This window comes from Sesamum indicum, linkage group LG9 (genome assembly GCF_026168435.1).
Source record: "Sesamum indicum cultivar Baizhima isolate 11 linkage group LG9, ASM2616843v1, whole genome shotgun sequence".
In the NCBI taxonomy this organism is placed as follows: domain Eukaryota; kingdom Viridiplantae; phylum Streptophyta; class Magnoliopsida; order Lamiales; family Pedaliaceae; genus Sesamum; species Sesamum indicum.
Window position 1 is genome coordinate 19172960 of NC_142665.1, and position 70161 is coordinate 19243120.

Genomic DNA, 70161 nt, shown 5'->3' on the forward strand with positions numbered 1-70161 from the left:
AACATATCATCTATTTTCAACACACACTCACTTATATCTATTTTTCTCGCTCTATTTCTAAAACACAAAACAAAACAATCAAAATACAAAACAAAACAACTAAAACATAAATCCAAACATAATGATAAATTTCTTGGATGTGATCTTCATTTGGGTAGCAGATTGGTATATTGTGGCTGTGTGGCTAAGAATTCGATAGTTATAAACTACAAAATATTATATTGGTTATTCAATTATATTATCAAAATTCATTTAAATATAACTAGTTGATCTAATTAATATTTTAATATATGTTTGTTTGGTTCTGATTGATCCTATCAAACTAGTTTCACGAGTGCAAATTTAATTTTTCCTACTGTTTGATCCCATTTTTAATAATAATTTTTGGATTAAATTCTATCAAGCCCACATTTTGATAAAAGTTGCTCAAAACAAAAAAGATCCCAATTATTTTTTCACTTAATTTCACATTTTGCCAATTAAATATTTGGCCAAATCTTTTCATTAGTCTCTTATTTTTACTTTTCGTCCCACTTTAGTCTCTCATCTCACAAATGCACCGTAATGATCCCTTATTTTCTATATAAATTTCACTATGGTCCCTGACCATTAATTTTTAACAAAATCTAATTAAAGTGGATTGAATATTTCATTCATGAGGATTAAAATTGAAAAAACTCATATACTTTTGAAATTTAACAATTATTAAAAAGTATCATGTACTTCAAATTAATGTTATTTTTAGAGATAATTACACTCCCTTTTTTTGAGATTTGGTGTAATGACACGTAAACCCCCTACATTAGCACCCCTGAAGTTTTCTCATATCTTTATCTTTTCCTCTATCTTCCAAGAACAAACAAGATCAAGTAAAATTTTAAATCCAAGCAGATGCCACTAATCCATGTATAAAGTCATTGTAATCATAAGTTTATCAGAACACAACTTTGCAGCTCGGCAGAAAGGGAAAAGATGCTAGATTTACATAAGTCTAGAGAGAAAACATGTACATGACAGATATACAAGTCAATTCTTTCTTTCTCGTCATTCACAACATGAATGTTGTAAAACAAAAGCCAACCAACAAAAGCTACAACTCATCGGATTGTTTCCCTGATCTGACTATCACTAATTCTGCAGATCCTATAATAATGTATAATAACCTATATTTCTGTCCAATCCTGTAGTCATTTCTCCAAAATCCCAAGCTATAAGTTGATATCGATTACGTTGTAGATGGCAACCATAACAATAATGGCAGCATCACATCAGGTAATAAAGGAACAAAATTTGAAAGTCCAACATCTGAATACCTTGTGCCGGAATCAATTCTCTAGTTTGAGGGATCCAGCAGTCCTTGAATGACAAAAGAGGCTTAATACTAATGGCACAAGATAAGATGCTCCGTGGTGGAATTTGGATAAGAGGCGGGCACAATAAGCTTCCCGTGTTAACTAACAGAATTAACTGCAGAGGTATGTTGGACTACAAGAGAACTCATAAGATGAACCTGAAGAAAACAGAATACCAAGAACTCATTGTGGAGCACACCCTTGAAAGTCAAAGTGATTCTGCAATCAATGTTAATCTAGTCTGATTTATATCCTAGGCATTGAGGAGAACCCATTCGCCTTAACTTCAAAGAGCATGTCATTCAAGAGAACTCATACTACCGAACATTATCATCTGTTAGGTATTTGGGTAAATGTTCTCCGAACTTAGATTGAACGAAAACGCAATCCATTATGTGTTCAGAAATGGCTATTACCAAAGAACAATATTTTAAATTAGAAAAGATATGTGCTCACCAGATATAATACAACGACTCTTATAGAAAATGGCTGGCCATCAAAAGCTGTGGCTTCTCTTTATCTTCTTCAATTTCCATAGAGGCCTCAGCCCTGATTTCCTCAACCCTTTTGTCCCATATTCCATCTATTAGCTTCCAAGTGTCATCACTAATGATTTGAGTCTGCATGAAAACACAGAGAAGATAAATTTTAAGGTTGTCCAAGATCTAAGGATAATAACAGAAAGCTGTGAGGAGGGAAACAATGAGGCAATGGATGAAAAAGGAGTACAGCAAATGAATAAGGAACATCCCTGTAAAAGCTTATAAGCATAACCATCCTCACCCCACACAATCAAAAGCGAAAACTCAGGTTTTTCATTTTGTCCCTTCCATTACTCCCTATACCCTTTAAAAATGCAAGCAATCACAAAACCAAAACCACGCAACAGAAATTGTACTCTAATTACCTCCATAGGACGAGGTGCACCAAAAGTAGAAAATCCCACATTTCCAGGTGCAAAGGTCACCCTTCCTGGAAGTGAAACACCATGTACTCCCCACCGTCCCGCATATATAAGCACGCCATATTCATCCACTTCTCTCACAGCAGGCTGGCAAACAGGACATCAACTTTCAGAAAGTCACGAACAATGTACAATGCAAGATCAACTAATTTAATCTCCAACTGATAAGTACTATTCTGGGGACTCATCTACAGCCATTAACTGAAGCTCAACAATATCACAACTATATGAGATAACCAAAAGATCTTTACAACAATTTTTTCAGAAAGAAGATGCCCCAAAAACCTAAGGGATTTTCCAATAGCAATGACCTAACACCTTTCCCTGACACACATAACCGAACAATAATGACCCAAGAATAATAACCACCAAAGAATGTTTAACAAAGAGAATAAAAGTAAATGTTGAAATAAGTTACTCTTCAGTTAACACCTTCACATATAAGGTTAGCTCATAATCTTAACACAGAACTGATTTCCCTCAACAGTTGCAATGCTCACCATCTCAACCAAGTCAACTTGGAACTTCAGCATTCAGGCGCATCTACTGTGTTTTTTTTTTTTTCTGTAAGATGCCATTTAAAGCTTTTCCCTTTCAACTGTACATTTTCACAAATATTCAAGCTGGAAAACAACTACTACTCGTGACTTTGGCCCAATTGGTTCATACGAACAATTTTTTGACACAGTTACACAACCCACCAACCTGATTCACATTGTTGTTGGGAAAAAATTGTTTGGCAGAAATTTACTTGTACTTCCATATCAGCAAACTTCAGAATCCTTGTTTTCGTTCATCTGAATACCCCTCCTTTGTCAAAAAAACTCTATTCTCTTTCCAACAACATGCTAAGAATTTAACTAGATCTGGAAGAAAGAGGTGATGGAGTTTCTAAAAACCAGTGACAAGGTAATTTTCATTTCAGGAAAAAGTGTTGAAGGGCAATAAGATGATATAACAAAAACTAAACAAGCACCAAGTATCTTAAATAGTTTAGACAACTACTACGGCCAGAGAGATTTATCCATGGTTTAATGAAAGGGACAAATTACATTCCCCCTGAGGTTTGGTATAATTACACATCAAGTCATTGTAGTTTGGAAAATTGCATCTAGTTCCCCTGAAGTTTGCTTCAATTGTAACAAATAAGTCCCTCCATTAGTCAAAACTTACAAAATTTGATGATATCAACAAAAAGATCGGATAAAAATCATATTTACCCCGATTGATTTATTACTAATTTTTTGCATGTCAAATAAATCTTTTTATGACCAAATTACCCTTATACATCTTTATACATCAATGCATATGAGGAGGTATATATTTACCATTATAAGGGTAGCGTAGTCACAAAAAATTTGTTTGACATGCAATAAATCAATCATAAGTCAGTCTAGGGCAAATATCGATTTTCATTCAGTGTTTTTTTTTTTATTAATATCAACAAATTCAAATTCAGTTAATCTTGACTAATACAGGGACCTATTTGTTAGACGAAAGCAAACCATAGGGGATGCTAAATGTAATTTTTCAAACCACAGGGGTCTACGTGTAATTACACCGAACCTCAGGGGAGGGAAGTGTAATTATCTCTTAACGAAAGTCCAACCAGATACTCTATGCTACAAACAAGCAAACAAGTTCTTTGAAGGTGAGGAGATTTCAGACAGTTAGGACACAGTGACCAAAAAGGTTGAAAATTGAACACACAAAAATTCTCATTTTTGGAGATATCAGAATATGAAAAAATAGACTAGTACAGAGAATGTTGTTTGAGCGCAGGGGGAGAGGGAGAGAGCGTAATTCTTGGTGCACCTAGCATCACTAGAAGTACCTAATAAACGAAAGTCAAAATTCATATACTTGATCAAAACAAATTTCAAGGAAACCTTATTTTGGAAGATAAGATGAGACAGGGTACCTGAGGTATTCGAGGTGAACTGTTGTATATTTTCCAAATTTCATCTGCTTTAATCTCTCCCTTCTCAAGTAGGACATCTGCTTGACATGAAAGCATGTACACAAGATGTTAGCAGGAAGCAACCAAGATAAATGGAAGTCATTACCATACAAGTCCTAGAAATATTTGAAGAACAGCAACAAAATAAGATAGCTTGGTGAGAAATGCACGAGCAACCAAACCTGTAATGTTCTCCACAGCAGGACTGTATTCTCTTAGTACAGATGTGCATTTCTCCACAGCAAAACGCATGTATTCTTCTCTAAGTGCTTCAAGTTTGGCAGCAAGCTGCAAACGATAATTATGCAACATGTCATGACCTCTAAATACCAATAACCAAATCGAAACCAAAAGAAATAAGAAGTCCTCACGTTAGGCACAAGATCATGTTGATATCTGTAATAGGCCTTCCCAAAAGCAGTCATTCCCGTTTGCAAAATCAAGAATTCAGCAAGTCTGGAAGCCTCTAATGTGGATTTTGCAGAAACCCAGGATAGATTTTCAACTCCAAATATCTCCTCTTCAATTACTCTGGCTACATTTTTTAAATATCAATGTCAAGAAAAAATATTCTATTCATCCCAATACAGAACTAGCAGGCAACATCTATAAACATTTCTCATTAAACAGAAGAATAGGAGGTCTCCAACATATAGTAAAGGTTTTACTGATCCTGATATGCCAGGCTTCAGATACAGTTTGCATTATAATAGGCAAAAAGAATTCGGATTTTAATGTGCAAGATAGAGACATAGAGGGATAAGAAATCACATATTATCTGATAATTTAAGCAAATATCAATTGACTTCACCACTGAGTCAGACAAGATCAGCATTGAGTAACTATTGCCTAAATGTTTATATATATTTCAACCATGGACCCCACTTCATCAACATATATAACCATCTCCCAGACTAAGGCATAAAGAATGCTTCGGATAAATAAATGATAGTGCAAAAACTACAAGCAGCCAACTTTTCTCCACTTTATCCTATTTCTTGGCAATGAGCTTCACCAGTACTTATCTAAGAAGAGCATTGTTTTTCCATTTCCTATTTTCAACAGTTGTCATTTCTAATTCAGAGCAATTTCAATAAGATGTTTTGTACTTACGAGCACATGCCCGTACTATAGAATCCACATAATCCGCCTTGCGCTGAAACACCCTGCCTGCTGTCTCCTCATAGCTCATATTTGGCTGACTGCGAATGGAATTAATATGTGTCTGAAAATACCAAACAAGATATTAAAAAGCCAGCTGATGATTTTCATTTGCTAGTTCATTTTTAATCTAGTTAAGAAATGGCAAGTAAGAGAAAGAACTGAAAAACAGGAATAATCAATTCAATCTAATATATCATACATCAGTGAATGGGCGGTAGGAATCTGGAATATAACATGCAAGAACAGCTACAGCCGCCTCCCGATATGCCAGTCTCAGTTTTAACTCTTCAGGGACTTCAGTACTATCTTCTTGACCTGTTTCAAAAGTGCCTTTTTGCTGCAACATTTGATTGACATTGATGTGAACGAGCATTATGCTAATCCAGGTCAAATTGCATAACAGGATGGAAATGCATATCTAGGAATTTTAACACTCACCCGCTTCAAGGCCTCAAGAAGTTCTTCCTGTCCTATGTAGTCTAAGTCCTTCCTTGCAGTCAAGATTCCGGCTTCATTCCTGTCATGATTATTTCATCAGCCGAACTCTGTGATAAAAAGTTAATCCGACTGAGAATTTCAAGTATTTGTTTACAGTATATTTTGCAATTCTGCTCCAGTAAAATCTTCCGTAAGATCTGCAATTTCTTTAAGTAGATTCTCCTTCTCTTCCTCTGAACGAAAATATTTATTCCGAGCATGTACCTATCATGGTTGTGATGAGAACCAACATACAGAATAACTTCTGGTGAACAAAGAGTTCTTTTTTTTTCTCTGGATATCGCATATTAACTTCTACTTAGGTGAAATGCATGCCATTTAAAAACACAAGAATACCTTCAATATGGCAAATCTACCATCTTTCGACGGTAATCCAACACGAATAATCTTGTCAAAGCGGCCTTTTCTTAGAAGAGCAGGATCAAGAATATCCAGTCTATTTGTTGCACCAATAACCAACACCTTATAAAACGGATCTTTATCAAGTCAACTCAGGAAACAACTAATTGTTCATGAAAGACAAAAGAAATCTAATTACTACATACCTGTGATGTTGACACTTTAAAACCATCCATTTCTGTCAGTATTTGAAGTAGTCCTTGTTCCCTCTCAGCACCACCCTTGTCAAACAAAGATGCAGAAGTGCACGTCTTGAGACTTGACAAAAGGGATTTAATTGATAAAAGAATTGTAATAACAGAGTGAAAATATTAGTATCGGAGCATTTAATGGACATTGCACATTTCATTAGTAATGTGAGAGTGAATTTGTTAAGTTGGAAACCTCAGTTAGATTAAAGAGAATTTTCTTATTTAACCCTGCTTCTGATATGTGGCACGGGCGCTTAATAGAAGAAAGCTTAATGGAATAGATTTTGGCAGTAATGCTGCAGTGTTATCAGATATGATGTCGCCACAACCACTTACCGTCTTCAACATACATTTTAAACATATTACATTCTGATTAGGGATGTCTCTCATGCTCTGTGAAAAGTAAATTCAAGCCAAATTCGAATATAAGCACAAATGTAATCAGTAAATCTATTTTCAGCTTCATAGTTAATGTGATGCATATGAATGGCATAATCGATGGAATAAGGGCCTTATTTACCAATGTGATTGACTTTATTCATGTTTTGGGTTTAATTAAGTGAGGCCTGCTATTTTCATATTTCTCTAATCTTTCTCTTAATGTATTTCTATCTCATTTCAGTGCAACTCCCTGTAAGCTCATCTCAGCAAATCAAGTACATAAGAAATAATTCATTCAAGACCAAGGTGCAAAGAAATTCCAAAGAAGGCAGTTAAGCTTATCAACGTTATATTAACTAGAGGTTTAAATCCTTGCCTGTCTGCAGCCTACAAGAAAAGATCAGAAGACACTGTACAAGATATGGGCAAAATATAAGAAAAGCATATTCATACCCCACCAATATCAGGTCCACCACGTTTACTGCCAATTGCATCTATCTCATCAATGAAAATTATAGAAGGTGCAAATGACCTGGCACTAGCAAAAAGATCCTTCACACGAGAAGCAGCCACACCAACAAACATCTGAACAAAGAAATAGTTACATTAGTTGTTGCAGGCATATGAGAACATTTTATTTCTCAAAAACCACTGATTCATAATTGCCAGCACTTATATTAGCAATGTTGCCAAGTCATACAAGAACCATGCTTGCATACTCCAAAAATCATATGCCAAGTGGAGGATTTAAATGATTAACTGGAAAGAAAAAATGACGCATCAAGGACCTGTTAGCTTGCTACATATTTTTTTCCATGCAATGAAAGATTACACAACTTTTATTAGCTCCACTCACACCTTATGTTGGAGTTAGATGTGGTGGGGATCTGATTGGTAGATGAAAGATGAGTGGTAAACGACAATGGTTGGTGATAGGGAACAGCCAAAGAGAAGTGAAGGTTGAGCTGGAGGAACAACATAGTACAGTACTTTTGATCTAAACAGTAAGGATAAGATGATTATAATGGAAAGGATAAATACAGGAGATGGCAGAATTAGGCCATGAATCCAGCTTATCGCTGAACCAAATAGGCTTTGATTTACCAAGTGAATTCTCAGAACTGATATAGAATTGTACAAAAACACAGAGAGGAATGAGAACTCCAAACAGAACTAAGAAAGACAAGAAGGATCCTGTTCCCCAAATACTGCCAACACTTTCAAGCATCCGCCATTAATACCATCCACTTGCAACTCACCAGCTGAGAGCCAGTTTTTATGAATGAGCAGAAACCCAACAACCTATCACCTAGTGTGCACAATGATACTCCAGCAGAACAGAGGTCATTTTACAAAGCCCATCATCCATCAACATCCTATGTTAGTATATTAGTTCAGCATCACCAAGTTTCATTTGAAAATTTGCAGCCTCAAATTCTCTAACTATTGAATCAGCCTGATACCATCAGTAATCTAGACAGATATACCTTGACGCCACAGAGGCGCTATTTTTCTATTGGTAGCATAGGTGGAAACTCACTTCCTCAATGCCATCCTATTGAGGATAAAATGTGCAATTATACCATACAATAAATCATGCATAGTCACAATTTTCTACATTGTCTTAGAAATCTGTTTAAAACGGAAATAGAAATGTTGGACTATTTTTTCCAAGAAGAACCTCACCTCGACAAAGTCTGTACCATTAGCTGCAAAAAATGGAAGACCTGCCTCACCAGCTATAGCTTTTGCAAGAAGTGTTTTACCAGTTCCAGGAGGACCATGAAGGAGCACACCTTTTGGGCAATAGATACCCTTGTTTTGGAACTCCTCATCATTTTTTAGTATTCGAACAATCTCTTGCAGTTCCCGCTTGATATACTCTTGACCAGCAAAATCATCAAAGGTGACACCAGTTTTTTCTTCAGCTGATATGAACTTTGCCCTGGCATGAAGATAGCATAAATGAATCAGAATATAATCATGCCCATCCAGTAAATTCTTCTTGATAAAGCAACTTAACTAAAAATACCCTGGTAAATATTGGTAATATATCAATCAAAAGGTTTAGATCACAAATACAACAATCAAAAATCCAACTTAAAATTAGAATGAAGTTAGATCATACATATTACAACTTGACTGAAAGCCCCCTTCCTTTCTCATCAATTTTCATATAAATGAAAACAGACACTGTGTTTACAGGTTCTAGAAAGTGCACTCGATAATTCTAGAAGAAGGCAGATATGAAACTATTCATGTTTAAGATTTCAAATTTAGTCTACATCACAGGGTCAACAACCTAGGCCAAAACAAAAATGTGCACTCAACAGTGCATCTCTCTTCAATCTCAAAGATGGTCATATGCTTCCTTACATGGTACACCTCTTTCCAAAATGCCCAACACTTTTACCGTTTTTCTGCATGTGATCACTGGATTCAAGCGATAACTGCTTTAGCAATACACGGTACACCTCTACTCATAGTGGCCTACGCTTTTGACTATGTACTAAATGTTCAAGGGGGACCCCAAAACATTATCTTTCGTTACTTGGTCAAATTGAGGATGCAGATGTTGTTATATGGAACTTTACTAGGGCAAAGAATCTAACAGTTCAAAAAGGTCACTGAAACTTGAGTAAATTTTTATTTAATCGACTTTAGGATATTTAAGAAGTTAGGAGTAAATAAATAATCATCAAATCAATATAACCAAACAAATAAATTGATTATTAAGGACCCATGATAAGAAAATTCTGGAGTTCACAATTGATACACAAACAGTTGCACTTATCGACACCAATAGTCTGGCTGGCGAAGATGGATTAGGGGTAAGCCTCCAAACTCAGGGCATCTATGAACTAGAACATCCAGATTGACCAGGATATATTTTAGGAAAAAAAAAAGAAGTCAAATGACAGGCAGCAAGTTTTAGGGCATCAAGTGAGTTGCTTTATACTCAGTATGACTTCTCTAAGGAATTACTCGTGAATCTTTTGGAACCATTTACCAGTTAGTAAATGTTCACAACTTGCAAGATGCCAGAATGTCCAAACAATGTTAGTTATTTCCTGAGCAAAACATTTCAGGCTTAGTTTCCAATGACACCAAAGTAAAAAGTACAAAACATAAATTATTTATAAGATGCAGAAAAAAATGACAATAATAATCTCAAAATGGAAGGACAGAGAAAAAAATACAACTCAACCTACCGACTCTTCCCTAATGACCCAAGGGCCTGGCGCTTGAGTGGCTCCAACGTTATCTTTTTCGGAGGAGCGCCAAGATCACAAGGAATTAATTTTGAGTATATTGGTCTCATCATATTATCAATCCAAATATATAGAGCGACAGAAAGAGCCAGCCTCATGGACCACACAACTGCAGTCGCGACAGATGAATAGACTTCCGCAGGAACAGTATTAACATTGAGGACATCAACATTGACAAGCTGTTGATGCAACTTTTGCCAAACATCATTCCAGCAGTCAATTGGCATACGGTCAACCACATGGCGCCGGAAAACAATTTCCTTCTTACCTTCTGAACCTTCAGTTTTACCTTCTTTATAATAAGGTAGAATCACTGCATTTAAACACAAGAAAATAAAACACTAAGGAATAAGGAGGAAGAACCTATGGAAAGTACCCTTTGACAATTTCCAACAGTATATGGGATTTGAACTAAACCAAAGACAGGCAGGTGTCTGTGAGTTGTCTATCAAAATAAGAACAAGCAAAAACAACTTGAGGAAAAAGACAGGCAAAAGTTACCTAGGGTTAGGTTTTGTTCTCATCATCAATTTTCAGTTTTTTATGGGAAATGTTTGTTTCCAATTTTTATAGGTTTTCACAAAGAATGAAAATATATTTGAATTAATTGATAAAATTGTATTTATGTTGTTAGTGGTGTCAAATCCATGTAATTTTTATTTATTTGGATGAAATTGATAGTTTTACTTTTTATTTGTTAGTGATGTCAAATCAATTCCTTTTTTATTTGAATCGTTATCTATTTTTATTTTTCATTTAGAGTTGTTAATATTAAATCAATGAATTATGAAATAATATATATTATTAGTTTATTAAGTTCATGATTGAAACAATTGTATATATATGAATATATATATATATAAAAGCAATTATTTAGATAAAAAAAAGGTAAAAAAGTTTCGAGTGAGCATACATGTAAACGAATATGTTTCCACTCTGCGCACTCTTTCAAAAAGTGAAACCTGTGGATGAAAATGAAACCAAACAAGTGCTCATATTCCTACTCTCTGTGACGGTACCTTTTATCATCTACTATAGTTTCAATTCAATCTAAGCAGGAATTGTCAATAAGGCCGAAATAGAGCATACTCGTGAACGCTTTATGCTAAAAGCTCAAAATAACAACCTTAATAGTACTATAACGTGCAGCTGGTATACTTCATACTCAAGCCAACACATGGAATATGCATAACAAACCAAGAACTCCAACCTGAGACTGTCTGGCCGTAATTAGAGTACTCCATGAATTGGACATTGTTCGAATCAAGAAGTCTCTTGAAGTCACTATAGTCTATGCAATGAGAATTCTCAGGGTCCCACTCTGTTCCTTTCAATTTTCCTCTCATAGTCAAAAGTGCCCTGCTCCATTCCGAAGCCATCATGAGCTGCCTGTCCAATTGAACATTTGCCTTCCTTTCAAACTCTTCTAATCTGTTTATCCGTTCTCTCTCAGCTTGCTTCAAATTCTGGCAATCTCCAACATCAATTTATATCATTGGACACACCATCCCTCATTAAAATTAAAATATACATAAAATAAACCAAACTCTAGTCAAGGTAAATATGTTTGTTTATGTCTTCTGCTTTACAACGGTATTAACTTCTCAAAATCTGAAACCAAAGTGTTCCATTAGTAAGGCCAACACCTCTGGGTTAATTTTGAAAAATGGAACATTGTACCATGAATTCAGGATAAGTCAGAAATGCCAAAAAACTACTTCATCAAAATACAAACTCAAAACGTATAGAAGGTAAAACATTTGATAAATGCATGTTAACACATGCAAAGATTGAAACATTCAACCACTCTCCCACTTCAGTTTTTTCACAAAACCAAATTTTGGTCCCTTAACCATTCAGGCCCCAACAGTTATCTACCAGTCTTCAATTTAAAGAGTCTGGTTCCCTCTCATTGAGCATTGCAATGGCTACACTATCCTCAAGGTGGCAATAAAACTATAATAGTATTGCAATCTCATCCTTGAAGAAGCGTCACATTCCCAAATACCAAAAACCAAATTCAGCCACTCTTATAAACTACAAAACCAAATTCAGCCGCTCTTATAGACTACCAACGAATAGAAGAGTAGATGCAAGTTTAACACATTCTTTCTGACACCTGAGTTTACTCCAAAAAAATAACTAAGAACCAAGTTTCTTTGCAAGAAAAATAACAATAACCTTCTTCTCTTCTTTCCACACAGGCCAAAAATCATAATGCTATCAAGTTATCATAAAACCCACCTCGAATAGCTGCTGAGCTGAGTCAGTTTCCCCCTCCACAGGGTTGGAACTCGAACTTGAAGGTGCTCTGCAACACTTAATTTCTAGTCTTCTAACACAGCTGCGTGATTGCAACCGCAAAATTGGAGCAGACAAGCGCCTAAGAAACAAGCATTTCGGCCGTCTATCACTTCGAGCAAATAGGGTTTTAGAAGAGGAGAAAACACACAAGGGTTTTGGCGAAAAACTATCAAGTAATGGGTTAGAAGCAATTGAAAAGTTCATCTTTCTCCCTTTTCTTATTCGGAATTCAGCAAACCATGCAATCAATGTATATTTGCATTATCTTCTCCTTCAAATATCCTCCTCCATGACAACAAAACACTGCAACCAGCGTTTGGACCAGTTTCCGCCTTCCACCCTGTCTCATTAGGTGGAAGCGGTTAAAATCGCGTTCGTTTGAGTGCGATTTTGGGCTGCATTACCCAATTTCGCATCGGGTCGATTCAATTATCCAATCGGATCCATGCCGACTATCTGGTAAGATCCGATCCTAGACTAACCTGCTACTACCAGGGTTCAATGAATTATTTTTATTTTATTTTTAAGTACAATAAAAATTTGAATGTCTTCAATTTCGGACTCCCATCATCACCGCATATCAACATAGGCCATCGGACCGCAAGTTGTTTATAATTTTACTTTAAATTATTTATCAACATAACTTCTTTAGAAAAAGTCCAACTCACAATTATAAAATAAAAAAGTGGCTTGTTCTTATCAACTGAGTCAATATATATATATATAGATATTTTAATTTCACTACACACACAGTCACTCAGAATTTAAACCCAATATTTCTAAAAAGAGATTTTTTAAACTCAAATCACTTTCAAAAGTACTAATAACAAAACAACAATTTGTTTATCTTTCCAAAAAGTAACGCGATAAAAGCATAACATATATTTTTAATTGAAGATTTACATATCGGAATGTGGAGCCTAACCGAAATCCAACACTATATCCAAGCCCAGCAGCTGTAAATCCAACCATAAGGGTATAATTTATACGTGCCTAATACAAACAGTCATATGGGACGTTTTTATTGAAATTCACTAAAAAAAGGTCATAGTAAAAATTAATTTTGAGCAACCATAAACGAGAAAAATTTTGCATACCATATACAGTTTGTAATGCTACAACTATTTTTCTTCTCATATATTCCGTTCATGTTCACAACCTAATAAAAATTGTTCTTAACAGTATAGTCTCAAAAAGCGCATTTATATAAAAGTCGCCAGCTAAAAAATTTAAGTATTTTATATATATTAGAAGAGTAATAATATATAAATTAAACAATGCATAGGTAGCATCTTATTAAAGCCTAAACTCTTCTTGATCAATCCGAATTCAATTTGTCCAAATTCAGGTGCAATTATTGGACTAAGACACAGTGTTCTTTGTGAGACTCAACCTCATCACAAGAATTTTGTCTTGATAATCTTTGAAAATGTCCCAATTGCTCCCTCTATAGCCTACTTTGTTCTCTTGTTTTTTCCCTGCCGGCTAAGGGACAAATCAACAAACCTATATATATATACACATGCAATAAAAGTATTTTCTTTTACAAACAAGTGAAATGTATTCAAATGTTTAGAGGAGCATAATGAGTAGACTTCATCACTTTTCATTGCTGATTGTCACTCTTGCTTTGAGTTTTCAACTATTTTGTGGTGAGTATTTACAATATGTTTGTGTGTTTTTTCAGTCGTTTTATCTTAATTTTGAAGAATTATTATTTAAAAATAATTAATTTTTAAGAATGAAAGCATTACATCCCAAAATTAGGTATTTTTATATTCATGATTTTCTGATTTTTCTTCAATTTGGAGTCTAATTATCTTTCTTTTTTAAGGAAACAAATTTAAAAAAAAAAATAGTGAGTTTTTAACAAGTTTCTTTTGAATTTTCACAAAAAATTTAAAGCATAATCAAAGATGAGGGCTGGACTGGCCATGTGCCCCTCAAATGTATATATCCTCAAAATTTATGGTAAACTAAATAGAATTTACAATTTTATAGTTTTTCACATTAGTAAATTATATCTACATATAAATTAAGATATTTATTTTTTATTAAAAATTTATAATATTTATTAAGTGTGAGGGTCTCAGAATAACTAAATATGGTTGCTACTGATATATATGTCTTGACATATATATTAATTATATTGTTCGATTGATGCAAATTTAAAAATAAATTTCTTTAGTGACTTCGAGAAATTATTTAATTTAATTTTTTTCTTTTTTATTTCTTTTATAATTAAAAAAATTATTATACACACGCATTACGTGAACTAAGTATAAAATATTTATTTCACCCCTATAATTAAATAATCCAAATTCCATCGTTTCAACAGCATTAATCTTGAATATTAATAGTAAAAAAGATCCCACCATGCAACCACACAACAAATAATCATCAAATACAAATAAAATTATTCGATTAATTTTCCTTGATAATATATAATAATTAAACATGATTAATTCAATTTCAGATGGAAAGGTGATGATGGAGTATATCGGAGCCACAGGAGCTCCGGTGGAATTCGACGACGTTCCAGTCGATGCAAACATAGACTTCCATTTCATCCTCGGCTTCACCATCGATGCAGACTCCTCCGGCGCCCCACAGAACGGCGTGTTCTCACCATATTGGGCAGCCACCCTGACGCCGGACGCAGTGGCCGCCACAAAGTCCCGTCACCCCAACGTGAAAGCCCTGGCCAGCCTCTCCGGCTGGAGCCTCGCCGGGAAAACCCTGTCCTGGTACAATCCCCCGGACGCAAACATCTGGATATCAAACGCCTATTCATCGCTCAAATCCCTCATCCTCACTTACCACCTCGACGGCATCGACGTCGACTACGAGAAATTCCCTGCAAACTCCAACAGCAGCTTCGCCTACTGCATAGGCGAGCTCATAACGTTGTTGAAGAACCAGAGCTTGATCTCGGTGGCGACCATCGCGCCGTTCTACAACACCGTCTCGCCCTACGTCGAGCTCTACGAGAGCTACGTCGAGGTCATCGACTATGTGAACTACCAGTTCTATACGGATAAGGTTAAGTCCCCGGAGGCGTACTTGGAGGCCTTCAGGAACAGGACGGAGCAGTTTGATAGAGGGAAGGTTCTGCCGAGCTATGAGGTGAATGGGAGAGGGATTCAGGGAGATGCGTTCTTTGAGGCGTTGAGGCTGGTGGAAGATGATGGTTTTGATGTGAATGGGGCGATGATTTTCTCGGCTGATGCTTCTGCATCTAATGGTTACTATTATGAGATAAAGACACAGGAGTTCTTGCTTAGCAATTCTACTAGCTAGTGTATATGTGTTCGCGATGGGAAATTGTTGCCTTAGTTTGAGTTTTGTGATGTTGAAGCGATCATTCATTACTGCTGTGATGCATGGCTTGAATTGTGCCGTGTAAACGTTGTCTTGAACTTGAGGCTTTATTCATTATGCTTAGTAACTAATGTATTGTCTTTTTAAATCTGAACTAGTATTTGAGTTTTATTCATTCGAGCTAATTACGCTAGTAATCGTTGCATTGTCTTCTTGAACCTAAACTGATTTCTAAAGTTTGTTCATCAAAGCCAATTACACAACTTAATTATGAAAAACATAATCTAACAATTAATCATTTAACTTGTCATATCACCCCCCTCCCGCAAGATCGATTTTAGATACCATGGAGATAAGTATCTAGAAGCAAATTTATTAATTTCGATTTAGCGAGAGCATCGTTGGTGGGGCTTGGCCTCTTCTATTGGGGGGTTGGGTAACGTCTTTGTGATTCTTTAGTATGCAACAATGGTAATTTTTAATACGAAGTCATATGAGTAATTAAAAATTTTGTCTAATGATGTTTTCAGCTTTTGGTTGTTGTATTACAAACCTTGAGGAAATTTGTTGTCTCAACACATTTTGGAGAACTTCGTATGAGTTCTCCAGATGAAGTTTTTTTCTAACTTCTAGACGTTGTATTATACACCTCAAGAAAGTTATTTTAAAAATTTTTAAAGGTCGAGTTTTTTACTCCCCCTATTAGGGGCGTGTTATTAAAATGAATACACTATATATAATACGAAATAAGAATAATTGATCGTAAGAATAGGCCAGTGTGAACTCCGGCAAAAAAACAATCATAAATAAGATTATACATATATTGGGTTACAAGTCAGATGTGTGTATTCCATACACGCAAAAGACTTCATATACGTGTTGTAACAATATGTGTAAGAAATGAATACAAAATTCAAGAAATGCTCAATTTGAATTGATCAAAATATTGTGAGTGCTCATGAAACTAACAAATAACTTATCATGGTGTGCTCACTATTATGTATTAAACAATGCTATGTAGGAAGCGGCAACTAACTTCTATACTTCAGCATAAATAGTGATATAAAAGGTCACATACAAGAACATTCTGTTTGAAAATAATCATCTAACATTCAAGTTTACATAACCAATATAATAATCTAAAAAAAATGAATCAAACATGACAACTTGCATTGTGCCATATGACAATATAAATGTGTGCAAAACTAAGCCATAAGCCACATGTAGTGATGAAGGCACATAATACTAAATGTTTTTGTAGCCATACTAAAATGTGAACATCATTTATCTCTATGTTAATCATGATGAGCTGCATTACACTATATGATTACAAAAATCTAATGTGAAACTACAATATGCAGAATTTAAATATCTTGAGGAAGAGTAACAAACTTAAATGAGACTGTTTAAATGAATTACAACGAACGCTAACATTATTTGCAATATCCTAGTGGTAACGGTGAATGAATAAACAATATAATATACGAAGATAAAACTTAATCTTCCTTAAAAAAACAATAACACTTAACTTGCTTTGTTTTGCCAACATAATGTCATGAGCATAGGATCGAGTCAGCATTGTAAGACATGTCGCATTATGTCATTTGTCAAAGTGGAATTTCAGAATATTCAATGATATTAGATAATTTGCCAAAAAAATTGAGAATATTTTGGACTCATAATTTAATTTCTTGGGCTTGGCCTCTTAATAATACAATCTCATGGTGTTATCAGCCCACAATATCAATAAATGCCCGGTTTGCATAAGCCATCATGAGTTGGCCTTTTTTGCGAAGTAAATGAGTCACAATGACTCTAGCCTAATCGGACTCTGACCATAAATGCTTATAAGTAGCAAGTCCAATGTAAAAAATGGTAATTTTGCTTTTGACACTGCACATATCAAACTGAACGCTATGTTTTTTTTCTTACTTCATTTAACTAATTTTATTTTAATTTCATTACAAACTTGAGTGTCGGAGTGCGAATTCTTATTTTGCAGATTTCCTTTATTTCAAGCTTGCAAAAGCGCAAAACTCAAACACAATCCATCTGACTCAAGCATCTTTCATCCACACAAAGAAAGTAAACGTGCAAGAACGAAATTTTAACGTACTTATTCATGATAACATAATTATGTCTCAATTAAAGTTGCCGAAAGATTCTATTTATGGATCTCCCATATATATTTTAGTTAATATCCAATCCTATGTTTGCTAAATAAAAAATAAAAATTACCATGTTATAAAATTGAATTATGGAGTGGGTGGTAAGTTGATACATAGTCAATTTTTTTAACATGAGGAAAAGAGAAATGAATTTCCGAATAGGGCAAAATTAGTGACTCCTCTCCAAAATTTGGTTGCCCAAAAAATTCAAAAACACTGACTAGTCACCAAAACTTCACATGCTGCCCTCTCAAATGACAACGTTTTCAAATGTTTATACGTTTTATTTTGGTTTCCAACCCAACAAAGGGAAATATGCCTTTGCCGTCACTCTCCCAACTCCAAACTTCAAACCAAAAATTAAAATAAAACAAAATACTCCCCTCCCAACACCCTCCGCGCACGTTAGCCCCACCACCACCACCACCTCCTTTCCCGGTGATACCCAGGGTGCCGGGCAATCACGCGGGCGTGCCACACCCAATCCCTTTGAATTTCATTTCCAATTTTGTAGTCTATACATAGAGAAGCGGGGTAATTGCGTTAAATTCTTAAATTAGGGGTTTTCGGATTGATTAATTCGTGTTTTAAGGATGAGGAGTAGGATTTGACGATGGTGAGGTTACTGGGGTTGACGCGTGCCTTCGGCGAGTGGGCTGAGTCACCTCGCGAGGTGACGCGGACAATTCCGACGAGTGAAAGCATAGGAGAAAGCGGGTGGCTGATCAGATTCTTTGACTCGGCATTTTTCTGCGAATGGATCGCCGTCAGCTACCTCTACAAGCACGATCATCCCGGGGTACGAGACTACTTGTGCAACCGTATGTATACTCTTCCTCTCCCCGGCATCGAGAGCTACTTATTTCAAATTTGCTACATGTTAATTCACAAGCCTAGCCCCTCGCTTGACAAGTTTGTAATTGATATTTGCTCGAGATCACTTAAAATCGCGCTGAAAGTACACTGGTTTCTGATGGCGGAGTTGGAGGATGTAGATGATAACGAGGGCATTAGTAGGATTCAGGAGAAGTGCCAGTTTGCGGCGACGTTAATGGGTGAGTGGCCCCCTTTAATTAAACCACAGACACGAATTAGTATTTTTACATCCTCATCATCTAGTAATGATCACAATGGTAGCAGTAGTAGTCCGATTGGTAAGAATCAGGTGTTGAATAAGTTGTTGTCGTCGAAGCAGAAGTTATTGTCATTGACATCTTCGCCCCCTAGTAGTGCATCCGCTCCACGATCTTTCTCATTTTCTCCCTCATCTGGAAACTCGATAATTCAAGACGATAGTGGTAAAGCAATGGGATCACCAGAGGAAAGTAATAAGATTTTTAAGAAGTTTATCCCGGGCCCGAAGGTCCGGGATGCGCTGTTGTTTAGAAAATCAGTGGAGAAGGAAGATGAGGAGCCCGAGAAGGATGGTGGATTCTTTAAGAAGTTGTTAAAGGATAATCGGGATGAAGATGCAAGGAAATCTATTGATAAGGATAAAGAAAACGAGGAGGAGCCTGAGAAGGAAGGTGGATTTTTCAAGAGGTTGTTGAGAGATAGTCGGGATGAGGATGTAAGAAAGTCAGTGGATAAGGATAAAGAGAATGATGAGGAGCCTGAGAAGGAAGGTGGGTTTTTTAAGAGGTTGTTGAGGGACAACCGGGATGAGGATGTAAGAAAGTCAGTGGGCAAGGATAAAGAGAATGATGAGGAGCATGAGAAGGAAGGTGGGTTTTTCAAGAGGTTGTTGAGGGATAGTCGGGATGAGGATATGAGAAAAGCAGGGGATAGACGCAAAGATGACGAGGAACATGAGAAAGATGGTGGGTTTTTCAAGAGGTTATTGAGCAGTCGGGATGAAGATGTGAGGCAGTCAATTGATAAGGATGATGAGGAGTCAGATAAAGATGGCTTCTTTCGGAGGTTGTTGAGTAGCAAAGATGAGGAGGAAGAAGTTAGCTCCAGTACGGATGGATTTTTCAAACGGCTGTTTCGGGATACTAAAAATGATTCAGAGGAAAAAGTATTGTCTAAAGCTGTGGAAGATGATGAAAAGGCAGGATTTTTCAAGAAGTTCTTTAAGGATAAATTTGAGGACAAGAAGGATGGGTGTAACAAAAATGATGATGTGGAGAGAGGGACAAAGATCTCAGAAGAAGATGATAAAGAAGGGTTCTTCAAAAAACTTTTCAAAGAAAAAATTGATGAGAAAAAAGATTCAACCGACCGAAATGATGAGGACAGGAAGGGGCATGCAAATGGTGATGATGAAGAGCCTTCAGATTTTATGTTGTTCCGCAGATTGTTTCGTGTTCATCCTGAAGATTCCAGAATTTCCGTGGGACATGATAACAACAATGTGCTTGAAAGCAGTCCTGGAACAGAGAACTTTTTTCGGAAGTTGTTCAAGGATCGTGATCGTTCGGTGGAGGATTCTGAACTCTATGGCTCCAAGAAGAGCGGAGTGGTCAGTTCCTTTATTTTGATGTCTTTGATGATGATGAGTTTGTCAATTGTGTTAATTTCTTCTCCTTAGTGTGTGAGTCTGATAAATAAACTACATTCGGAATTAAGAAAAGTTTATGCAACTTATATTTTGGAGTAAGATATCATCTTATATTGAATACTCTGTAAATGATTGCGTGTAGAAGGTAAACTTGTGAAATGCTTCTCGGTGCACAATTTATTGCTGAAGTTGCTTATGGTTTGTGGATGTGTTTAATAGTATTAACATTTTAAATCAATTCCAAAGAATGGCCCATTTACCTGTTTATTAGAAATATATGGTATTTGCTTGACACCTCATTGAAACTAATTTGATAGATAGATAGAGCAGTAAGAGGAGATGATATTTATTTGAATATAACAGATGATGGTTGCTGATAAAGGAGAGAAGTACGAACCTGATAGGCCTGTTGAAACAAAAATTGGATAAAAAGTTGCTTAGTATAAAATTTCCTTAGAAATGTGAAATAACAAGGTTTTACAACAATTTGCAAGAAGATATAATAGTTCATTGATAGCCTTCCATGGTAACTGTTCCAGCATTGAGGCTTTGGTTAACTTGAAACAATGGTTCAATGTCAATATGCTGAGTGATAGATTTGAGTATATAAGTTGTCTGTCAACTGAAGGACGTAAAATTCTATCTTTTGCTGCTTTATTTATGTTATATGGAGTGTTAATATACTTTGCTCTATCAATCTTGATTGGGTAGTGCATGTTCTTGAGCATGATCTATTGTCAAAATATATGTCTATCTAGTTCTCTAGTTTTAAGTTTTATCCACTAAGGTCTTCAGTGTTGCAGATCAAGAGGGAGTTGAGTTGTTTTGTTTACATGAATACAGACATTGGGGAGTTGAGGAAGAGGGAAAGAAATAAAGGATGTACTGGAAGAGAAGGGGAGGAAAAGGGAACAAATTAGTACGGCTGAGAAAACGAAACAGTTTTTCTTTAATTGGTTTAGATTGATATGTTAATCACGGCTTCTGATGTTCTGCGACTCAAATTGTCAGATTTGTATGTTACTTTTCTGGACTTATAGGAAATGGTTCGGGATGCTGGGCTTATTACCTAGGTAGATTTTGTTGGATGTAATTAGTGGCAGGAAAAAAAGCGCAATTTTCTCCATGAAAGTAAAATGTTATAATGATGCAAAGGAATGTTGGTCCGTACGTATATCTGAATCTTTTTCCATAAATTTATTGAAGAATATATATTCTTTATTCTATATTATGTGGTTGTTATCTCTTGTGATGTGGCCTATTATTGGTTAACGTCTAGAAAAAGTTGCAGTGTCGCACTTTGTAATACTATCTAGTATTGCCAATATTTATGTGTAGTTCCGTCCTTATTTCTCAAAACATTAAGAGAGGAAATTGATGTTTCCTTCTTGTCCATATGTATTTTTTGTCATGTGGCCCTGTCATTGTTTCACATCTAGAAAATGCGAACGCAATCTAAAAGATTAAAATACAAGCACTTTGTTCGTGGTACCTCTCATCATTGACAGCACAAGGTAGTGACAACTGGTTTTCCAGCTGTTTGAGGCCCTAACAAGAATTTGCAATGTAGTTGCACTGGAGGAACAAAATTGACGTGCTTTAGTTTTGGAAATTTAGGATACTGCCTGGGATTGTTGTGTATGGGGCAGCATTCTAGGTTATCGATTTAAGAACTCGAAAGATTGATCTATGATTAATTCTAGTTTAAATTGATTTGTCAAAGTCTATAAAATAGTTTCATAGGATTTCAGTTGATTTTGGATGCTTTAAGTGGAGGGACTGCATTTTTGGATTTTCTTGCTGTTATTAAGGTGGCTAAATCCTGAAATATGGCTTGCTACAATAAACATTCAGGGTCATAGTTGTTAAAAGCTCATGGTGCACCATGGTGCAAATGTGATCTGGAGCCATGGCGCATCGTGCACGGCGCAGAGCATGCTTTAACAAAGTAAGATACATAATTGCATGAATAAATTATATATTTTTAGTATACTAGCTTCCAACAATGATAATCCGCACATAAACCAGTATAAATATTACAAAGAAGAGAACTTAGCTAATATTTAGGTGATTCTTTAGTTTAATCCAGTACTTATTTTGCAATATTTTAGCAATTTCAGTAGTTGTTTAACCAATTTGAATATTATCTTAGTGAGGTGTGAACTAAGATTTTTTGCAGCAAAGTGAGTGATATCTCAGCAATAATCTCACATATTTAAGCAATAATTTCAATTATTTAAGCGGATATGAGAATTTTAACACCAGTTCAATAATCATGATATGAAATTTGCCAAAAAATTTAAAGGAAAAAAATATAAAGTAGAAAGGACTAGTTAAAGACTTTCAAAAGAAAGAATGAAAAGAAGAAAGGAGAGGAAAAAAGAACAAAATAGAAGAAAAGATGATAGAAGAAAGGGAACTAAGTGGGCCTTAGCATTGGAAAGAAAAGGGAAGTAGTAGGAATAACATGCTAGATGCTTGGTACTTTCTCATTCCCAAGATTCATTTATGTTGGTTCTGCATTTGTGTGTTTTGTTGTAAACCTAGTTGGTTTCCTTCACCATCGTTTCCTTTTGTTATGACAGTACAGATAACAAACAGGAAACTGCCTATACATGCTTAGAGAGAAACATTGGTACGGCTGTTGGGAGAGACTAGGGCTTTCTTCCCGCCTTTCTATAAAAAAAAATCTATCTGATTGGTCCACATGCACAAAAGTCTGCCACGGAGCGAGGGAAAAAAGGCATCTAGGTGTGTGCCATAAGCAAGGGCAGTGCCATTAATGGTGCTGGCGTCGCACCATTCGCCATTTGCACCATGGCCCCTCGCCATAGCGCACCATTAATAACTATGTTCAGGGTGGAAAAAATTATTTGGGGCATTGAACAAGAAACATGAAATTTAGTCTTTAGTGCTTGCTTCCGGAAGTCTTACTGTAGGATTTAGGATCTTCTAAATATCTATGGTCGATGAGAAGATTCTGAAAGACCTTCAGGATACAGTTTGATAATGGTTGCAGATTTTTCAATTTGCAGAATCAGTAAAATGAAGAAAATTACTCTATTGAAAGACGTAGCACAAACCTTGAATGAAGTTCTGGAAACAAATTAGCACTGTTCGCAGAACTGCTTCCATAATATACCATGTTGAGCACTACCATGTTCAGGATCCATCTTTCCTGGTTTAGAGGTTTCTGTGGTTTGTTCTTTACAGCTTGTGTTCTTATTGATTACAAAAGCCTCTATAGTTTTTCAGATTTGTTAGTGAAGGGATTCAGAAGGAGATAAGGGATGAAACATGGTGGTAGACATGGCAAACTGTTCTCTGTGAAAGTTGTAGTCTTCTTCCTTTAGATATTTATGGCTTTGAAAGATGTTGTTTTCTAGTTGCTCATAATATGGTAGTTATTGGTCTACACGAGCTTCTATTCCGTTATTTATCCATTTAGATGTCCAGCTGGTTGCAATATAAAAAAGGGATGGAATATGTGTAAAACGAGGGAAAAAAGGAAAAGAAATTATAATGATAAAGAAGCATAAAAAAGGTGAAGCCATTTTTGTGTATGATCTGTTATGCTATATGCATTGATCTGCTAGTACCCATGGAAATTTCAGGATATGCTTCAAAACCTCGTATTTCTCAGTTAATTCTATAGTTTGAGCTGTGGTAGTGTGTTGAGCTTTCCCTTTCGATCTTTTAGTTCAATCGAGTTGCACTTTATTGCTGATAGAGATTTCCTTTCATCTTATTATCATGAAGTGCTCGAGATAGGCAGATTTCTTTTAGCGATTAAAAAGCAACAATGGCTCATTTTGCAGGACTGTCCTGGCTCACCAAATCAGCACCATGAAAAGTCAAATGCTAAACCTCCTCTTCCAAGTAGTGCATCACAGTTCAGAAAGGGGACTTATCATGAATCCCTCGACTTTGTTCAAACTTTATGTGAGACATCCTATGGCCTTGTTGATGTGTTTCCTGTTGAAGATCGCAAAGCTGCTCTTCGTGAGGTTGTCCTAGTTTCTTGTTTGTACCTTTGATATTAAAAGTTTCAATCTGCATCCATCTTTTCATTCTGAAGTTTTGAGTTTTGCATTTTCAGTCACTTGTAGAGATCAATGCGCATATAGACGATGCTCAAAATAGTGGAGGTAAATACAGTTTGACAATGGTTAACGTTTTTGGTTCAATTGCTCATTCTACTTGGACTCAAAATCTGTGGTTGCCTTTTGCAGTATGTGGAATGTTTTTGTGTTGCGTTAACTGTTTTCTATTATTTTGGGCCAGAAATATGTTTGGAACTGCAGAAATTGAGGTTTCTTTTCTTTTTGACCTCTACAATCTGTATTCCTATTTCCTAGGTATAGCGATCTGGAATTGTTAGACGGGAAATTTATCTCTGGAATTTGTTGTGTGTGCCAGTTGTTGGCTTATGTAGTGTTGCAGGATGAATGTCCATAACTTGTTCTCTTGGCTTTTACTCTTTCTGTATTGTTTTCTCTTAGAGTCAATATGTAGAACAGCTCCTTCTGTTTCATATAGAAGACTATTTTCGTTAATTTCTAGGAGGTTGGAGCACAGCGAAATTTGGCACATGCTTTTCACCATTCCATGTGTCCCCTAACCTGACCACTCCACTATAAGATGTGCACTATTTCACGGGGCATGACAGATTATGCATATTTTGGATTTCTATATATTATTGTATGCTGAGTAGATTTGATTTATCTTACTTTTTCTGGAAAGAGAATCAGTTGTGCATGTAGAGGCTGAGAAAGGGAACTTGGAGAAAGTGTTGAAAATTGTTACTTGTTTAAAAATTCCATGAGGGGCTGCATTATGACTCATGAATGGCACCGAGTGTAGAATTTGTTTCAATGGTTAAACATGCAATTTGCGGTTCTCATGACTCCACAGGATACAATAGCTTGTCTTCATGGATTTTAGATTTTGCCTCCATGTTTTGTTTCTAATTCTTTTTTGTTATCTCTAGCACAAATGAAAGAGATCACTTATTAAATGTCTCATTCATGAGAAAATATGATTCATGATTCTCGTATTTCTTTGATGATGTCGCAGGAATATGTTTTCCTATGGGGAAGGGTATGTATCGTGTGGTTCACATACCTGAAGATGAAGCTGTTCTCTTAAATTCCAGAGAAAAGGCTCCTTACTTGATCTGTGTTGAAGTTTTGAAGAGTGATGCTCCAAGGTGAGTTTTGCTAGCAGAATTAGTTATCTGTAGAAACTATGAATTTAAATTTCAGTTGCATTGTGATTTATTGGATGGGGCAGTGATCGATGTGTTTTCTCTATATCTATTCAAATAGTAATTCAAAGGATATGTCCAATTCACAAAAGATTTCTAAAGGAGGAATTCCGTTGGCAAATGGAGATGCTCTTTTGCCGAAGCCTCCACCATGGGCTTATCCTCTGTGGACGGGACAGGATATGTACCATAGTGGTCATGATAGGATGTCAAGGTCTACCTCTGAAGCTATAGACCAGGCAATGACTCAGTTATGGGAGGCAAAAGTGAAATTTGTTCATGTTAATTTTTCTGTGGAGAGGCAATCAGACCATGACGATCACATTTGCAATTCTCAACCTGTTTCTACTAATTGTGGCCCGAACAGAGAGGGTGGTTGTGCCTGTCAACTGAAAGATGAGTGCAATTTGGAATGGGTGAGGGTTGTCTTGTCAGCTGAACCTGGGGTAAGCATGGATGACATAGTGGACCAAGATCCACCCAGACGGAAAGAGCATCGTCGTGTTCCAAGCACCGTTGCTATTGAGGAAGTCAAGGTAATCTTCCCATGTGAATCCTCTGATGGAAAATCTTTTCAATAAGACATTTTGTTCAGGAAGTTAGTCCTTTCGTGCTCATTTTTGTTCCGATTCTTCCTGCAGGCAGCTGCTTTGAAAGGAGCAGCCCCCCCAGGACTTCCTCTTAAAGGGGCTGGTCAGGATTCATCAGATGCACAACCAAAGGTGTATAAATGATCAAAGTCAAATTTCTCTGTGCTTCTGTTTTATCATTGGTTCTCATTTTGATATTGGTCCAATTATAAACAGGTTGCAGATGGTGGTATTCCCAAAGTTAGTGATGCATTAGCTGGTGAACTTTGGGAGGTAAAGAAGGAGAGAATACGTAAAGCCTCATTATATGGAAAATTACCCGGTTGGGACTTGCGTTCTGTAAGTTGTTACTTTGATCTATTTTCTTCTGAAAAAGACAATTTTGTAGTTACTTGGTGCATACATCATTGGGTTGCATTGCTCTATTTGGTCATTGCTATTTCTGGGGATTTAGTTGAAATTACTTTGTTAGTGGGAAATAGTCAGTCTGAGAAAGCTGTTATCTCGGTGGTTCTTCTCCATATATATGCTTCAGTGGTGCTGTGATGTCTTTAAAGCAGGAAGTTGGTGGTAATTAAGATAAATCTCATGCTTCTGCATGAATAAGAGATGGGCAAAGTTGTTGCTGTCACAGGTGGTTGGACGAGGAACTTAGCTGCTGTCTGCAGGATTCTGGTATTTATATGATATTAGACTGTGATGGAGATGTGGAGGCTTACTCATTTTTAAACTGTAGTTTGGGCGTGTTAACAGTATTTAGAATCACTAGCTGCAGCATTGATCAGTAGTCTAATGAATTAATTGGTATCATTATGGATATACTTGATAATAGAAAATCTGCTAAGAGATAATTACTCAAAGACAGAGAAAAAGATGTTAGAGTTCTTGGAAAGTTCCCAAGGTGCTATAATATTTCCGAAAGGGTTCCACATCTTCTGATGCATGGTTGTCCAACCTGCCACTATAACTGGACAAGTTTAAAATGAACCAGTCGGAGTTGGCTTAACATAGCTGCATGATTATTTGCAATTCACAACCTATGACTGAAGAAATATGACCTGGTATCAGGTCTGTATCAATTGCTTATGGGAATGATGTATCTTGCTAGCCTGTTTTTGGCCCTTTGGGTACGTGATTGAATGTGGCATCTCATGTTGAGCATCCTAGCTGGCATATGAAGAATGGGGTTTGGGCATTATGGTACATGCTTCAATTTAGTTTTCTGGATGGTTGAATGATTTATTTGTATTTGGTTTGGACATTAGTAAAAAATATTCAGATCTGAGCATGAAGGAGTTTTAACACATATTCTAACTGCTGTCTCATTCAACCACGGCTACATACCGGAAAATGCATGTCAAAGAAATGATATCAGGATCTTATGTTGATTGGACTATGACATACACTTTCAAGTTAAAGAGTGTGCCTTTTGAATTATTGTAGAACATCCGTACTTATCTATTTCTGTTCCTCGTTGGGCAATCTTATTCATCAATGATGCAAGGGAAGGAAATGTATCACTTTGCTTTCTTGGAGGGTGGGGGAGGGAAGAGGGAAGTAAACACACACATACATGAACAAGAAGAACACACACATGTATATGTTGACATATCTATATGATATGCCCATATATATATATGTATATGTATGTATATCCACGTACCTTGCTTGAGAAATATTATCAATCAAATTTGGATCCGAGAAAGTGTTGTGATGATTCTGTTATCATATATGTTACGGAAGGCTTGTTTTTGCAAGTTATTGGCTAGATATTGTTGGAAGCTCGGATATATAATTACATCATTTGGATCTGTGCAATGGTAGCTCTACCTTTATGTAGCTGATTTTCCGAATTCGTTTCTGACGCTGCTTTTCCAACCCTCTCTCTTGCACAGAGTACTATCTTTCAATGTACATGGCATAGTTTTTCCCTTGTCCACCAGCTAACTTATCTGATTCTTGTTTCGCTTAGGTGATTGTGAAGAGTGGGGATGACTGTAGGCAGGAGCATCTTGCTGTACAACTTATTTCTCACTTTTATGGTAGGTGCCCCTGCTCCAATGAAAAATTCATGTTCACATCGCTTGGCTTTTTTTCTGCCTTTATCATATTGCTTCGTCCCTCCTACTGTCGACCTGTTGGGAAGAATATGTTCGAGAAGAAATCATATTTCGTATTAATGGTATTCGATGATAATCCGGAGAAAATAAAAATGTGCATGTAATTTTTTGCTCAGAGTTCCTTCTGAAGCCCTTGATGCAAGTGACTTAGAGTTGGCTCATAGTTTTGTGAGCAGTTTTATAAGTTGGCCTTGGTTGTTCATTCTGCATAGAAATTATTTTCTCTCAACTCTGGCTACTAGTTCGGTTTCTATTTGTTTGAAATTAATAGAAAACATGTGAGCAGAAGGGACAAAGGGCCACTCATGAACTCAATTGTTGTGTGAAGATCTGAGGATCATTATTTGCATAAAGGCATTTCATTATTTCTGTTCTGAAAATCTTATGACTGCATGGTGTCCACTGTACCACATGTTTCCTTATTAATCAAGTCTGTTTCTTCTTAGTTCACCCAATGATATTCTAGAATGTATTCAACTTCTATTCCACCTTGTTGTGCTTATTTTGAAAATGCCTGATGTGTTTTTCTTACAACTTCCAAATGCTAGATATATTCCAGGAAGCTGGTCTTCCACTATGGCTGCGTCCTTATGAAGTATTAGTTACTTCCTCTTATACAGCTCTTATTGAAACTATTCCGGACACAGTAAGTTACATTGGTTTACCAGTAAAGTCGAGTTTTCTTGAACAAATTGCTCATATCTAGGCAAATTTAATTTGTTAACTCTTTTACCAGGCATCCATTCATTCAATCAAAAGTAGGTTTCCCAACATTTCAAGTTTGCGTGACTTCTTTCTTGCCAAATATCAAGAAAATTCTCCTAGTTTTAAGCTTGCCCAGGTAATTGATTTTCTTATGGTTGACACTTATGATTAATTCTATCCTTTACCTGTTTCATTTGGAAAGTCAAACTTGTCACTCCTCTCTGTTACACTGTGTATATGTTGCAAAGATTTCGTTTTAGAAGTTATTACGGTGCATAGGCCACTATTTCCCTTGTTCCTGATATTGATTAAGATTATCTCTATGCAAATCAAGTTTCTATTAGTTTGTGTTCTCATTTATCTCCCACTGAAGATTACTACGAGCAGTCTGGTCATTAGACTGAAACTAAGTCTATGATTTTCCCCTTTGTATTCTTATATCTTAAAAGGCGTTGTATAAGAACTTTGTTGTGTGTTTATGGTGCTGTTCTAATTTAATCTTCTAAAAGTAAGCAGCTAGTGTTTTACTCTCCATACAGTAATCAGCTTAAATGATGAGAAGAAAGAATGACATATTCTGGATGGGCTGATACCGCCTACATTTTGAGCAATAATTTTTCAAAGTAAACCCAAAGTAAATATGGATGAACCAAATTGAGAACATGTGGAAAATATTGAAGGTATAATTTGTTGCTAAATATCTGGAGAATAACTTATTACTTGCTAGAGTGTGTGTAGTCTACTTGTGCTCTGCCTAGAACTTAGTTATAAACTAAATTCTATTGCTATGAGCTGGAACCCAAGATTGTTTAGCCTATATTTTTCTGTATTTAAGGGACATACAGTTTGGGTTCTAAGGCAGTGCGCCTGGTGACCACTATAAACACATTAGCCATAAATGAGGTCTCACGTTAAATTATAAACTGAATGGAGATTATTAAGTGCAATAGAAGTAATGTGCAACTTAAAAGAGTAACATGTATAAACACATAGGCATATATATATATATATACATCATATATATGTTTATGGTATTGGTGTTTGGTCGTTAGGTTCTACTCTATTGATGAACTTCCACTGGGCATCATTTGAGCACGAAGTTGGACTTTTAGCCAGTCTACTTGATATGTCCTTAAAAATCTAAATCTCCTGGAATTTTGATGGATAACTCAACTATTTGGACAAGCATGGCCTGTTTCAGACCTCTATCTGTTTCCAGTTTCTACATATTAGAGATATTTTAGCATAAAATTTCTGTGGACAAAGCATTCGACTTGCTCCCAAGTAGACATAATACTGTATGAATATTGCTGACTCGCTTTTCATTTCTCAAATGCAACAAGTTTAGGTTACATTGTCATCGAATAACTCTGGATTTCTAGTTCTGACTTTTGGGTCATTATTGTTCATTGCAGCGGAACTTTGTTGAAAGCATGGCTGGATACTCTCTAGTTTGCTACCTTTTACAGGTGAATCTTACTTTCCCTGGCAGTCACTGAAAGGTGGTTTTAGTATCCGTTAGCTATTAGTTTCAATTGTGAAGATCATACTGATGAATATAGTAAACATACTTAAGATTATCTATGTAGTCATGCAACTGATGCTGGTGCAGTGATGTCCCAGTATTGTGCTTTCTTGAGTTTTCTTCTCCCCACACCAACTTATTTCCTTCTTTGTTTTTGAATTAGCAATCTCTGGCCTGTAGGACTTACGGGATGAAGAGGAGGATTATGTTTTGTATCAATTTTTCGGTTCCATGTCTTTTGTCATACTTCCTGATGTGCAAAGTATCTTTTACCTCTTGAAAATCAGCATATATAACCTCTGGCTGGAGATTATGTTATTACAGCTAGGGCCTTGTTTCAAGCTTGGACTTTATTATTCGGATATGGCTCTGATTTACATCTTAAATTACTGCTAGTTAACCATTGTTGTACATGCAACCCTACCAAACATGTCTTTTTTGTCCTCAGGTGAAGGATAGGCACAATGGGAACTTGTTGTTGGACGAAGAAGGCCATATTATACATATAGACTTTGGCTTCATGCTTTCTAATTCACCTGGAGGTGTAAATTTTGAAAGTGCACCATTTAAATTAACCCGTGAACTTCTTGAGGTAAGACATGCTGGCGTGAAGCAGACAGAACGAATATTTGTTGATTACATAACTTTATGGGATCACATACGCTATCCTTCTGGAGTTGTTTGGATCCTGTGACTTCAAAATAGTTTGAACTTTCTGCTTTGTATTAGGTGATGGACTCTGATGCTGAGGGAGTTCCAAGTGAATTTTTTGATTACTTTAAGGTAAATGATGAAGTTTGCCTATCTTGTCCCGATATGTGTTAGTCAAGTTCCCATCTTGATGTCATCCTGTAATCTTCAGGTTTTATGCATCCAAGGTTTCCTCACATGTCGCAAGCATGCAGAGCGCATAATTCTTCTTGTTGAGATGTTGCAGGTGAGATTGACTGAACGCTCTTTATTTATTTATTTTGAGCTTTTATTACCTTTTAAGAATGCTGACTGCTAAATTGTTCTATAAATGTTTGAGTTTTATTGATTTGTCAACGGGGCACGGGATTACCAAAAGTAGATTGGATTGACTTTCTAATCCCTATTGTAGACTGTGTATTCCTTCAACTGTTTATGGAAGAGAGGATGAAGGTTAGATTAATGTAGTGTTTTGCTCGCATCAAGCGTCGAAAAATAGAAGAGGATTCATCCTATTGGTTGGAAATGAATTTCAGGACAGCTCCAATTCTCCTGAATCTTTGTGACAATTACTTCTTGTGTTTGTATTTAGTAGTTAATGGAAAATATTTATCTTCTCCACCTTCCGACCCATTCGAGGGGGGATGGAAAATTCCTCTGAGTTGGGCTGTATTTTTTTCAGAAAAGCAGTGGCATGAACAGAAACTCCAAATTTGACTGCAAAAAAATAAGATGAACATATACAGGCGTTTGTGGTTACTGTTTCCTAGAATTCTCTAATAGAAAAGAGCAATATGCTTTAAATATAGCAGGTGCAGCTTCAGTTATACTGGTTGAAGGATCCTAACAATAGAGCTTTCAGGCTAAGCGATCTTGGAAAACCTTTTATTCTGCATTTGTAGGATGTGGTAATGAATTTTGTTGATAGAAGTGGCTCATATAAAGCTGACATGTGCATGACGCGTTCTGTGACTTTCAGAGAAAACCGCCTTTATAATGTGAAGTTGAAGGTTTATGTTGTCAGGTTTTTTTGGAATGGGAGATTTACTGTTTCTTTTAGGGTGCATTTAGATCGATGGATTTGGATTTGAGGGAAGGATTTGGAGAAAGGATTTCAAATGACTCCATCAGAAAAAGAATTTGAAATTCATGAATATTCAAAGTATAGTTCAAAATTAGAATTGAAGGAGTTGGAATCCTTTAAATTTAAAATTATCAAAACAAATTCAAAAGATTTGTTATTAAGGATTTGAAATCCTTTAAATTTGAAATATTTCAAACCGTTCAATCCAAATACAACCGTAGTTAACTTGGGAGCATCATGAAGAACTGTGGCCTGACAGCTGTTGCAATCGAAAATAAATGAAAGGCTGTGGCAGTAGTTGGTCATTAATCAAAGAGAAGATTTCTTTGGTGCAGCAGATTTTCTCGTGTTAGTCTGCATGATGGCACAGTTAATGATGAGTGCAACTGTGTAGTCCATGTCACAATTTTGCTTAGTTAATGCATATCTGCTAGAATTAATATCTTCACATTAGTGTCTCCTTGTAGGCGAGACAGATTCAAGTAACGTATATCTCACTTTGGGTATGTTCTTTGACAGGGTATGAGTAATTATATATGTAATTGAATGGTAGGCGTGTTTTACGAACACTGGCAAAATGAGAAAACAAGTCAACTCACATGGAGCTAGGGGTCCTCATGGTTTACATTTTCTTCCCCCCTCCCCCCTCTTTTGGTTTTTTTTTGGGGGGGGGGGGTGTTGTTTCAGTTAAAGATTCACTTGTGTTTGATCTTTCTTTTTTAGATGGTTTTTTATACTATTACTTCCATTATAGTCTGTTAGTGTTGATAGGGGTTGTATGTGGAGTGAACTAACCGAGGAGAAACTTTTTTTATCTTATGATTCTTGACTCAGTAAATTTATGTTTTTTGGCTCTAATTCGTCAAAAGTTTGCTGTTATTTTCATTCAACTTTTGACATTGATCTCATTAGAAAGGATGAAGGCCAAAATCTTTATGCTGTAAGTGAGGATGGTAGCTCTGTGGCCTACAATAATAAATGATAGAGAATGTTGGAGAACATATATTAGGTTGATATAATTGTAATAGGATACAAGCAGATTGAAAATTTCTCTATGGTAATTATAGTTGAAGGAACCAATATTTATTAAAAAAATATTGCAAAAACCATAATTATCTGTATGGTTTTACGCAATGGTAGCTGGTAGCTTCTTTGCCATTAAAGGAGGTAAAAGACGGTTTACTGTAGGGCAGTACTTCAGCCTTGTAGACACATTTACTGCATTTGTTATTATTATAAGATGGGATGCCTGGAAATATCTTCCCCTCATGGCATGAGGAAACCAGCGGAGTCCGAGAAACTATGTACTTGCTGGATAAAAGCATGAGCTTAGTTGACCTTTTGAATATGAATTTGTTCAGCCTCATACTTGGCATTTTATTGCAGGATTCTGATTTCCCTTGTTTCAAGGGTGGTCCACGGACAATACAGAACTTGAGGAAACGTTTTCATCTGAGTTTGACAGAAGAGGTTTGTTTTTTTCTTCCTCTTATTTGCTTCTAGTATACCAGATATGTCGTGCTTCCCTTCACAAACAATGTTGGTCTCTAGCAGCAATGCGTGTCTTTGGTGCTTTCGCTGATCAGCAGCAGCTTGGATGCCTGGAGGACACGGCAGTATGACTACTACCAGAGAGTCTTAAATGGGATATTATAAGTGCACATCACATTTTAGATTCACAGTCCTTGATAGTGCACTTGTATAAAGACGAATTAATGAATATGCTTGAGGATATGGTTATAGAGCACTCAGAATGATTCAGAATGCAATTGATCCAGACAGAAGTGCTCTGTGGAGGTCTAGCTGATGGAAGCTTTTCCGGGGGAGTCACCATTTTTCTTTTGGCATTTTCCCTTTGTTTCAAGGAAGAGATTCAGCTGCCTGGAATGCAGTTCCTGTCTTTGAGGAGGGTGTCAACACTTTAACCCTTTGAGTGGGGACATACTGTACAGAATGATTGATGAGGGGGATGGAACACATTCAAGACGGAATCGGACCTTGATTATCAATTTTGAGTCTGCTACACCAATTGCTATGTAGCGAAGAAATTGGGATTTGGGTGTATATTTACTACCTTCATACTTCGAACATTGATCTTTGATCAGATAGCTTTCGTAAGCTGCTGTGTGCCATTTTCTCTTGGCTTCAACTCTCCAGTGTCCATCTCCAAGTTTGATTCTTTTATGTGCAATTGTGAAATGCTTAAAGTAGCATTCTGTTGTATTTTGTATAAATTCGGATAGTACATCTCTTATAGTGCAATTTGCTAATTTGAATGGAAGTGTGTAAGCTTGGTGTTGCTGTAACCAATCAACTACTTCTTTGTGCAACTTTATGCGTTATCCTGAATTTGAACTATGGCATTGCAGGTGTATACATCCTCCCAATCTTTTCAAGTTATTACTCAGTTCTTCTCCTCCTTATGCTTCTACTGCGGACTTGTTTAGTTTTTCCATTTCCACAAGATGTATGCTCCAATCACTGGCAGGGTTTTGGTTATGGTTTTCTTAAAAGAATTTACGGTACACTAGGGATGGCAAATTGGGGGGGGGGGGGTGTCGGGGTCAAATTGGTTCGGTTTAATTTGGGTTGAGTTTAAAATGGTTTTAAATTAACAGGTTGAAAATGAGTTGGGTTGGGATGATAATGCTCATATTTTTATGTTATTGTAATAATAACAATAAAGTAGTTTCATCTTTTTGAATCTCAAATTATTGCAAGAAAAAATATAAGAAAAACCCAAATATTTCTCTCATCTTAGTTAGAAAAAAGTTTAATTGAGATGATAGTCTTTTCCGGATATATAATTAGATGTGAGCTAAAAGTATAATAACAAAAATTAATGTGATACATATTTTTTAAAGCAATGAGAAATGTTTGCAATATATATATAGATAGATAGATATTGGATAATTATACTCTTCTCATGAAATTTGATACAATTATACGTCGTTCCTAGATAATTTAGAAAATTATATCTAATATCTTAATGTGTGATTCCGTCAAATAAATTGGTCCCTATACTAGTTAAGATTCACTAAATTTGTTGATGTTAACAAAAAGAAAAAAATGAATAAAAATCGATATTTACCATCAATCGACTTATGTGTGAATGCATGTAGATCCGGTAAACTCAAATTTCTAATCCACTAATCATTGTGAAAAATTTAATTAAAGTAAAATTAGCTATGTAATATTATTACAATGGATAATCACACTCCACCTCCCTGAAAAAATTAGTATAAGTATACATAAAATTTTTATGATTTGAGAAACTATATCTAGTACTTCTGAAATTTGCTTTTGTTTAACAAATAAGTCTTCTATTTGATCAAAATTAATTGAATTCATTGATATTAACAAAAATATTTAATAAAAACGATATTTCTCATTGATTGTTTTTTTACTTATTAATTTTTATATTAAACTATTCTTATAACAGTAACAATATATCTCCTTACATGCATCAACTCGTGAATATGTATGATGGTAACTTTATTATAAAAAAAATTATTTAACCTATACTAAGTCAGTAATAAGTCAATCGAGATTAAATATATATTTTTTAATTTTTTGTTAATATAAATAAATTTACTAAATTTTAAATAATAAAAAAATTTATTTATTAAATTAAAATAAACTTCAAGAATAATATATATAATTTTTTAAATTATAAAAAATTTACGTACAATTACAACGAATCTCAACATTGTAATTATCCCTTATTATAATAATAGGATGTTAATGAGAAGTGTAGCTTATTGAGCAAGCTGTTCTTTCAAATTATTACTCTCTCACTCTAAAACCTCACCCTAGAAAGAAAGTGGAAACTCCCCTCTATTTAAACCCTTTCTCCTCGCAAATTTCTCCCCTATATCACTTTCTTGAGTATTTTCTCTACGCGTTTTTTTGTCTCTCTCTCGGCTTCTCCGGTTTATCTCCCTTTAAGGTGTGTTTCGATCGTTGTTTTTATGCGTTTTGGGTACCGTTCGACGGTTCTATTTGTTGTTTCTTTCTGCTGTTCTTTTAGTGGTGCTGTTGATTGCAGGAAAGATTGAGTGTCTATTGGATTTGAGGGTTTTATTTGGATTCTAGTTACAGTTCAGGATTGCTCTCGCTCTTTTTCCTTTTTTTTTTCTTTTTTCAATTTTATTGTGTCTATTACGTAAAAGCTTGAAAAATCATCGAATCGTCTGTGTTGTGTTCTGGTTGGGGTTCTTTATTTTTCTCCTTTCTTTTCTGATTAGTGAACCGTATGGAGTTCAAGGCTTTGGGTGTTTAATCGCGGTAGGGTGTCATTTGCCAATTAGTTTACGGGCGTCATCTATAGTTGTGGTCGTTCTTGTTTAGCTGTATTTTTTATGGAGTGACCGAATTTCGTTTGGGTGTCTGCCATTGGGTTTTTTTGATTTTGTTGTTGTTTATTTATTTTTTTAAATTGAGGTCTCCTTGACTTTTGAGGTACTTGTTTGCCTTTTACTGGATAGTATTTAGACCCTTTACCAAGTCTTGATCTTTGAGATTTTTCAATGCAAAAGGTTTGCCTTGATTGCTCAGTTTCAGTGACATCCTAGATTGTCAATGTCATTAGTTCTTTTGAACTGGATCTTTTCTGGCTTTCTTCCTTTTCTATTCTTTCTTTTCTTTCTCTTCCCCCCCCTGTATTTGGCGCAGAGCTTTTTTGGATTATTTGAACTGGGTTTTGTCAATGTTTTGCATGAAAGCTTCTGATATAGTTAAAATGCTAGGGCTTGTCTTGCACAACAGATGTCTTTTGATTCCAGCAAGAAGCATCAGTGGTTTGTTTGGTGTGCTTTCTGTTTCATGAACCGGGCAAGGCTTCGGTGCTCCAGAAAGGTGTTGTTTCGACATTGGACTTGAGGACTTTAGTAATTAGTTTAGTTTGGAGGTCTGAGGCCAGGGAGTTGTGGTGTATATACGAGTTCCTCTTCATTTTTGTTCTTTGTTTCTGATCAGCATCAGCTTATTTTCTTGTGGGGAAGGGTTTGGTCGGGTTAAGCGAGTCTGCAGTAAATATTTGTTTGGTGAAAGCTTTGTAAAGAAGTTGGATTTTGGGACGTTCTGTTGTCATGGCAAGGACGTCCCTCCCTCCGGGGTTTCGGTTCCATCCAACTGATGTCGAGCTGGTTATGTACTATCTTAAGAAGAAGGTTATGGGAAAGAAGCATCACTTTGAAGCTATCTCGGAGGTCAATATCTACAAATTCTCTCCATGGGATCTTCCAGGTGCTCTATTGCTCTTGTCATTTTTGGCTGTCAATGGGTTCAAGACATGCTGATCATCATTAATATACACACTTATGTCAAACTTGTAGTAGTGATAATTGAAAAATTCACTGTTACTTCTGCCTTTTATTTTTTATTTTTTCAAAAAATAGGTATGCCAGTATTGGAGTATTGGATATAATACTTTTGTAGGACATTATATCTGTGTAGTGTTTGCTTAATTTATTTTGTTACTGAATTTGAGAGTTTCATGTCTTCCTCTGGTTTACTGCAGATAAGTCTTGCCTGAAAAGCAAGGATCTAGAATGGTTCTTTTTCTGTCCTAGAGAGAAGAAGTATGCCAGCGGTGTTCGGGTCAAGCGTGCTACTGAAAATGGATATTGGAAAACTACAGGAAAGGACAGGTCTATCTGTTACAATGACAAAACTGTAGGAACAGTGAAAACCTTGGTTTTTCACTTAGGTCATGCCCCTCAAGGGGAGAGAACCGATTGGGTTATACATGAGTACAGGATCCTTGATGACCAGCTGGCAGCAGCAGGGGTTCAGGTATTTCCCGTCTTTGCTAGGTTTGATACCTGGTTATGTCTATTAGTGACTATTTACCAATAAGACCATTGCTTGGTCAAGTATCTTATAGAATGGTACTGTTTGGATGGTTTTGCCTCTTTGTTGGATCAGTTTATTGATATATATTAGTTTTTGTTTTTAAATTTTGTCTTTCTCCCTGCCCTTGTTCCCTTTTGAAATTACCGTACATCAAATTTATTTGTTTGTCCTGGAAATTTTTTCGCTTGACTAGAATTATTCCATTTATCCATAGGAAACTATGTTATTTATGAAATAATAGAACTTTGATATCATTAGGAGTTACAAGTTTAAGTTGAAAGTGATGGTTTTTGTGATTGGAACCTGCTTTTGCCTCTATAACTGGCATATGGGAACCAGCAAGATAATTACTATTATTATGTAAAACTTGACAATACAAGTATTGGTTGAATCAATTAAATATGGTGAAGATTATTTTGCTATATTTGTTTGAAATGTCAAGAAATTATATCACATCTTTATAAAAAACAAGAAAGTATTTAAAAGATATGGAAAAAGCTACTGATGTGAACATAGGCTTTTGAACTTCAATTCAACTCGTTAAAGAGCTCGGACTCATGCAAGCTCCTTTGAGCCAAGATTGAGATTTGGTGGAGTCAGCTTGCAAGGTTAATCTGGCAACTTTAGTTAAGAATATGGAAAACTGGACATAATCTTGTATGAAAGAAGTGATCAGACTATTTTGCTTGCATCTGACTGAGCACCATTTAGGAATGATAGTTGTAGTTTGCCTGCATTAAGGTGAAGAATTCTTATTTCCTCATTAATGTTATCCCTAGGCTTGAATTCATTTGCGAATCTATTCATGATGTTGTTTAATGATGTCAGAAAGAATTTGCATCTGGTATTGTGTGCAGGCTTGATAATTTAGCTTGTTTATAGTTACAGGGTTGGACTTTTGGCGACTATTATGAGTGTTTGTCTGTCCTTTTGCATCATTAACGTGTCTGTCTTTCTCACTAAGTTTCTTAGTCGCACTCCCTGTTGTTGGTCTGTTGTCGCTCTCTTAATGTTCATGCCCCTATATTTTGCAGGATACTTATGTGCTATGTAAAGTCTTCAAGAAGAATGGTCCAGGACCAAAAAATGGTGCACAGTATGGAGCACCATTTAATGAAGCAGATTGGGCTGACGATGATGATGATGCTGCTACTAAAACCCATGCTGCATCCGTGGCATCTGATGGCCTATCAGTGAGTGTGCTCCCCAAAAAGCTAATTTGCCCTCTTGGGGCAGGACAGTTTGGTCCTGGAAGTACGTCCGTGGTGCCTTTAACTGAAGAAGGTCCATTGCCTTCAGCTGGTCGTTCAACTGGTGAGGTGCTTGAGGATGAGAATGATGATGAGATGGTTCGTTTATTAGCTCCCTTTACAGATGAAGCCACGTTGCTGTTTAACAATAATGAAATTAATCAGGTGTGTGCTTAGAAAGTGAATGTTTTGTTATATTGCTACCATGGTGTGCCTCAGGTTGAATGTCTATTGGTGTATCCTGGCGATCTCATAATAAGCATGTTTCAACAGTACTTGTGTCATTCTTGTTAATATCCTGCTTCATTGGTTGAAATTGAGCAGTTCATTTATGTTTCCTGTTCTAGAATAGCGTAGTCAGCCATTGCAACCCCCCCCAACCCCCAGTGTGCTTGGAAAGTGAATGTTTTGTTATGTTGCTACCATGGTATGCCTTAGGTTGAATGTCTTGTGAGTATATTGGTGTATCCTGGTGATCTCGTAACAAGCATGTCTCAGGAGTATTTGTGGCCCTTCTTTGCAAGTGTAAACATATCTGAATCTCAAATCACGGTCAATTAATTTTCAAAATTTAAGCCTTAACTATTCTTTTAAGAATGTTTGAATAATAAAAGACCTCCCTGCTCATTTCAGCTGCTCCCTATATGCAGCTAATCGTGAAATATGCATATAACTCTCCTTCTCTCATACTTCTATAAAATTGACCTTGTAATTAAAATGTTACTAAAAGATGTTGATAAATTTCCTTTTAAATAAGGATTAGGGTATCAAAAGACTTTGCCCAGCACTTTAATAAATTTTCTGCATTATTTTTCACATAATGTGAAAATTCTTTGCTTCAAAAGTAAAATTTCATTATACTTGTCTTGTCTCTGTTTTTGTATTGAAAAGAAAGTAACTGGAGTTTGTCATTCTAAAAATTACGTGAAATTTTCCATTTGCAATAACAACCTGGCAATCTTTTCCATTTCCATTCTGAAGTTGTATAGGACTGCAATGATTAGCAACATTATGATGATAGGTTGGATTTATTTATCCAATCCTCAGTTCTAAAACGTTCATATTTATGAAACTCATTTGACCATGAGTTTGCTTGGCACTCCTCCATTTTGTCTCCTAAAAACATGTCTTCTAATGCAATTTTATTGTTGGGGTTAGGCTTGTTAGTTGTGCTCTTATTCTGTTAAGCTTGTTGCACTTGGACTAACATGACATCTCAAGTTGTATCATCTGTCTGGACAACGTGGATGCGGTCACACTTAACGTTTCTTCCCTTTTCATCCACTGTTTGAAATTTTAACAATGTAGAAATCTTGACAAGTTTTGGAAGGGGCAATATGATAACAACTGGACGGTTTTATGCTGAGTCCATTGTTTCTCAACTTCTTTTCCTCCTTGGACGTATGCATGGGTGTCTGTGCATCACCTGTTCTAAGCATGTATCAGTCAGTATAACTGGGTAGATGATTCATTATGCTTTGTCCCATTGCTTTTCACTCTCCTTTTGGTGCCTTGGGAAAATTGGAGAGGAGGATTAATAGGCTTTAGCGAACCAACATGTATAACTAATTGTTGCTGGATGTCTAGTAGATTTCTGAATGTAGTTGTAATGTGAATATGTATGTCATGTAAAATTCAATGAGGTTGTTTTAGAGCTTCTTCTGGTTAAACGTTGATAGGAATGCAGATCAGAGATGTTGTCTAGACTTGTCCTCTTTTTTTGTGTGTGTGTTGATGGGTTTTCCGTTTATTTAATGTCTAAATGACAGATGCTTGAATTTGGAAATGCTTTTGTGCTCCTTGTGTCGTGCCAAAATGCCCTTACATTTATTATTTAGTCTTGAATGGCAGCATATCATAAAATGAAAATGTTATTATGGTGAACTGAAATTGAATTCTATATTTACACCTTTCGCCATGCATTAATTTGTGCATATATTGTGCTTACCAGAATGATCTTGGTGGCAAGGGGAAGGACAAATCCTTAACTTGTGCTGATGGATATGATATATATAATGGTCTTGGTGAACTGGATAGTTGGGTTCAGATGAATGAAGGCAAGCTTGACTTCTCGGGGGTGCAGAAGGATGACTATTCTATGGACAACATGATCTCGCAAGATAATTTAGCTTATATAGAACTCGACGATCTTCTCACCCCATTGGATTGCGCATCCGAAGAAGTTGTAACCAATCAGTCATCAGTTGGCGGGATATTTGGATCCCGCAACCATGAGAATGTGGAGCAGTTTTACTCTGGAGGCACTTTCCCTAGCACATATACTTGTGCAAATGAACCACACTTGTTTCCTGAAGGATCTTACCAATGGGATAATAGTTTGAATGTGCTTCAGATGGTGAGGCCTAACAGTAATTTGGTTTTTCTAATCCTCAATAAACTGCCTTTAGATGATTCTTCATTCTGTTGTTCTCTTGGGTTTTCCTCTCATATTCAGTTTAACCATGAAAATGCAGATTAACGACGAGTTTTACCAGGGATCTAATGCTGCATATGATTTGGAATCCACACACCAGCAACCAGAGATTCGGGTTGATTTTGCTCAAGACATGGAAAGAGGTAGATCTGATGATAACTGATGATAATTCTGGTCGTGGGACGAGTATTCAAATTCTGCTCCACGTTCTATTTATTGTTCTTCAGTCATGTCTATATAAAACTGTCAGAATTTGGCAGTTTTTGGAAGGAATTAATGCATTTTACAAAACCCCTTCCAGAATGCAGCATGCCTTGTGGATCTGGGACCTTGTGACAAGGCATGGGCTACTGATTGACTTGTGTTCTGGTCTCGTATGTCGTTATGGAACCACTGGGTTGTGGCAAAATACAAAAATATATTTCATCCATCTCTTCTTTTATTTGAAGTTATGAGATCATCTTACTCTGTAATTGTTGCATCTGTGGTGAGGTTGCATTAACCTCCTTCGGTGGGTGCTGCAGGTACTTTCTGCAGTGTTTGGTGTTACTGTTATTAACATTACCGATTGCCGATCTCATGTTATGTTTGTTTTGCTACATTGATTCCAGGAACATTTAAAAAAAATTGTGTATCAAGATTAACGGAATCTATTCCAGCTCGCTCACCTTCAGCTGCTGAGCATCTTGCTCTTTCATTTTCTCCTTGTGGTGGCTCCTCCATACATATCAAGGCTGAGGTGACTCACGGAGCTGGTGAATGCACTAACGAAGCTTTGTCAGTTATGATGGGGGGGTCGAGCAGCTGTTGGTGCAATCTGCCTTGGCCAGTTTCTCAGGAAATGTGGCTCTGGATTTGGATCATCTGCTTTTCTTGGTGGACTTTGGTTTTGACGTGGTTCTTGTTTACTGCTGTTCAGAGAGGCTGTTTTTGTTTCATGGAGTTATTATTACTATCAAAATTGAAGATTCTTTCTCTAACTTGATAAAATCAAGTGGTGTCTTGCTTTATCATTTTGCAATATGGCCACCCAGTAATATTTCACCAATGCAATATGCTGTTGAAATAATGACCACATCTCTAAGAACAAGTGTGCATTTTCTTTGGTTCCATCGCCCCTTTCCTCTAAGGAAAAGTTTCCAGTCTTTAGTAATTGAGGCGTTTACCTTAGTTTCATAATTGATTTGCATTGCCCTTGCCGGTGAATATGCTGTTGAAATAATGACCACATCTCTAAGAACAAGTGTGCATTTTCTTTGGTTCCATCGCCCCTTTCCTCTAAGGAAAAGTTTCCAGTCTTTGGTAATTGAGGCGTTTACCTTAGTTTCATAATGCATTGCCCTTGCCGTTTTCTGTTATTGAAACATAAGCCTTATTGTCTACCCTGTAGTTATTTTGTGATTCATCACTGTCCTAGTTATATCACTGCTGTTTCTGGTCTCTAGCTTCCGTCGTTTTTGGTTTTAGGTGTAAACCCTGAAATGTCTAGCTGAAGAGGTGTCTCTTTGATCTTTCTTCCCTAACTGAAGAGGCAGGAACTCGTGTTTCTCAGTGTTTTTTTTGGTTTTATTATCCACTTAGTCTGCATGATTGTTGGGACTGTGCAACACTTTTGGTTGCTATTGAGGTTTTTTGCCCCTTTGGTTTTTCTTGCACTTGTTTTTTGCTTGTGTTTCGGGGTCTTATTTGAGTAGGAATGAAAATCCTCGGACGATACAAACAAGCTTACATGTGATCCAGGTTGCAGGCTATTTTGATTTCTTTCATGGTTTTGGCAATAGCACTAACTTTTCCTCTACAGTGTTTGGATTTCTCTCTGAAATTTAGAGCACATAAAACTGTTTTAAGGAAATTGTGCCTCATTATAACTGTGATAGGTGTGGGTTGTGGTACTGCGGCTAAAAAAATTGAAAGAATCCAGGCTTCTAATAATAGTTAGGGCACATTGTATTTCGTCGTTCAAATTATGTTCGTTTTGACATTTTGTCATCATTTTTATTGTTTGTGTCAATTTAACATTTCAATTTTGTAAAATTTGCACTGTGTGATGAATGATCAATTTTTTGTGGATCTTTCAATTAGAAAAACATCACATGTTGTATATACGTAATTATATAACCCTTACATATTATATATGTATTTGTGATTTTTTTGTCAAAAAATTTGGTTAAAAAATAATTATAAATGGTACAATATAAATTTTATAAAGTTGAGATGATAAGTTTACGCAAAAAAGAATTTTGATGTTAAAAGTGTAAAAGCAATGGCAAAAATGTAATTAGCCCAATAATTAATGCTCTCTGTGGAAGTAGTGGTAAGTGGTGGAATTGAAGTAGTCGGACGGATCTTACCTAAATTGAAGGATGGGTTATCTAAAAATGGGGTTTTCTTTTGCTTCAGATGATGGGGGAAAATTACACAGACTTATTCATTTAACTTCCTCATTTGTACTACCCCTGCGCCCCAGAACCTGAACTTTCAGGGGATTAGCATCTTCATTGTATCTATCTGAACTGTTTATGCCTCAATTGTTTATTTATTTTAATTACATAATAAATATATTATATTTAGACATTTTTGAAACTTTTAGAGACCTGGGTGCCGCCTACCGAAAACTTGGCACCTAAAGATGCGACCTACAGTAATGGTGAAGAGGGCCGGGCTCTTTATGCATTGATTTAGATCCGACAAAATCTAACCTTATATATTTGATTTAGATCCAACGAAACTCAATTTGTGCTAAACAAATCTTGCCCATTTTCATCTTCTAAATCTATTGCCCTGTTATTGATAGCCACAATAGGTTTGGTTGTACCATAATGTGCCTCCATCTTCCTAACAGAAAGACTAGGGAAAGGCTCAAAGTAAGAAGAAGGAATGCATTTCTACCTAACCTTGGAAAGGCAGAGAGCTGAATTACATAGCAAACCATAGCTAGAACTAAAACAAGAAGAAAGAACGATTCTGTATTCTGCGCACTGTCTGACAGTTAATATGGATACACAAACACATCGGCCGCCAACTAAAAAGGTGCAGAAACGATGTCTCTCAGCCCCGCAGGAATCTTTGCCACCACATTATTCCGATAATTACCATCTTCTTCGCTGTGGCCGACACTGTTTGACTGGCCTCCTTGCATGCAGCTCACCACCGGTTCCAATCCCTGATGATAAACCAGTGCAGAATCGTTGAATTAAAAGAATTCTGTAATACTTGTTATTTTTATGACGAAAATAAGTTATAAAAATAACTATAAATCTCCAGAAGCGCTTAAAAATAAAAATTCGAAAAAAATAACTAAACGTGTACAATATACCAATAAATTGCAAAGATTTAATTAAAAAATCGCTTATAATTTCTGATTGAATTGACTTATAAATAGAAAAACAAAACTATTCTTTGGCTTATGTTAACAGTGAGCTGACACACTCATTTAGTATAGTTTGCTTGTCATATCATCCACACTCTCTTTTATGTCGTGCTGTATTGGACATAATATACCCTTAAATAATAGGGAGGGTTGTTGGTGTTGCATTGCATCATCCGCTTGAAAACAAAGACTTTAACAGAGTGCACCATAATATATTCTTATCCAAATTAAATTTAAATAATTGAAGATACCCAAATTCAATTTGGCTGAGAATTTTCTAATGAACGGTAAAAGAAAGAAAGCAAAATCAAAGTACGTACCTCCGTGAAAATTCTGAGAGCTTCTTCGATACCTCTCGTGTTCACCACATAAAGTGCTGCCTCCTATCAACATACATATACATATATAATCGACTACATATATACATATATAATCAAGAGAGAGAGAGAGAGAGTTTTGTATGTAGTAACTTGCCCTTGCAAACCCAATCTGGTGAATATCAAGGGTACGAGGTTCATTCTCAATCGATGACTGCCTCTCTATTCCAACCCCATCCATTTCCATATCCTCTTCATACAAAATACTATCCTCAGCTTCTACGAAGAAAGTACTACTCCGAACCAACCCACTATATATATATATATTCACACACAGAGCACGCACTAAATATTAAAGTATTTTAAAATGGGTCATGGGTCATCAGGGGTGGTAAGCTAGCTAGTGTACCACGTAAAGCGACGTGGCGATTGGGTTTGTGGGAGTACGTGGGAGTTCCTGCATGGACAGCTCCGAAGACGTGGCCGTTGCTGAGGCTGTGTGCTCCTTTATAGTAAGTCGTGTGCAAGAATTTTCAGACGTGGGGTTGCTGACGTTTTTACCAAAACAAGAAAGTTAGACACTTTGTGTTTACGTGTGGCCAACAACTGCGGGACACGGCGGCGTCTGCTGTGTGCGTGATGGCGGTTTGTCGTTGGACGTCTCCCATTTACAAAATTCATGTGAACTTTTTGGTCTGTTCCCAATCTTGAATTTTCTATGTTTGTATGTACCAACATACATAAACAAATGCTTTAAGACTGCTGTGTAATGGACTCGTCACCTCTTCTTGGTCCCATGCAATGGATAAATCAAGGTGGTTGAGAATGGTTTCTTCTTTCTATTCTCTTTTTTTTTTTTTATGGATTTTGGGTTCAAAATTTTGTCTTTGAAAAATAATTATTGAGGGCATGAGATACCACATAACTACGTACCTCAATTCAAATCACACTTTTGAAAAGGTAGTATGAATGATCTTTTAGTTTAGTCGTTGAAGTTAAGGTTTTATAAATGAATATGTGTCATGAGGTTCGAGACTCATTACGTGTGTGACAGTGTGGGTATCTGTTTAATTTAATGTGAGTTTATTGTTATTATATCGGATGTTCATTTTAATTGACGTGGGTTTATTTAATCGAATCGATGTAATTATTAATTTATTAATTTTAATATAATTAATCATAATTTCTTTACCTCCTTTCTTTTAAAAAAAAAAAGAAAGAAAGAATAGTATTCCCCAGTTAGGTCGAAAAATTAATAATATGTTGCTTTTCTTGCGTGCGTACTTTAATTATAAGTGTGATATACTTGTTATGTGATTGATCATTTTTTTTCTAAATTATACACTAATCACATGACAATATATTGTACTTATTATATGATTACTTTAGGTTCGGATCCAATCCCAATTAAAATTTTCTCAATTCGAGTTGGATATATACTATAAAAAATTTATTAAATTGCGACAAAGAACAATAGTTAAAAAAATGATGAAAATAATTTGTGACAGACAATCTGCTGTCGCAAGTTCAATTAATACCATATTCCTATTTTTATGAAAACATCCGTCGCAAAGCTCTAAGACAAGATCTCAAAGTGTTGCATCCGCAGCCTAGCAAGAGGTATTTGGACCTAGTGCTACAACTTTTGCACGGCTTGGGTCGTTGACGGAGGTGTTGGGCCGACTAGCGTACGCGTAATAGGACTAAGTTTTTCCGTACTATCCGTATCGTGCAAATCCATCGACACATACATCAAACAATATCTTCTTAAACACTTTCAGGGCTCGACATTTGAAGGACCCTAACTCAATGACGTTCTTCCAATACAACAGACAACTATTTTCACCAATCTTTACGAACAGTATACCAAATTTCCCATTTTTGCATAACATCTTTGGGGCATGTTGTCTTCGGTCTTAATGTTCACGATCCTTGCAATTGCTGATAATTGAGAGAGATTATCACAACTCCTGTACAATAGCCGGTCCGCAGTATGCACATCAACTTTTTCAATTATCTTAATATTGTTACCTAAATAAATGCACATAAAAACATAGTTTAGCATAAGGTGCACAATTTTGGAACATTAACATAATTTCATATTCATTAATATCGAAATAAAAATACACACACATTTCCACAACAAATTAGCATAAATGAAATGAAATACAATTTTGATTAATTAAAGATAAACATATGTGTTGTAATTTCAAGAAAATAATTAAAATGATCAATTTATTTATGCTAAATTATAAAATAGTAATTACATGTAGGCCACCTGCAACATATCATAAAATACAAGCAAAATTGAATTCTTGTCTGGTTACTACCTCAATGCGTTGATGTCACAAATTGAAAGTAATTAAGATATAAAAAATTAATAAAATTGTTGATTAATTAATAATAAAAACTTAGATGCTATGAATTACTGCTTTAATTATAAAATCATCATTATTAAAAATTTCATATTATTTTGGGGGGCTCTTTAAAAGCTTATTTTTTTAAATCAATTCAGTAATTTTAAGTTTTAAAAATATTTTTCCAGATTTGTATATATAATATATTATTTTTTTTATACTATTGTAACTACTATTTGTAATTAATTTCCAATCCTTAACATTACTAATTAATCAAAAGTATCTAATTGTAATCTCTTATTACTCAATTAAATCAAGAAAAAGAAAAAACGTCTGAAAGTACTTTTTATAAATGATAACTAATTAAAATCATTATACTTTTTCAATAAGTCATTGAAACACAACTGCATTTTGTACTCTTGGAACATAAATTTATTAGGAAAAATGCAAGCAACCTCCTTGTGATATCACAAATGAGCAAATTACCCCCTTATGAAAAAATAAATAACGATTTACCCCCCTGTATTTTTTAAAATACAACAATTTACCCCCCTATGATTTTTAAAATGAAGCAATTTACCTCCCTGTATAAGGAGGTAAATTGCTTCATTTTAAAAAGTATAAGGGGGTAAATTGCTATATTTTTTTTATAGGGGGGTAATGTGCTCATTTTTAATATCACAGGGGGATAAATTGCTATTCACCCTAAATTTATTATACTTCAATAATCGCATTTGGAGTGGGCGTTCGAGTTGGGTAATTTGAGTTTTTCGATCCGATCTAATCAATTTTTTTTTTATTATTGGATTTTTTTTCTTAACTTGATACCCGATTTTGAGGTGGGGGTTCGATAGGGAAGGTTTATTTGATTTATTTTAATATTTTATATTTAATTTAATTTATTGAAGTTAAAAAAATAGTTTTTGCTTCATCTTATTATACTAACTTATTAAAATTATTTATTGAAATATTTATAGATTTTGAATTGTAATAATTTTAAAAAAATTAGAGGCACATCTATGCGTTTCAAGTTGGATTTAGAAATTTTTTCTTTTTTCACAAAAAAAAAAAAAAGAATTTGGTATCGTGCAAATTTTGAATTTGCGTAAATTTTGAGTCCAAATCGTATAGCTATTTTACCTATCCGAAATTTTAGATACTCGATCGAAACTATTCGAACTCATAATATCCGACCTAATCACCCACCCTTAATCACATTATGAATGTTACTCAATTTAATTATTTCATAAATAAATATGAAATTATGCTAAAATAAATATTATCAATAAACATTAAAATTTAGGGGCAAGTACACCCCCTCCCAAGATTTAGTGTAATTATACGTAGACCTCTGTGATTTGAAAAATTACATCTATCACCCTTGAGGTTCGTTTTTGTCTAACAAATAAGTCTATTTCGTTCGTCAAAATTCACTAAATTTGTTCATATTAAAAAAAAAAATCAGAAAAAAGTTTATATTAACTCTCGATTAACTTATTACTGGCTTATTGCAGGTCAAATAAATCTTTTTATAATCACATATGTCTTCACGTATTAATGCATATCAAGAGGTATATCTTCATTATTATAAGCATAGTTTAGTCCGAAAAAAATTATTTGACCTGCAATAAGTCAGTAATCAGTCAATTTAGATAAATATCAATTCTCATTAGTTAGTTTTGTTAATATGATCAAATTAAGTGAATTTTGACTAATGGAGGAACTTATTTATTAGGTGGAAGCAAATATCTCAATGGTGCTAAATGTAAGTTTTCAAACCACATGAAGTTTACGTATAATTACACCATACCATAAGAAAGAAGAGTGTTATTATCCCTTAAAATTACTAAACCCTAAAGGATCTTATCGACCATTCTTATTGAAACCTAACACGATAAAATAAAATAAAATAAAAAATCTAACTTTATATTTATTTTCAAATACACAAAATAATTTTTTTGAGGAAAACAAAACGAATTAAAATCAAGACAAAATACGTCATTATCGCGTAATTATGATTTATGATCGAGATAAGAAAAATTAAATCACAACAGGACCCACAATCATTAGTACTTTTTCTTATTAAATTCTCCTTAATTAATCCTTAGGTGGTTGTAATTAAAGTACCTTTTTACCTTCTAAATCAATAATTCATGGAGTACCCTACAACCCTTTTCAAATTAATAAATAGGTAATTAAAATGAGAAGCATTACAATCATTTATAATCTTACACTAACTTAGTATAATTAATTTGTCCACATGTTAAATAATGTCGCGTAATACGATGTTGAGAAAGGTCCCACCAAGACTTCATCATTTTTCATCAAAATTGTTGGTTCAATACTCAACGAGTTGAATATAAATTTAATTTTTATCAATAAACGAGCAATGAATTAAAATCTTAAAATAATACTTATTGAGAGGGATTTAACTTTTTCACTCTCATCTGGATCGAACTAATTTCATGTCCGATGTGATGTTTAAAATTGTAATAAAAACCATAAGAAAAAAGAAAAAAGAGAAAAAGGAATTACGCATTGTAGATTCCATGAACATGAAAAGGGGGTGCCAAGAATGAAATGAATGATTGATTTGATTTTAAGTTTTGTCCATTAGGTAGGTGTTTGACTGTTCTTGTAAGTTATGTAAAGTATTTTAATTATTTAATAGTTTGTAAACATTTAATAAAAATTTAAAAAAAAAGTTACCCATCATCGTCTCGACTTTATTTTCACCACAAATAAAATTAATTTCTCGATATATTATAAATTATTAAAATTTAAAAATCATGATAGGTCAATACTATTAACCACAACAAAATAAAATCAATACAAAAACTTTAAATTTTTACCATAATTAATTAATATTTACCATAATTTTAAATATAACTAATATTTCAATTAACTTAAAGAAACAACGTGTAATGGGCATCCCTGAGTCGAGGTTAATTTGAATTCGTTATAATTTTTTTTAATTATAATAATTAACTGTAAAAAAATTTATATTTCTTTTAATGTCTCGGGAATGTCTATCGACTCAAAAGGGGGTAATAGTTTAATTTACGTCATATGTACATAAGTTTATCATCATGAATTTCATAATTTTTATTCTTTACTTTATGAAAGAGTTTTATTCTCAACTTTTACTAATTGCTACACATAAACTTCCTAATTTCCTCCCTTTTCCGCTTAACAGCCAAGAAAAAGGCTAATAGTATTTTCTTGTCACCCCTAAAAGAAATATGATATTTTATCATAGTTAAAATTAAAAAAATTGAATAAATATTAATTTATCATGATTGTTGAGTAGCTATTAACCGTAATTTGATATGTATGGTCATAGCTGAAATGAAGGCAACAGTGGTTAAAACTTAAATTTTGACATTAATTTTATTTGATAGTGGTATATAATACTGATTTATTATGATTTTTTTTTCATTATTTATAATTTAAAAATTAATTCATTTTTTGAACGTGTTTTCAATGATGAATGCAAGACAAATAGGGTACTTTTACCACAGTTAAAAATATTATATATTTGCAAATATCGAGGATACATAATATGCATTGTGTTTGTGTAGTCGTATAGTAATTGAAAGGGAAAGTCGCATTTTTTGTCCCATTAGATAGAGTTGTTATCATTTTTCGTCTTAAGCTTTAGGGGTTGACACTTATAATCCCTAATTATCATCTTCCGTTGACAGTAATAATAAGGTTAAATTATAACGTGTTCCCTTCAAATTATCATAATTACAAATATCTCTAAAATTAATGATCGTCTAGCAAAATTTTCCTCGTTCATTAGTTTTAGAAAGTATTTATAATTTTTTAAATAATAATAAGGTAATTGAATCGAACATGAACCAAGTTCAGACAGTTTGATATATACAAGTATATGTTATCATTTCTCGCTAATTGAATCAAGTTCAAAATTAATCGAATGAAGTTATGTTCTAATTTGATTTGGATTTAACGAATAAGATGTAAATGAATTTTTATCAATCGATTCCAATTGAGTACCAAAAAATAATAAGGTCAAATTTTGGGGTTGGAAATGCTATTTACCCTAAAGTTTTGGCCCTAAATCTTGTTTTATGACTTTGTCCCTCTTTTTTTGGAATATTTGCAAGAAAATAATTAAATTTGGTGCTTTTGAGGCGGAAAAAACAAAAAATAAGAAAAAGGGAAAAAGAAAAGCGAGGAAAGGGGATTCTCTATCTCCAGCTCACTCCACAGTTGCTTGTTCCTTCCCATTATCGCTGCCGCTCCAATCTTTTCTCTCTCTAAATTCCTCATACATATTCTATGCCATTCTTGTTTTCCCTACCAGATATTCCATTTAATTCCTCTCGATTTGTTGCTGATAATTCCCAGTTTCCCACCATGATATAGTCCCAATTCACAGTTTTGCCGAGACTCCCGTCGCAATGCACGATTCCACTCATCTCAAACCCCACCTCGACCACCGGCGCCGCCGAGAACCGCCGCTGCACCGGCGCCGCCATTGGTGCTGCTCCTTCACCAACCCACCCCTCAGCCCAGATAATCCGGCCCTCTCACAGTCTCACTCTCTGCGGTCTCACTCTTCGTCTTCTTGTAAACTAAAGACTGAAGTACTACCCTCCCACTCCCCTCTGACCCATCAGCACCAGAAGCTCCCCCTGGCCCGCCGGATCCTATCCCCCGGTCGGGTTTCCCCCATCTCCGACCACCCCGTAGTTCCCCAAAGCACCTCCCAGAACCAAACGCTCCCCAAATCGCCGCTGACCCCTGCTGATTCGGAGATTAACGCCAGAGATGAGGCCAATTTGGGGCTTTTCGACGTCAGGTTGAATCTGAAGGGGAAGAATGGGCGATCCTTGGTTCTGGAGCTGGGTTCGGATGTTTTGATCGCGAATAGCCCTGTTTTTGCGGATTTAATCTCTGACCATCGCAAGAATTTGAGCGGTTTGTGCAGGATTGAAGTGCCTGACGTGGAGAATTTGAATGTATTTCGTGAAACGATTGAGCTCATGTTCGAGGAGGATATTCAAAAGAAGCTCCTCAAGATTGGAGTTTTTCGCGCAATTGATATACTCGAGGTATTCTTTCTTCATTTTTCCTTTAGTAGAGTTAGGAACAAGGTTCTTGATTTTCTTGGTTTTGATGTTGTTGGCCAGCTCCATTGTCGTTCTTGATTTGTATTAATTTGGAATCATTTTGTGCTTGCTTTATCAGCTGCAATCGGGTTACAGTGTGAGATTTACATCACTATTCAGATTTTGGAAAGTATTTTTTTCAAATAACAAAGTGGATATCCTAATACACAATTCATACTCAGTTTTTTGGCTTCTGTTATCTACATTAATTTTGCCCCCTTTTTGTTATCTTTTGCAAATGAATATGTTGAGTACACCAATGAGGTTTATTGGTAAGTTCCCTCTTTGAGATGAAAGTCTTCACTTCTGAATTGTTTTTCTTTCGGAACTTATTTTCAACCAGAAAATAGTGATCGGGACTGTTTTTGGATCTCTGATGGTTTTAATATCGAGATAAAGCTGAGGGGTGTTTGATTTGTTAATGTTATGCTTTTGTTTTTATTTACGAATGAATGGGATTAGTACTGGCTTTTGGAGTTGAACTGAAAGTACTCCCTAGAGATTCATGGCTTGATTTTCTGATGTTCTTGCCCCCATTTTCACAGCACATTGAGTTTCACTAAATAGTTGGTTTTGCCATTTATTAGCATAAATCAAGAAATAAACTCTGAGAAAGTAGCTTTAATTGTTTTTAGGTGTTTGTGAATCGTAAGATGTGTGTAATTGATTAAAACTAACATTACATCGACTGTATAAATCGGGTGATAATTGGACACCCGACTTTTTATTGGCCCCTTACACATTTGACTGTGCAGGTGGTACAGATTTTACATAAAGGGCAAATATCATGAAATTCTCGACGTTGGTGCTATTTACACTTTTTATTTGAGTGTTAATAGTAACCTCCTTTCATTTGTCCTCTTGTTTTAGTTTTACCAAAAGAAAAAAATGATATCTTTTGGGTTGAAAAGGTGACTTGTTTGATTTTCATTAGCTCTAGATAAAACTTCTCCAACAGTCCAGTGTTTTTAACTTCTCGAAATTTTCAATCAGTCAGTCATAGTATTATTAAAATACTTTACATTGACAAAGACTATTAAGGGATATTGTCGCATATTTTGCTTTCATTTGCGTAATATAATGTCATTGGCCTAATTTCTTATATTCCGTATTGTCAAGGTTATGCTTCTATATTAGAATAAAATAAAAACCTTTTTATTTGTGGCCCCTTGGTTCTCTCCTATTCATGATAGATAATTTATGGGTTTCTACCATACTTTTCATTGATTCTATCAATTATTCTCCTTGCTATTTCTCATGAAATCTAAGGCTCCTTCACTTGTATTGTCAGGTGTCAGCAGGCATCAAGTTTGGCAGGGGTGTTTCTTCATGTTTAAAATACCTTGAGGCAGTACCGTGGAGTGAAGAAGAAGAGGAAAAGCTGAGGGATTTGTTCCCTAAACTCAATGTTGATGATGATGCAGCCACAGACGTCTTAGACAGACTCTTTACCCTCAATTCTGTTGATTCCCAACGAACTTTGACTAAGCATCTTATTTGGTCTATTACCAATTCAACTGATGCCAATGCGAGGAACGAGCTTAAGTCTCTGGTTAAAGGTCTACTGTGCAAAAGTTCAGTTTATGAAAAGGATTATCCTGACCTGAATAAGGAGGATATATTTGCCGTTTGCAAATCATGTCTGGGTTCACTTTCCAGTCTGCTTGAGGAGGCCTCCAGCATCGATGCAAATCTAAAGTTCACTAGAAACAAGAAAGATAGACCTTTGATAGAACGCATCTCGAAACAGGTCGACAACATAAATTGGCTGCTCGATATCCTGCTTGATCACCAGATGGCGGAGGAATTTGCGGATCTGTGGGCCAATCAAGAGGAGCTGCTCAAAATGCATCGGAATGCATCTCCAATGGTTAGGTATGAGCTCAGTCGTGTCTCAGCACTGCTGTTTATCGCATTGGGCACTAGGAAGCTCCATTGTCCCTCCGAAACAAGGTTAAAGCTCCTTCAGGTGTGGTTTAGTCCAATGCTATCAGATTTTGGCTGGCTACAAAGGTGCAAAAAAGGGCTTGACATGAAGGCGCTCGAGGAGGCTATGGGCCAAGCGCTTCTAACTCTTCCGTTGAAGGATCAATATTCATTGTTCATGGATTGGTTCCAATGCTTCTCCAAGCATGGTAGTGAATGCCCGAACCTTAGTAAATCGTTCCAAATATGGTGGCGTAGATCATTTCTTAGGGGGTCTGAAACTTTCGCCATTGAGTCTAGATGAAGCTCATGCTACCAATGTTTCTCATGTAGTGAGGTAGCCTATTATTTTGTGTTTGAGCTCACAGGAAAGGTATGGACGTTCAATAATGTAGATTAAACTATGTAAAATTTCTGTAGCACTTGTGCAAGTGGTAATGTAATCAGAAGCTTAGGGTCCTCTGTTTGGTTTTCCAGTCCTAGTTCCTATGTCCCATTCATATAAATCTTTATTTGTTGATACTATGCTGCTAGGCTTCCTGGAAATACTATCAATGTATTATCTTTCGACCTGCTTGCAAAATTAAAAGCCTCAAACTTGTCAAAGTAGTGTCTTGTTTCATCTTAAAATGTCATTATAGTTTGGAATAATTACCTATACATCACTTTTGGAGCTTTGGTATAATGCAACAACAACAACAAAAAACATTTGGTGTCGGACATATCAATTAACATGTTTAGAAAAATACAAGAGTAAATTTTCTAACAGTGTAGACATGAATGACACGTTGGTACAATTTATAGTGTATCTTTAACATTATTTTACCACATATGTCTAAATATAGGATTAAATACATTTTTATATTCTTAAATCAGCCACCCCTTTAAACTAAAGAAACTCCCATCACTTGCTAATTAAGAGTTAATCTTTTAAATTAAATGAAAATGGACAAAAGTATATTCACTTTATCCCTTCTATAGCAAGATATATCAATCAATTTGATTTCAAATTTTATTCAATTTAAGTAGAAAATAATTCTTTCAAATTTGATTATATAAATTGAGATTGACTATCCAGAAAATCAACAAGAAAGATGAAACTACCTATATCAAAGTCTCTCAGGATGTCTATAGCAGCTCTGTTTTCTTTGAAAGAAAAAGGCCTGGGTATACACTATATAGCATCATATTAGCTGCGACTTTCGACAGTGTCTCACTAATGCAGCAACGGAGGGAAGACCTTTTCCTGAAAGGCTACCAAAAAATTCAGGGTAAAAATGCACTTTTAGATCGACAGGATGGAAGCGTTGGCAATTAAAAGTAAAGAAAGATGTCTTTCTTGGTCATTAAATCAAACTCAAGTCCTATGAAAGAGATTTGTAAGGAAAGTGGTAAAATTTTATATTATTCATAAACATGACTTACTATTGACAAATAATATTATATACATAATATATATATATGAATATATACCAAAAAATAAATAAATCATTGCATCTATATTAATTGTTATACAAATTAATCCTATTTAAAAGGATAATACCAAACTAGTCTTTTTCCTTTCTCCATTTCTTTTTTGTTTTTTCTTTCCTTATTCTGTTAACCTCTTATCTATTATTTCTTTAATTTTTTTCCCTCTCTGGTGTCTAAGGTCTTATTCTTCAGGTATCTTATGTATTATTTTATTTTATTTTAAGTTGTTTCTTATTTCATCTATCATAAATTAATAAATAATTACATTATTAAAAGTTAATTAATAAAAATATTTCAATAAATATCTGTAGTCTTATATGTAGAAAATTAAGCACAAAATAGTAGTAGTAGTAATAATAATAATAATACAAAGTGATTTTCACTAATCTATTTAATTCATAAAATCAAAATATGAAGCTTTACAAAAGTATAGACAGTTTTCAAAGGAGTAAAGAGCAGAAAGCGAGAGCCGAGAGACTATCAACAGAACGTCTGCACACCACCAAAGTATAACATCTGGTCTTATCTATTTTATTGTCATATGTGATCAAAGAGATTGTAATCAATGAGTCAGGTGAAAATCTCGTATGCATGGGCTTCTGGGGCAGAACATTGGGCAACATACAGTGATCAGGCTCTCTCTCCCCCTCACTTATTTTTCTTTCCACCAGCGAGTATACGTTGGATCTGCAGGCCTCTGCTGAAGGCCTGGTTGAAGAGCAGCCTCGTCTGGAATTCAGACACGAACGGGAACCACGCAAGAATAGCCACTGGAGCAAATATCACCAACCCCATCAGGTACTCGTACCCTCTTGCCAAAGCTTTAACCGATCCCCACATTCCAATTGTCTTCACTATTGGCCTGCAAGCTTGTGCTATCATAAGAAGAGCCCAACCAGTTGGCAAGAAGCCCAATAAGCTTGCGAAAATATCGCCAAAAGTGAGGTCAAGGAATTTGATGAAGATGACAAGTGTGACGATGAAGGCGATGAACAGGAATAGCTTTATGAGTCTGAAAATCAGCTGGAAATCGGCGCTAAACTTCTGCCTCCCCATGGACACAATCTGCAGACAAAAGTTTTTAAAATTATTTTAGCACAATGAGGTTCAAAGAGACAACTGGCTAATTGGGGTAATGACTTAATGTTTGCCACTGACCTTCAAGATGATGACCACAGCAACAATGACCAGCCAAGACAAACCATAAACCTGCAACCATGATATGGGATTAGAAAGTTAAGATACAAATACATCTCCAAGTTCTCCTGCAAATTAACATGCCAGGAAAATGACACGGAGCAATCAGAAAAGGAACATATGTTTGACTCACAATTGTCACAACAATTGTAACAGTCAATTGGTCTTATCCCAAGTAAAATCATGCCACAATTTTTCAGATGCTTACCACAATACTCTTGTCATTCTGGGCGACACGCAACTGATAAACAATTCCATACTGGTATAGGAAGAAGCGGAGGGCAAGGATGCTTTCCCAGAACCGGCCAAGAACTCCTGTGCTCTGGAGATGCGCTTGCTCTTCATCCCACCATGACTCCCAACTTTTGGTTGACGGAACACCAATTCCACCACAGTTACTCATCCACTTAGTCCAATCGTCAAAGTCCTCCACTATCTTCTGCCATTCAAATCCAGAAGGATTGAAAAGAAAGGGAGCAAACAACCAGGAAACCACAAGAAACCACATGGAGAAGGCGATCAGTATGAAAGCAGCACTATTGGTAGCAGCCGAGTTGTAAAATTGATAAACAATGAGCAAAGTCATCAATTCTAGAGCTTTGGTGAAATGGCTCCTTGAATACATTCTATAATTCTCGGCAAACTTCTCGTGTCTCACAACAAAACCACGCCCAGTGGCTCTGTATTGAGCTCCGCCATGTAAAATCGTTCTCCCAAAGTAATGAAGTTTTGTACCAAGAGAGAAAGTAAAGAAGACAGATGCAAGTTGAAGCTGCATTATTATCATTTCACCAGCTGCAGTCCTAAAGCCCCTTTCAAGCCCAATTTCCATAACCATCGGCAATGCCATTAAGATACCTAATTGGACAATTGACTGTGATGCCATGACAGCCATGAGAGCATCGTCTCCCTTGAATTGTGCATACCTGACTATGGCCCTCTCAAGTCCACTCAGAGAAAGATAGAGCCTACCATACAAGAATGCATACACTGTAAGGACGACCATCTGCATAGCATCAAGGAACACAAAATTGTCAATCAAAAGATATTGGCTGGACATGTAATACACGAAATTGAACTATTGACATTGTATGATATAACCACAATTTGCCACCAAAAATCAAAATAATAATAACAATTAACTGTAAGTAATACAAAAAGAAATTGTTATTTTTTATTCTTCACCTCTTTTTATATTAGAAATAAGGACTTTGTTCATTTTGTGATTTTTCATTAGTGTGATAGTAAATCCATATATTTAGACTCTGTTAGCCCTTCAACAAATGCAAAAGTGTGGATTGACCTCCAAGTGAATATCATTTGGATGGGGTACATTGTTATTATATGTCAAAAACCCCAATAAACACTTTCGTAATTGTGATTGACAAGTCAAATGTATTACCATTGAGCTCACATAGAACCCCGTAGTTGTATAGTAACATGACAACATGCGGAAGAAGTCAAACCGATGCCCCAATCTGTAGATGTCGCGGCTCAGTGTCTGCTCCCCATTACCACATGCAACTTTAGCTTCAAAAAGTGAGATCTGGTTGAGACCAACATCTCGTCCCTTCCCAACTTGAATATATTCATGGTGAGTAACATTTCCACGTCTTAGTGTTGAATTAAAACCTTAAGACAGTAAAATATGTCAGGAAGTATGTACATCAGAAGTATGTTCTAAGAAAATATTGCTTATGCACTCACCGGCAAAAATATCCTCACTAAGATTGATTCCTCTTGAAGCTTTGCTAATGCCACCCCGAGTTATGTGAAAAATTCTGTCAAAAACATCTGGATGTCCATAATGGAATCGCACCCTACAGGAAACCAATCAGAGTAAAAGGAATCATGTAAAAGCTGTGATTGCAGCAATCCCAGATGGATCATAAAAAAATATGACATAATAGCTGCGTAATATGCAGAAGAAATTCCATCTTATGCCAAGCAGACTCATACTTGATTTTCTGGCCAAAACTACAGTAGACCGAGCACAGTGTGTGTTTACGCGTAATTTGGAAGAAGAGATCACTAATCAAGAAACAATCTAATTCGGAAATGCATGTGAAAAGAGAGAACTTACTTCAAAGGCCTTGCAAGAACTCTCTGGCCAATGGTGACAAAGCTCGTTTCTTGATTTGACATAAACCAAGCCAATGATGAAACACTACACATGAAGGTGTGAAATATCAGAGAGAGCTAAACCTGAAGTTTTGACCAATCTGAAAGAAAGTGAAAACTATATACAACCTTCCAGTGAAAATATGCTCACGAACACCTAAGATGGTTGGTGGTCGCACCCCATGATCCTCATTAAATTCTTCAAGTAGGTTGCGCATCTTAAAAGCTTCTTCCAAGTAATTATCCTACAGAAGAAGGCAAGAATTTTATGTTTAATTTGCTAGAGAGATTCTTCGTAATCTAATGACTACAGAACCATCAAATTTACCTGGTTCATATCTATGGTCTGAATTGCTTCCCCACGCGTGAAAACAATAGCATGGTTTTGGTTTTCAGGCTTCCCTTCTCCTATCTTTGCAGAGCCAGGCAGCTTTATACGGTAGATTTCCTTAGAAATAAATAAAATTGAATCAGTGCTGGAGTTAAAAAATAAGTTGTTTGAAATTTTATTTAGAATTAATGAAAATATTACCTGATCAAGATTTTCAACAGCTTTTATAAGTACAGAGTAATAAACCTTTTGATTTTTCCCTCCTTCCCTTTCCTCGACTTCATCTATATATGCCACACGAAGAGATGGATTACTGCAATAAAGTCAAAAGAGAACAAGATTAAAATCAGAATTAGCCTAAAGATTAAAAAAATTCTACTACTGGATCTTTTAACATAGACAAAATTGTACAACTTACTTAACCATCAGATTTAAAATGTCAGTTGCACGACGATCTCCATTTCTTTTCTGGTTCCCATAATTTTGGCAGGTAGCAACATATGTGAACTTCATGTCAGCTACAGCCTCTAATTGAGTATACATGGACCTCTGGCTCTTCTTGTCTTCTGCTGAAGGTTCTGCGATACTTTTATAGCCTTCAAGTATCTCTGATCAATTTAGGTTAGAGCCATCAGAAAGAAACCCATGTTTCTGTTATAACTACATTTTATTTGTTAACTTTTCTCAACATTACAGTTTTGAAGCAGTCACTTTGAGTGGTTTCATGGTTGGCTGAAAGAGTCAGATAAAATAATAAAAAGATTAATTATCAATTCCTTCATTTTTCTATGGAATAATAGGTACCTCTCAAGTTTTCTGGATTCGAATTATTAGTGTCATTCGGAATACACCACTTTACACACAGAATTTGGCAGAAATCATGCATAATACTAGTATGCAAATATTCTTAATTATGTCCATCCCAGGCGTGTCAACATTCTTAAATTATCACCCCTGCTCCTCAATAAACATCCAAAGATTTTCTCTTACCATCTTCAGTAGCCATGTCAAGGAAAGCCTGAAGCCTCAACGCCCTTCTATAATACATCATCCCCCTTACTGCATGGCAAATGCATGTCATCAAACAACATGATCTCCAGAGGGAACCCAGGAAGAGGAGAAATAGTGAGTCTGAAAAACTCAACTAACCTGTTCTGCTAAGAGTCTGTCCTCTCAAGGAGGCCCAATGGCGTAGTTGCAGTATGTTTTCTTCATTTTCCCAAATTTCAGATCCTTTGCAATTTAGACGCTCCATAAAGTTGTTCCATTCATCTGAATGAAGTATTCATATGGATGTTGATAGAAGATACAATATAAGTTTAATAACACTATATTGCTATCATGTTGGAAAAGTAAATACATTTTAGATTGAAACATTAAGCAGACCTGGATAAATCTTTTGAAGGTAATATATGATAGAAACGCCATCTTCATTTTCCATTTCAAGATCACTCTTGGAGTAGAGAGTCTCCTCGCTGTAATACGGAGTAAATATACTGCCATTCCAATTGATATGGTCACTAACTTCAGAAACAAGTTCAGTCTAGCTATGAAGATGACTAATAATCAATTTAATCTTCTTCCTAAACAGCTAAATACTAAGTTCAATTTTGTAGAAACTTTGATGTAGTAGAGAAAGGTCAGACTCTTTAAAATGCACCTGAATGAAAGCATTTTCCGCACTCGAGGAGCACGTGGCATATCCATAAAAAGTGAATTGGAGAAAAATGCTATCCTTCGACGTGCTTCGAGGTTCGTTGGCACATCAATTGCAGATTCTTTAACGGTTAGGAGCAGATAGAGGCGTCGTATCTGTGAAAGAAACAAGGACCATGGTGCTTCAATTTTTCACCAGCTAGATGTTCCATATATGTGTGTCATGTAAATAAATTATGGATAAGAATGTTATTGTATTTTTATGTACCTGTTCTTCCCATTGTGCTGTATTTGGTGGAGGGAAAACAATTCTAGCAAAAAGTTGATTTCCAGAATCCTTGTTGCCTTGGCCAAGCTCAGCAAGTTCACTGCATTCAATGAAGAAACTAAAATTATATGCTTCATCAACAAAGAAGAAAACAAGCCCTCCTTAAAAATAGTATCAATAGCATTAACTATTCCACTATTCACCAACCGGTTCTCAGTGATCATCATATCACGGGTGACTACTTCCAACATATCTTGCAGCAGTAAAACAACTCTATCTTTCTGGGTTGGATGACCTTCTTTCTGCAGCATAGAAAGGAAAAGTTAGTTCTCAGAGACATGAACATGAAACTAAAAACTAAGAACGTATCACAAACTAACTAACCAATATCTCCACAAGTTCCACAAATTTCTTGCAAAGATCAGGTAAAGGCTTCATTCTGAAATTTGCAAGGAATGTATTCTTTGATATGTTAGTTTCAATTTCTTTTATGATGACTCCGATTATCCTGTTCCAACAAAGCCGAAGTTAGAACTGAATGCAATCACCAATAAAAACAAAGCCTTTTATACTTAATTATTTTGTCCAGCGGAACTTCACAAAAGGAAAAGATTTTATATGATTTGATAGCGCAAAAGGTAATTTTCAGTTTTCGAAACTGGAGAAGTTACAGAAATATGCTAGGAAGAAATGGCAATATAACTGCAGAAGCAGTGTGTTGCATGTAATAAAACATTGGAAATGTTGGAATAATAGATCATAGAATAATTGGTTGTGGAAGGGAGTGGAGTTAACTCCAGAAAATTAAGGAAACAGGAAATTGCATAGAACTATTCGATAGAGGATTTCTAAGAGCATATCATGTTATTACTTGGATATGTTAAGTATATTGGGGTACTGGACGCACACTAGCAAGGGGGAGGAAACCGAGTGCTAGCATATTCAGTGTTGGAAAATGTAATAAAAATGGCATTTATACTCTCACACTCTGAGATAGTATTAAAAGCTAATGCAGCTAATAATATCCCAAAGAAGTATGAGGGAAAGTAACCTTTTCTCAGTCTCTCCGATGATCAAGGCATTCAGAATTAGTTTAAATGATTCATAACACTCAATGACAGCACATTTCATGTACTCATCAGCACATATACGCTTCCAAAGGTCAGCATCCTTAGATCGAAATTGAGCAGCCATATCCAGTGCAATTGGAATCTGCAAGGGAATAGAGTCAAACAAGAATATTGGCATAACATACAACTTAGAAACTCTGCATTACCTTGCTAGCAAGCAAAAATGGGGGCCATTGTATTATATTGAGGCTAGGATCAGAGGAGTAAGGAACAAGAAGCAGATCCATTTCCCTGAGGTATATACTCCAAGTTTAGTTCCAGTTTATGTAAAATTGAAAAATAGGATTGTATATAAAGAAAAATAAGTTCTGGAGGCTTTTCCTGTCGCTTAAGAGATCTTCTTCGCGGAAGCTAGACATTACATCATTCCACAACTGAGCAAATTTTGCAGCTTCACTTCTCTTATTTGGAGTCACCTACACATGGCCAGAAATGTAAAAGGGCAGAAATGGGACGACAAAGCCATTACTTTGGGAACATGAAAGCATGTCAATTGTAAGAGAGTGAAGAGAAACCTTATGAAAGTTCTTTAAAAGAGCAAACCCTCTTTTTCTACTTTTCTCAGAAGGCACCAAGTAAGTGTTGAATGCACCAGGTAAAGACTGAAAACGTGACCTTAGCATCTCAAGAGTTCGAATCTGTGGAGAGGTGACCAAATTTTATCAGCAGAGAACAAATGAACTAATGCATAATAACATTAGTTAGATATTTAGTGATGCTATCAGAATGATCCCACCAATAAATGATGCATATTTTCCTGTTCATCAAGAAGATAGGGAAGAGACAAGAGATCTTTGAAAGTAGTTAACCACTTTAGATGCTAGGAAGATATAATTGTTTACTTTGTGTAGGTTCAATGACATCCCCTTCTACTACAAGGAATAGAAATAAAGTTGTTGAAGCTTCACTAACATCTGGTTTTGTATAATGATTAATGACCTTGAATTTATATTTCTGTCACAATAACCTTAATCTATTTAGAAAGTACGTCAAATTTCTAGAAGTTTGTCTGTAACAGATAGTTATTTGCAGTTAATAATATAAAGATAATAGGAACTCAAATGTCAAAGTAAAGATTATGATGGAAGAGATAGAGAAATCGTTGTGTCTGAATTGAGTGGAAATCCAAACATAGTAATTAACCAACTTAATTTACGAGTAGGTAATACCTCGCCAAGACGATCGAAGGCCCCAATAAAACCTCCATATATGGTGGAGTATATAGCATACCAAATCTGGATGTCCATTAAGTAAACCTGCATAAAAATTATTGCAACTATTCAAGATTGTGTTGTGGAGAATAAATAGTGAAAACTTTAAAGGAGAATTTGATATATTAAAATCTTAGAATTGAAAAAAAATGGTAGTGATAAGAAACCAGACCAGGACAACTGGTGTCCAAATTGCAATAACAGCTCCCAAGTTGTATCTAGCTGCATTTAGTATAAGATTATCTCAATATGTATAAACAAAGAAGATGATTCAGGGGAAAAAGATCAGTGAAACTAAATGCTTACCGTCTGGGAAGAACTCATGCCAAGCATAGTCAACATGCTTAATGCTCATTATATCTTGGGTGGGCTTCACCATAGGTTTTATCTGAATCAAACAAGACATTAGAATAAGAAAGAGAACCCGCCAGGATCTTATATTCTAATGACTAGACCAAAGGGTGTGAAATTACCATCATAAAATAGCTAAATGAAAATTTTGAACACAGGAGCAGCACCCAGAAAAAGGTATATCTGTTACCAATTACGACATAAGAAAGTGTCAGCATCAGATGTGTAACAAACGTATTCAAGGAAAAAAGAACTTGGGCAACATACTTGATAAGTGAAAATTGACTTTCATGCATTCCTCTTCCCACATAGATTCTTGGCTGTAAAAATATGAGCAAAAAGTTTTACAGACTAGTTTATACCTCAAGAATTAGATGTATGCATATAAGAGGATATGATGTGTGTGAGAGACAGAGAAAGAGAATTGTAAAAATGAGAGTTGTATCAAGCAACAGATCAAATTTCGTACTTTACAACAGATCATCTTGTTGATCCTGGATTTCAGCTATTTCCAGCAGAATCACTGGACTCTTTCCAAAGTATGATGCGCAAGTACATCGCTGTATGTAACAAATAAAAACTGGTTCTTGCCTAATTACTAGATTGATGCATCTTCATACTTCAATATTGAGTAATGAAAGTTCTAACAGAATCTTAGTCTTTTCCTCCAGTAGATATTTTGTTTAGACATAATTTAGACGACACCACCAATTGATGAAATTGAACATCAAAGAATGATCTGATATTTCTGGTTAGCAATATCTATCAGAAGATACAGGTAATCTGGAAATTATCCTTCTATTATTACGAATCAGTTCTATTTCAACATAATCATGACTGAGTGCTTGCTTTAGATTAAGGAAGAACAAGATGGTAAAAGATATACCTGTGACCACCATAGGAGAAACCTAATGATAAGCCAATCAGAGTTCTCTATCCAGCGGCGGAGCATTGGGAAAACAAATAAAATTGCAGCCAATAAATTTGGCAGCAGGTATAGAGCTACCGCCATGACATACAAAGGAGGCAGACCCTTAAGGTTACCAAGGAATGAGAGGTATGTTCTGAGTTGTGCAAACAAAGTGAAATTGCTTTGGATTGAATAAGTCAGAGGGAGAATGATACACCAGGCAAGGCTAACAACTATCTTGAGAATGTTTCTCAACACACTAGTGAACTTCCATCGAAGATAGCCTGGGAAGTTGAGAACAAGGTCCAAAATACCTAAAGGAATAGAAAAAATAATTACTCAATCAAACTAACAACAAAAGTCAAGGTCTAAAAGTTAAACTGAATATGCTTCAAGAAAAGAGTGTTGACTAATTTCAGAAAGCTCAGGTTACATATTATTCCCAGCACAAAGTAATAACTTTATAGTTTCTGATGCTTGATATGATATAATAATAAGAACCACATACTCTGTACCAAGCGAAGAATGGCTGCAGTGACAAAAATGCTAGCCAAGTTGTACAAGACCCTCCTCTCAAAGAGGTCAAATATAGAAACATTACTCCATGCAATGATAATCATAATCTGCAGTAGAACAATCCTACATTCAGCACAAGTTCTTAATTCATCTGGATTGATTTTTTTTCATCTGTTTTAGTTGGGTACCTGTAAACCAAGAATGAGAAATGTCCACAGACGGTCAAAACTACGAAATATGTGCCAAAATGACCGAGTTTCTGCAAAGAAAGACTTTCCAAGCTTTCCAGCCTTTTGACCGCGTTTACCCTGAAACAATAGTCATGCTAAGCAAACAAGCAAAATTAATACGCCCAAAAAGGTTCACTTTAGAGCAATGATGATACCTCTGCTGCATCTCGTGTTGATTTGAAAAATTCACCATCATCACGCATTGGCCAACCCAATTTGAAGCAATCCGATGACCTATAATAGTTTGCCAACATTATTCTTGCAGAAAGAAGGAAATTGATCTCAACAATGAACATTACTTTACTATTTAACTCTTTACCAGAAATACTCATTTAAATCATCATAGTTGCACCAGCTTGTGTGGGGGGCTTTCCCATTTTTACCTTTCTTTGCTTCCTGCAGCCATATAAGCACCATTTGTTATCTCTGAAGCAGAAGGACTTGGTTACAAACATGTAGTTCACTTGAGAAAGATATTACCTTTTCAATCACGTGATAAATGGGTGTTATAACTTTTCGCAAGAAAGCCTCATCATCACCACCATAAGAAGGCTTAATGTTTTCCCCAGTGACGATGCTTACATTTCCAGCTAAGAGTCCATGGAGTTCATAAGCCATCTAAACATCCAAATTATACAACCAATTGTTATGTTTTACTCGCCTATATATTTCACTTGCAACCATGCATGTCAAGGCAATTTGATCACATGGATTAACAATTTTTTGAAGAAGAACAAAATCACCCACGTTGTGGAAAATGTAGCATAGGCACTCTGGCATGAACCGAACATTAGCTGCTTCACCCCAGATAAGAAGAAAAAGGCCCATATAAAGTATCTTCCTCTGTTGCACTTCCGCCTGACCTTGGGGGAGCCTGAGAACAATAAAAATTAAATATTCATCAGGTTAACCAACTGATCCATGACAATATAAATGTAGCAATCACAATGCTGAATTTGCAGCAAAATTCTATTAGTTTACCTTAAGCTGTGTTTCCTTCCCAAGTATTTACACCAGGTTTTGTAGTTCTTGAAAAGCTTATTCATGAGTGCATCAACAGCTCGATCATCAAGCTAGGATAAAATAATGAGTCACTAGTTACTCATTCTCCTGAAACTAAATAAACACTTGCAGAATGTATATAGCTCAAGTTGCAAACAAAAATGATATGAGCATATTAAAGAATCAAACCAACTGTGTGATATATAAAATTTCAGGGTAGCTCTGGTTGTTCAAATGAAACCGGGGACATTGAAAATGCAGTTCGAATATCAAAGCTCCATATGATTTACTGGAAAGAGATGTGAAATCTGCAAGGTTCCAATACATTCTGAGGATAAACAGATAGGCAAAGCTTACAATGTTCTGTGGTTCAGGCTTGGGGACTAGCCTTATATGGATGTTTGCAAGCAGCAATATCAAATGCTCCCTTTGGTTTCTGACATTGTCCCTCTGCACATGGCAAAATAGCCATTGACTACATATCCTGATATAAAAGAGTGATTGGATGATCTTATTCCCTTATTCAGAAATTCACAAGACATGCCTGAAACCCAAACATGGCTCTCAGCCAATCAAGGAGGTCCAAGTCCTTAGCTCTCTGCCTTTGCTGCTCAAACGAGGCTGGCCATGTTAAGCCACTAGTGTTCTGTAAAGCGGTCACTGCAGCTTTCACCTAACATCGTTAAAAGAGTCCAATGCTTTAATATTTATAACTTACAATGTATGATCAATTAAATATGCACATTAGTGCTCAGATGGTGGAAATGCTTCACCTCTTCAAGCTGCATGATGGACTGTGATGCCCCGGCTGAATCCAGGGGAAGAATGTTATATGGAGCATAAATTTCCTTTTTTGCCTGGACATCATTAGCTGCAGCCATAATCTGGAAAATAGCATAACTTATTATACTGTGACATCAATTTCCTCCTGAAATGAGCAAGAAGCTGATGGTATTTGAACTTAAATATTACAAAATAACACATAAATTACGGCAAAACTAACCTCAGGAGCAACTTCCTCAACTTTCTCCGTCTTATTAACAGCACAAAGCACTTCAAACAGCACACCGGCTGTCTGGTAAGCCTTTCCAAGCTGAGCTCTGTCATAGAAATGTTGGTATAAATATCCATCAAAGTAAAATAGGTACCTCCTTTTTCAAAAACTACAATTTTCCATGAAATAATTGCTGTAAAATTAATGTTCGTCTGCACCTATCAGCTTGTTCTCCCTTGTTAAGTGCCACAACATAGTGCTCATAATATTGCTTGTAAAAGCTCTCTATTTCGCGCGCATCAGTCTTCTTGACCCGAGAAGCGAGAGTCGATGCATTATCCTGAATATAGATTTACCGATAAGTTTCATCCTCAAGATACGAGGAATGTCAACAAACTCTAGATCAAAAACGTTCATCCAACATCCTGTATCCTGGTCACCCCCACGAATGACAAAGAGGGGGAGAATATAAAAGGTGCAGGGTGACCAAATTCTCCCGAACAGAATGCATATAGATGATTCTTTTTCTTCTTCGTATACATACTCGAATCAAAGAAAACCAGTTACAGTGATAAAATATTAGCTCTTAGTTCTTTTTATGAGGAATTCCCAGTAAATTGTGAAGAAAAAGACGTCCTTTCAGACACTCATCAGAAGATTATTATGCCTACTAACAACGGGAGAAGAAAACATGTGTTGGTGTCGATTTAAGGATTATGAAAATTCCAATGGATGGACAACAAATTATGCCTCCCCCCTACTTTCATATGTCTCGTTGCGTCGCTGTTTCTTAAAATTTATTATTCTCTTTCAATATTAATCGAGAGCGTGATTACTATGTTTTTTCTTGTGTTACATAACTGATTTACTTTCAAGTACAGTTCATTGTCTTTTTTTTTCTTATAAAACTTTCAAGTACAGTTCATTGAAATAAGAAAAGCCCACTGAAGCCTGGTTCTAGAACTGAATCTTTAAGATTTGAACCAAATCATTCCCAAAGCAAAAAAATAAAAAATAATAATTGGGTCTCAAGATTTTTGGATTTTAGAGTTAGAATGCGTTCTATACGCGGGCATTTGACTGATGTATGCCGTTGATTGTTAATAATTTTTTAAATGATGAATAGTTGATAATTGATATTTATGAATTGATGATTATTGATATTAATAACAGATAATATAGATATAATATTACATCTGGTTTTTTGATAGAAAAGAACTAAAATCAAAATTATGCCGATTAAAACGCACTTGAAAATGACCATTTTAATAATATTAACATAGAGAACTCACATTTACTTAACCAATAAATTATTGTATAATAATGTTGAACGTTTGGAAGGTTTGTATGCAAATGAAATTTCTTTCACGATGCAATATATAACATTGTGTCTATGTTAAGGTATTCTTATCTTATTCTATATATTTGTGTACATTTTAAAAGAAAAATAGATGCTCAAGAGTTAGTGCACGAGCTTATAAAATTGAGTCAATTTTTAATTCTTTATCATAATACCGTAAAATTGTAAATGAAATTATAATTGAACTCATTAAGGCATTGTAAGATCACATCATGAAGCACGTAAATGAGAGATGCGAAATAATGAATCATATATTTTTACCCTTTCTAATCTCTGATGGAGACTAGTCTTAAACTGCCGCACACC

General features: G+C 35.6%; 6 protein-coding genes and 1 pseudogene across 8 annotated transcripts in view; 4 read left to right on the top strand and 3 right to left on the bottom strand.

Annotated features, from left to right (window-relative positions):
* Positions 1-960: 960 nt before the first annotated feature.
* Positions 961-12831, bottom strand: EMB3144 (AAA-type ATPase family protein). Of its 2 annotated transcripts, none has more exons than XM_011101450.3 (17): positions 12426-12831; positions 11392-11647; positions 10122-10494; positions 8596-8854; positions 7363-7494; positions 6484-6558; positions 6275-6400; positions 6033-6142; positions 5879-5957; positions 5640-5777; positions 5390-5501; positions 4648-4811; positions 4459-4564; positions 4238-4314; positions 2260-2403; positions 1809-1972; positions 961-1510 (listed from the first exon to the last, which is right to left on the bottom strand). In XM_011101450.3, exons 1-16 carry the CDS (start codon positions 12687-12689, stop codon positions 1829-1831), a joined length of 2559 nt encoding a protein of 852 aa, XP_011099752.1. In that variant the 5' UTR covers positions 12690-12831; the 3' UTR covers positions 961-1510; positions 1809-1828. The 2 variants fall into 2 exon arrangements, with proteins under 2 accessions (XP_011099752.1, XP_011099753.1); XM_011101451.3 differs by having other exon boundaries at positions 11392-11655; positions 12426-12567.
* A 2141-nt stretch (positions 12832-14972) lies between these two features.
* On the top strand, positions 14973-15897 carry LOC105178091 (chitinase 1 pseudogene; annotated as a pseudogene).
* A 2352-nt stretch (positions 15898-18249) lies between these two features.
* Positions 18250-34831, top strand: LOC105178090 (phosphatidylinositol 4-kinase beta 1). Its single transcript, XM_011101448.3, has 16 exons — positions 18250-20438; positions 24296-24484; positions 24577-24625; positions 25554-25686; positions 25805-26279; positions 26385-26465; positions 26550-26672; positions 28306-28375; positions 29002-29099; positions 29190-29294; positions 30574-30627; positions 31132-31275; positions 31413-31466; positions 31546-31620; positions 33844-33927; positions 34012-34831. The coding sequence occupies exons 1-16, from the start codon at positions 18588-18590 to the stop codon at positions 34111-34113; spliced, it is 3687 nt and encodes a 1228-aa protein (XP_011099750.1). The 5' UTR covers positions 18250-18587; the 3' UTR covers positions 34114-34831.
* Positions 34832-36241: 1410 nt separating this feature from the next.
* On the top strand, positions 36242-43203 carry LOC105178089 (NAC domain-containing protein 82). Its single transcript, XM_011101446.3, is given in 8 exon segments — positions 36242-36406; positions 37206-37704; positions 37979-38253; positions 39348-39728; positions 41515-41919; positions 42038-42140; positions 42609-42851; positions 42854-43203. Coding segments are annotated over 7 exon segments (1887 nt in total). The 5' UTR covers positions 36242-36406; positions 37206-37547; the 3' UTR covers positions 43177-43203.
* A 1659-nt stretch (positions 43204-44862) lies between these two features.
* LOC105178088 (uncharacterized) lies at positions 44863-46000 on the bottom strand. The gene is made up of 3 exons (XM_011101445.3): positions 45842-46000; positions 45688-45750; positions 44863-45160 (listed from the first exon to the last, which is right to left on the bottom strand). The coding sequence occupies exons 1-3, from the start codon at positions 45929-45931 to the stop codon at positions 45020-45022; spliced, it is 294 nt and encodes a 97-aa protein (XP_011099747.1). The 5' UTR covers positions 45932-46000; the 3' UTR covers positions 44863-45019.
* Positions 46001-52328: 6328 nt separating this feature from the next.
* Positions 52329-55581, top strand: LOC105178087 (PRLI-interacting factor). The gene is made up of 2 exons (XM_011101444.3): positions 52329-53122; positions 54471-55581. The coding sequence occupies exons 1-2, from the start codon at positions 52469-52471 to the stop codon at positions 55407-55409; spliced, it is 1593 nt and encodes a 530-aa protein (XP_011099746.1). The 5' UTR covers positions 52329-52468; the 3' UTR covers positions 55410-55581.
* Positions 55582-56954: 1373 nt separating this feature from the next.
* Positions 56955-70161, bottom strand: part of CALS5 (callose synthase 5) — a 13989-nt gene continuing 782 nt past the window's right edge. The window contains exons 3-42 of one of the 2 annotated variants that reach the window (XM_088884746.1): positions 70117-70161; positions 68714-68835; positions 68505-68601; positions 68275-68385; positions 68046-68174; positions 67859-67951; positions 67481-67572; positions 67247-67373; positions 66980-67117; positions 66819-66895; positions 66655-66733; positions 66458-66577; positions 66262-66376; positions 65730-66067; positions 65111-65163; positions 64966-65026; positions 64799-64880; positions 64665-64714; positions 64451-64537; positions 63797-63919; positions 63602-63697; positions 63428-63511; positions 63203-63363; positions 62536-62659; positions 62359-62453; positions 62152-62251; positions 61888-62039; positions 61614-61723; positions 61377-61499; positions 61218-61286; positions 60646-60835; positions 60429-60540; positions 60225-60344; positions 60026-60141; positions 59859-59942; positions 59483-59595; positions 59178-59407; positions 57984-58781; positions 57737-57787; positions 56955-57643 (exon numbers count right to left, since the gene is read on the bottom strand). The exon at positions 70117-70161 is cut by the window's right edge and continues 56 nt beyond it. In XM_088884746.1, coding sequence (XP_088740872.1) covers positions 57227-57643; positions 57737-57787; positions 57984-58781; positions 59178-59407; positions 59483-59595; positions 59859-59942; positions 60026-60141; positions 60225-60344; positions 60429-60540; positions 60646-60835; positions 61218-61286; positions 61377-61499; positions 61614-61723; positions 61888-62039; positions 62152-62251; positions 62359-62453; positions 62536-62659; positions 63203-63363; positions 63428-63511; positions 63602-63697; positions 63797-63919; positions 64451-64537; positions 64665-64714; positions 64799-64880; positions 64966-65026; positions 65111-65163; positions 65730-66067; positions 66262-66376; positions 66458-66577; positions 66655-66733; positions 66819-66895; positions 66980-67117; positions 67247-67373; positions 67481-67572; positions 67859-67951; positions 68046-68174; positions 68275-68385; positions 68505-68601; positions 68714-68835; positions 70117-70161 — 5484 coding nt within the window. In that variant the 3' untranslated portion in view covers positions 56955-57226. Of the gene's footprint in view, positions 57644-57736; positions 57788-57983; positions 58782-59177; positions 59408-59482; positions 59596-59858; positions 59943-60025; positions 60142-60224; positions 60541-60645; positions 60836-61217; positions 61287-61376; positions 61500-61613; positions 61724-61887; positions 62040-62151; positions 62252-62358; positions 62454-62535; positions 62660-63202; positions 63364-63427; positions 63512-63601; positions 63698-63796; positions 63920-64450; positions 64538-64664; positions 64715-64798; positions 64881-64965; positions 65027-65110; positions 65164-65729; positions 66068-66261; positions 66377-66457; positions 66578-66654; positions 66734-66818; positions 66896-66979; positions 67118-67246; positions 67374-67480; positions 67573-67858; positions 67952-68045; positions 68175-68274; positions 68386-68504; positions 68602-68713; positions 68836-70116 lie in introns of both variants that reach the window. The other variant, XM_088884745.1, reaches the window with a different exon arrangement.

Bases quoted from the DNA above. Each gene is read 5' to 3' on its own strand.
- EMB3144 (XM_011101450.3), bottom strand. From the start codon at position 12,689: ATGAACTTTTCAATTGCTTCTAACCCATTACTTGATAGTTTTTCGCCA. The intron at 10,495-11,391 runs GTTGGAGTTCTT...GTTTAAATGCAG, and splicing joins TTACGGCCAGACAGTCTCAG to TGATTCTACCTTATTATAAA. The intron at 4,315-4,458 runs GTTTGGTTGCTC...CATGTCAAGCAG, and splicing joins TGCTGTGGAGAACATTACAG to ATGTCCTACTTGAGAAGGGA.
- LOC105178090 (XM_011101448.3), top strand. From the start codon at position 18,588: ATGGTGAGGTTACTGGGGTTGACGCGTGCCTTCGGCGAGTGGGCTGAG. The intron at 24,485-24,576 runs GTTGTCCTAGTT...TTGCATTTTCAG, and splicing joins GCAAAGCTGCTCTTCGTGAG to TCACTTGTAGAGATCAATGC. The intron at 33,928-34,011 runs GTTTGTTTTTTT...GGTCTCTAGCAG, and splicing joins ATCTGAGTTTGACAGAAGAG to CAATGCGTGTCTTTGGTGCT.
- LOC105178088 (XM_011101445.3), bottom strand. From the start codon at position 45,931: ATGGAAATGGATGGGGTTGGAATAGAGAGGCAGTCATCGATTGAGAAT. The intron at 45,751-45,841 runs GCAAGTTACTAC...GTATGTTGATAG, and splicing joins ACCAGATTGGGTTTGCAAGG to GAGGCAGCACTTTATGTGGT. The intron at 45,161-45,687 runs GTACGTACTTTG...GTTTATCATCAG, and splicing joins CTCTCAGAATTTTCACGGAG to GGATTGGAACCGGTGGTGAG.
- LOC105178087 (XM_011101444.3), top strand. From the start codon at position 52,469: ATGCACGATTCCACTCATCTCAAACCCCACCTCGACCACCGGCGCCGC. The intron at 53,123-54,470 runs GTATTCTTTCTT...TTGTATTGTCAG, and splicing joins GCGCAATTGATATACTCGAG to GTGTCAGCAGGCATCAAGTT.